Genomic DNA, 72,089 nt, shown 5'->3' with positions numbered 1-72,089 from the left:
AAACAAATGATACAGCATAGAAAGAGACCATTTAAAATAAAATTCAATAACAGGATTGGTCAGAGTATTGAGTACAGGAGTTGGGAGGTCATGTTGCGGCTGCACAGGACATTGGTTAGGCCACTGTTTGAATATTGCATGCAATTCTGGTCTCCTTCCTATCGGAAAGATGTTGTGAAACTTGAAAGGGTTCAGAAAAGATTTACAAGGATGTTGCAAGGGTTGGAGGATTTGAGCTATAGGGAGAGGCTGAACAGGCTGGGGCTGTTTTCCCTGGAGCGTCAGAGGCTGAGGGGTGACCTTATAGAGGTTTACAAAATTATGAGGGGCATGAATAGGGTAAATAGGCAAAGTCTTTTCCCAGGAGTCAGTGAGTCCAGAACTAGAGGGTTTAGGGTGAGAGGGTAAAGATATAAAAGAGACTTACGGGCCAACTTTTTCACACAGAGGGTGGTACATGTATGGAATGAGCTGCCAGAGGAAGTGGTGGAGACTGGTACAATTGCAACATTTAAGAGGCATTTGGAAGGGTATATGAATAGGAAGGGTTTGGAAGAATATGGGCCAGGTGCTGGCAGGTGGGACTAGATCGGGTTGTGATATCTGGTCGGCATGGTCGGGTTGGACCGAAGGCTCTGTTTCCATGCTGTACATCTCTATGACTCTATGACTATATGAGGATGAAGGTGTTACTAGTTAGGTCAGCATTTATTGCCCATCCCTAATTGTCCATAGAATTGAATTGGATCATTTATTGTCACATGTGTTCAATATGAAATATAGTGAAAAGTTGTATTGTCGCCATTCATAGGTACCATTCTTGTAATCTTGAAATAAAATTGAACATAAAGCAAGATAACTTAAAGACAGTCCAACTTTTCCTTCTCCACTGCTACAGACCTGCTCCAGGCTACACCAGCCCATGCCATGCCTCTGCCATAGGGCCTATCCACTTGGAAACAAATGTCTTGTTCCAGCTTCACAGGCCGATCTACTCTGTAGCCACTCTGCCTTTGAGACACTACTCTGCTCTGGAGCCGTTTGAAGCTGCCTTCCTACCTAAGAGCTCTCCTTATCAGGTAGGTTCGAATGAAAAATAAATAAAACGAGGAAAGAAGAAGAAAATGAAAAAGGAAAAGAAAAAAATGTGGACCAAGAGGACAAGCCCAGAGGTTGCTTACTCCAATGCCACCATCTTGGATTAGTTAAGAGTCAACCAAATTGTTGTGGGTCTGGAGTCACATGTAGGCCAGACCAGGTAAGGATGGCAGTTTCCCTTCCCTAAAGGACATTCGAGATCCAGAAGGGGTTTTCCAACAATTGGCAAAGGATTCATGGTCATCATTAGACTCCTAATTCGAGATATTTATTGAATTCAAATTCCACCATCTGCCATAGCAGGATTCAAACTCTGATTCCTAGAACATTATCTGGGTCTTTGCGTTAACAGTCCAGCCATTGCCTCCCAACAATGTGGAGAGAAAGCAGAATTAATATTTTGCGTCTTTGCCTCCACTATTAACTTGAGCAGAATTTCAGAACTCACCACTTCTGCATAAAAAAAGGCTTTCCTCACATTCTCTCTAATCCGTCTGCTACTTATTTTGAATCTATGACCCCTGGCTTTTGAACTCTCTGCCAAGGGAAACAGGTTACTCCTGTCTCTTCTATTTCCTCCTGTATACTCTATTGTCTCTTGGCGGAAATAGTCATTGCGTGGTTAATACTATATTTACAACATATTGTTTACCTTAAGTGCATAACTATCTCAAATCATGTGGCTTGCACTTCTTCCTTTACCACTACAATAGAAAATTGAAGGAAGGAGATTTCCTTTATGCACTGGCTAATACAGTACATTCAGGGCTCTCTTGCCATGGTAAAGTGACAGGTAAATTAAGTGTTCCTAGTAATCTGACCCTGGGTGTGCCAGCAACTGGTCCTGCCATAGATCTCACTGATATTGTAGTGATGTTAAGCCCTGCCACTTCTAAACAATTCAAATATTTATGACAGTGTTGTGAGTCTTTAAGTCGGTATATGTTATTGCACAAAAATAGTATTAATTGTGGAAAAACTATTGCTCTGATTATTGTTTACAACTAAATTGTGACTAGGAGAAAGTGAGGACTGCAGATGCTGGAGATCTGAGTCGAGAAGTGTGTTTCTGGAAAAGCACAGCAGGTCAGGCAGTATCCGTGGAGAAGGAGAGTTGATGTTTCAGGCATAAGCCCCACATCAGCAATGTGTGCGTGAGGTGGGGTTGTGGAGGTGCTGAGAGATAAATAGGAGAGTTATGAGTGTGTGTGAGATAGCTGGGAAGGCGTTAAGTAGATGCAGGGTGGGGGGTGATGGTGAGAGGTCGGGAGGAGGGTGGACTGGATAGGTGGGAAGGGAGATGGACAGGTAGGACAGTTCAAGAGGGCGGTGGCGAGTTGGAGGGTTGGATCTGGGAAGAGGTGGTGGGAAGGGAGATAAGGAAACTGGTGAAGTTGACATTGATGCTGTATGATTGAAGGGTCCCAAGGTGGAAGATGAGACGCTCTTCCTCCGGGTGTCGGGTGGCTTGTGAACCCATGATAAAGAACTTGAAAATTATAAACCATTAAAAAGTGCATTTGTACAATTTTGTGACTAACAGTAGAGATGGGACAAGTTGGGCTAAATTAATCTCTTTATCAAATGTTTAGTCAACCCCCTTAATTCTCCAACTGAAGCTGAAAATCCATTCATTTTTCATGATCATCTGCAGAAAGTGCCTAAGGAATTTTTTTCAACATTAAAGGCAGTCTTTAAACTCAAGATGTTGAATATTTATCCAGTTGGCACCTTTTCTTGTATTCTGAGAGCAGAAGAGGTGCATAAAATGGTGATGAATTCAGGACAGCAAGCATCTTCAGGTAACTGAACAGCTAGAGCCTCGTGCCACCAGCAAAGTATATGCACTTCAGGATCCAAGTTTTCTTTGTCTGAAGATTTTTTTGGCCAGGATGATGCAATCTTCCTTTCCTTGGGATGGAATTGATGTACAACAGTTGTTGGAAGCATGCGCCATAGTGAATCAGAGTCTGTGCATGATTGATGCGATGGTGTTTCATTCACAGGAGGTGGACCTTGCTGGCTAAACTAGCATTTCTTGCCCATCTGTAATTGCTCATGAGATCATGAACCACTGTAGTCCATGGGTGGAGGGAGGGGGAGGTGGATACAATGCTGTTATGAGAAGAGTTCCAGGAATTTAACCCAGCAACACTGAAGAAATGGTGACATAATCCCAAATCAGGATTACATGTGGTTTGGTGGAGAATTTGCAGGTGGTGGTCTCCCGCTACATCTGCTATCCTTATCCTTCTAGGTGGTGGAGGTCACAAGTTTGGAAGGTGCTATCAAAGGAACCTGCCATTGTGCATTGGTGGTAGAAGAAGTGAATATTCAATGTGTTAGATGGGGTGCCCATCAAACAGGTTGCTTTGTCCTGGAGAGCGTTGTGTTTCTTGTCTATTATTGGAGCATCCAGGCTGGTGGAGAATATTCTAACACACTCTGAGTTGAGCCTTGTAGGTAGTGGATGAACTTTGAGGATTGAGGAGTTAAGATGTGTACTACAGAATTCCCTGCTTCTGACCTGTTCCTGTAGTCAAGTTATTTATTTAGGTGGTATAAAATTAACAGTCCATTTCCTATGAGTATTTCATGGACTTTTGGCACAGATCATTTCTACTAGCATGGCGATGATGAGGTTTTGCCACATAGTGAACTATATTTCTCTCATGTCTGGGACTGGTTGTGCAAGAGGGAAGCAAGTGTAATCACAAAGCATAAAGTCATTTTCAGCATCGGTGGAAAGAGAGGATAATGAAAATTGACAGATAAAGACCCTTCATTTGTGTCAGGATCACACAAGAAATGCAAACTTGTCTGCTCCCTCAGTGGTGTTCCCTAAACTGATGGTATATGTTGTGTTTTTGATTTGAATCTCCAGCTGCAGCAATATTTTGCTGCTTGTTCATAGACCATCATCATGGGCTGTTTTACAATAGTTTATGGAACTGGTAACTCCAGAGATTACTTTTCTTGTAATTTATGTCATTGTCATTGTTGAACAATGCAGAGGTGTGGCAAACTTTTCCCTTTGCAGCCAAACACCCGGGGTGGATGTCCTTGGCGTCTCCTCCTTAACCACAATTTTGTGATCTGTGAAAATGTGCCCAAGATAGAACAAAGGAGAGAAGGCTTGAGGGGTGTGATTACTTTTCTTAATCTCTGAATCACTGACACTGCCTTTGGTCATATGAAAATGGCAGACAGAAAGAGCAAATACTTCTTTTATTGAGCACAGAGACATAATTGTTTGAAATGAAAAATACAAGAAAAAAAAGTGGGTTCAAATTCCACCTCTAGAAAGAAACAAGTTGCTGACGCACTGAGTTCTGCATGTAGTAAGGAATCTTTCAACGTTATCAGCTGGATTGGAAAGCACAGCCCCTGAAGTTATGAATGATCTACAAATCTGAGCCAGCCTTGAAGCAGAAGGATTTACTGGTGCCCTCTCTGTTTCACCTCAACAAAATGTGACCAAAGCACCAATAAACTAAGTAAGGAGTTACTTGACCTGTGGTCCAAAATAGCTGCCAAAAGTCAGTAATAGTGTCTCTGAGGTGTGTGCAACAATCTTCCACCAGAAATGCCGAGTGAATTATAACTCTCAGCCTCTTCCAAAGATTCTCAGCTTCACAGGTGTCAGTCTTCAGTCAATATGGAATGAGCTGCGAGAGGATGTGGTGGAGGCTGGTACAATTGCAACATTTAAGAGGCATTTGGATGGATATATGAATCGGAAGGGTTTGGAGGGATATGGGCCGGGTGCTGGCAGGTGAGACTAGATTGGGTTGGGATATCTGGTCAGCATGGACAAGTTGGACCGAAGGGTCTGTTTCCATGCTGTACATCTCTATGACTCTAATTCAATCAATCCTTGTGATGTCAAGAAACACCTGGAAGTTGGATGCTGCAAATGCTATAGGTCCTGCCAAAAAACCATCAACAGTACTGAGCACATGTTCCAGAACTTGGTGGGCCCCTTGTCACATATTGCATATGACTGAAACGCTGGTATTTACCCAACAATGTGGAAAATTACCCAGGGTAAAAAGCAGGCAAAGTCAATTCTGGCCACTTACTGCCCCACCAGTCTGCTCTTGATCATCAGTAAAGTGGAGGGTGTCATCAATAGTGCTATCAAACAGCACCTGCTCAGCAATAACCTGCTCAGTGACGCCCAGTTTGGGTTCTGCCAGGGCCACTCAGGTCCTGATGTTATTAGAACTGAATTCCAGCAATAAGGTGCGAGTGGTAGCCCTTGACATCAAGGCTGCACTTGCTCGAGTGTGGCATTAAGGAGGCAAAGCAAAGCTGGAATCAATGGGAATCAGGAGAAAGACACTTTGCTGTTTGGATTCGTACCGAGCATAAACGAAGATGGTGTGGTTATTGGAAGACAGCCATCTTAGTTCAGCATTTCTCAACAGGAGTTCCTCAAGGTAGTGTCCGAGGCCCAAATATATTCATCTGCTTCATCAATTACTTTCACTCCATTAAGATCAGAAGTGTTGATATTTACTGATGATTACTTACACAATGTACTGTACCATGTGAGAGTCCTCAGATACTGAAGCAGCCCATGTTCAAATGCAGCTCGACCTGGAGAATATTCAGTTTATCTCGGTTATTGCAAAGTACTGTTGTGACATGAATGTTATTGACCAGTTTTCAGCCAAGAACTGAGGAATATCTACTTCTGTGCTGAAAACTGGCAAATAACAGTCATGCCACACAAGTCTGAGGCAATAACCATTTCCAACAGGAGACAATATAACCATTACCCCTTGAGATTCAATGGCATTTTCATTGATGAATCCCCTACTATTAACACCCTGGGGTTAATATTAGCAAACACTGAATTGGACTCACCATAAAAATACTAAGGATACAACAACAGCTCAGTGGATAACTTACCGCCTCCACTCTCCAAGTCAGGAGAATGATGGAATACTCCCAAATAGACCAAATAAGTGCAATTCAAAAAACGCTCAAGATGTTTGATACCATCAGGACAAAGCAATTTGCTTGATTGGCACCGAATACATTCATTTCCTCAACCACGGATACTCATTAGTAGCAGCAGTGTGTACCATCTACAAGATGCATTGCAGAATTTCACTTAGGGTCCTTAACCAAAACCTTCCAAACCCATAATGAGTACACTCTATTAAGTCAAGGCAGCAGATACATGGGAAGATCACCACTTGCACATTCCCCTTCCGGCCATTTATTATCCCAACTCGGACATATATCACTGTTCCTTCAGTGTCACTGGATCAAGAACATGGACCACCTTCTTTAACAGCATTGCGGGTATACTTTCAGCAAATAGATGGCAAACATTTAAGGAGGCAACTCACCACCACTTTCTCAAGGACAACTAGGGATGAGAAATGAATGCTGGGTGAGCCAGCAACACCCATATCCTATAAATAAATTAAAAACAAAGTATCCTAATGCAGTGAAAACTCATGTGGTGCTTCACAGTAGTATTATCAGGTAAAATATGCAACTGAAACACACGAAGGCAATATTCCAAATAGGAAATGTTGATAATAGTCCAGGCAGTAATTGGAGAAACAGAAGCAAATTTTACATCGCAATTTGACAATTGAAATGGAACATGTTAGAGATTTGAAGCATATATAGAGGCAGGGACAGAAAGAACGAAAGAGAAGCTTTTGGGTGGTAAGATGAAAATTAGGATTAAATAACAAAAAGGATGTGGTGGAGAAAGCTTCCATTACTGATGGAAGTAACAAAATATTTTCACTCACAGACAATATTGAAAGATGAAGAGAAGTGTAAATTTCCTTTCTGAGATAAATAGGAAAAGGAAGCGTTTAGAGGGAGAGGGGCTAAATGCTGCCAAATGGGACTCGGTCAGATGGGGACGTCTGGTCAGAGTGGATGAGTTGGTTCTGTTTCCATGCTGTATGAATAATTGTTTATGCTGTAATTCAAGCAGTTTGTTGTAAGGTGAGGTACACATTTGTTTGAGTGAATATCAACAGGCTTTTAAAAATATAGGTATACACAATGAATGGGAAGAGAAAACATCTTCTGGAGTCAAAGACTCAGCTTCCAGCTCCCTGTGACCTCAGTATGACATAGCCCCTAATCTACACATTCAATAATTATTCTCAGTGTAATTGTATCGTTAACCCTTTACCCTATATCTCTGCATTAGTTGTTTTATGGTACCCCTCTCAACCATTAACATTTAACTGTGAAAATTTAGCTCTTCACTTCTGCTGCCCCTAATTCCCCCGCAAGACTCTATTGCTTGAGGCATGAGTGTCTCCAACAGCATACTCAGTTCCCATGGGGCATGTCTAGGATGTACATGCTTTCTTACCGTTGTCTCGAAAGATAAGTAGAATAGAATGGCAGCCTATCTATAGATAAGCCAATTCTGGAATGTTCTCTCCAAATCGTCAGAAAGTAGGAGTGCATCATTTTTGATAATTCAATATACCTCTGGACCATGCTCTATAAGGTATTTTTACATAACACTGAGATCTACATGCTGAATAGTAATTAAGTTTAATTCCCCATGTATTTCTAAACCCTTTCAAGAAATCTTCCTCATTCCAGCAATGATCTCCATTATTAACAGGAACTTGCTTCTCTATCATAGACGTTTGTAAATGTAAAGATTTTTGTTCTCTCTCTCTCTCAATAGTTTATTTTTCAGGCATAAGATTATTACTCATTAATTGTGGCAGAAGGTTGTCCTCAGCTAATTGTTCACAATAATTTTGGAGCTCTAAATAATTCAATGCAAAAAAGACGTTTTCCTTCTTCAGTATACATCCTTTTGTTGTATGAATTTCACAAAAACGTTAGCTGTAATTGCACAGAATATTTGGAAATTTTGTGTAACCTTTTCAATTTCATTTGCTGAGGCTTGGTGTTGGGTGACTATGACTAGCTGAGCTTATAGGTTAATATCTCTTTAAGGTAGTTAGACTGTTCAATTCTTGTTCAACTTGAATCTGTTCAAGTTGATTTTGTTGCTTGATTTTAAACACTGCAAAGGTAATCTGTATCTTTAGGAACCCTATGATTTGGCCCTCTGGTTATTGACTGAATGAACTCCACTCGTTCCTCTAGCTTGATGATGAGACTCCATTGCAATGTCTAGCTGCTATTTATACAGCTCAGCCATTTCTGAGTTTGAATATCAGCATGATCTAATTTGGAGCTACGGATTTCTTCTTCAGATAATGTTTTATTTGCTGCTTCCAGTTGTTGAACAGTCATGATGGACTGTTTCTGAGGTATGAAACTTTTTTCCAAATGTGTTCAGTGAATATTGATGTTCCTAATGCATGATTGTCAAGATGTGTTACATAAAGTTGGCTTCTGCCAATGCAGGTGGGACATCATTCACCCTTTTTGAATCTTCAACGCCAGTAGCTCTGTGATGGAGCCTTGAGCCCAGATGATTTGAGGACTCCCTTCTCATTCCATAATTCAAGAAATCTGAGATTGTATTGTGTTGACTTTGTTGACTAAGAAATCATCTGAGCTTCACTTGTGTTAATTTATGCTCAAACTAGTGTCAGGTCTTTTTCTTGCTTCTCTGTAATGCCCTGATGTTTGTCACTGGGAGGAATTTGTTCATTTAACTGTGGTTGTAGTTGATGTAAGTCTATAGTGAGTTCTGTGAAATAAATAAACAACTTTAACTCTTTGTTACGTTCTTCAACAGAGGGATGACTTACCTCAAAAGAGGCATTCACTGACTTCACTAACAACGCTACTGAATCCAAGAGTACTGGAAGATCTAAGGCCTCTCTCTACTAAATGCAAAACATGAGTAGTGGGTTCCTTCTCTATGTCTATGGTTGTAAAGTGCAACCTAGGATCTAGAATTCCATTTTGTGACTGGTCACCTTGCCATTGATGCCTTTTTATCTGACCATTTGTAGTCTTGCTAAAAAGAGAAATAAAGGGTCTGCATTAGATGTTTACTTCCTTGGGCTGCAATGTTTGCAATGGAGAGTGAGTCTTGCTCTACTGAATCAACTCAAACAGTCCCCAAACAGTAGTACAACAGTGGAGCACTGTATAAACCAGCAAATATTAGAGACTTGCAAGAAAGGTATGGCAATAATCATGGGTGATTATTTTAACATGCACATAAATTGGAAGAATCAAATTGGCAAGGGTAGCCTGGTGGCAGAGTTCATTGAATGTATTAGAGATTTGTTTCTTGGCGCAGTGTGTTGTGGAACCAACCAGGGAGCAGGCTACTCTGCATTTGGTGTTGTGTAATGAGGAGAGATTAATTGATGACATGATAGGAAAGGATCCTCTAAGGAGTAGTGACCACAGTATGATGGAATTCAATATTCAGTTTTGGGTTGAGAAAGTGGAGTCCTATACGTGGGTTCTGGAATTAAACAATGGAAATTACAAAGGCATAGGGACAGATTTGACCGAATAGATTGGGCAGGAAGGCTAAAAGGTAAGACAGCAGATGAGCAGTGGCAGTTGTTTAAGGAGCCGCTCGAGTCCTCAACTAAAATACATCCCAGTGATGAAGAAAGATAGTGGGGGGGGGGGGGGGGGGGGAGGTGCTACAAAACATTGTGGGTAAACAAGGAGGTCAAGGACAATATAAAGTCAAAAACTCAGGTATATATACTGCAAAGACTAGTGGTAGGTTGGAGAATTGGGAAACTTTCAAACCTAAACAAAGGGATATTAAAAAATTAATAAAAAGTGCTAAGGTAAATTATGAAAGAAACTAGCGTAAAAGATGAATAAAAAGCATATCAAAAGGTTCTATAGGTATATAAAAGGGAAGAAAGCTGCAAAGGGTGAATGTTGGTCCCTTGGAAGATGAAACCAGAGAGTTAATAATGGGAGACACTGAAATGGCAAAGATGCTAAATGAATACTTTGCCTGAGTTTTCACCGTGGAAGGCAATCGTACCATTCCTATTGGAATGGACAAATCAAAGGCAATAGAAGGGGTAGGAGTTAGAACAATCAACATCGATAGGGAAAGGGTACTCAGAAAACTATTAGGGTTGAGGGCAGATAAGTCTCCTGGGCTTGATGGCCTACATCCAAGGGAAGTGGCAATGAAGATATTGGATCCATTAGTTACAATATTCCAAAATTCCCTAGATATGGCAAAGGTTCCAGTGAATTGGAAAAATGCTAATGTAACACCCATATTCAAAAAGGGAGGGTGTCAATGTGTAGGAAATTACAGGGTAAAAACAAGGACTGCAGATGCTGGAAACCAGATTCTAGATTAGAGTGGTGCTGGAAAAGCACAGCAGTTCAGGGTAGCATCTGAGGAGCAGGAAAATTGATATTTCGGGCAAAAGCTCTTCATCAGGAATAGAGGAAATTACAGATCAATTAGTTAAACATTTGTTTTTGGGGAAGTGTTTCTGGATGCCAAGAAGTAACTGTGGGGTGCCCCATGGGTTATTCCTTGGGCCTCAGTTATTTACAATCTACGTTAACGACTTGGATACAGGGATAGAAGGCTCCATAGTCAAATTTTGGAGGACACAAATATTGGTGGGACAGTAAATTGCAATGAGGAAATAAGAACCTTACAAATGGTTATAGGTAGGTAAGGAGAGTGGGCCAAATGTGGCAGATGGAGTTTACTGTGGATAAGTGTGAGGTCATGCATTTTGTTTCGAAAAATGGGAAGGTGACCTATTATCCAAATAAGAAGAGACTTTGAATTGCTCCGGTGCAGAGGGATTAGGGTGTCCTTGTTCATAGAAAACAGTATGTAAGTAGAGCAGATAATAAAGAAAGTGAATGGAATGTTGGCTTTTCTAGCTAAAGGAATAGAATATTAAGATAGGGAAGTATTGTTGCAACTATACAAGACGTTGGCAAGACCACACCTGGAATATTGTGCACAGTTTTCTTCCCCTTATTTGAGGAAAGATGTAGTGGCATTGAAGTGGTTCACTTGATTGATCCCAGAGATGAGGTGTTTCTAATATGAAGAAGGATTGAACAGTTTAAGCTTGTACTGTCTGGAATTTAGAAGAATGAGGGGAGATCATATTGAGGTACTCAAGATGTGGATAAAAGGTGTGGATAAAATAGATGTGGAGCGGAAGCTTCTTCTTGTGGGACATCCTAGGATGAGAGGTCATAGTCTTAGGATAAAGGGTAGTAAACATAAAACAGAGTTGAGGAGGATCTACTTCTCCAAAAGGGCTGTGAATCTGTGAAATTCGCTACCCCAAAGTGTGATGGCTGCTGGAACAGTGAGTAAATTTAAGGAGGAGTTAGATAGATATTTAATTGATAATGGGTTGAAGGGATATGGGGAGAAGCCACTCTCTGAGTAAACAACCTGCCTCTGACATCTGCTTAAATCTATCACACCTCAATTTGTAGTAATGCCCCCTCGTACAAGCTGATGTCATCATTCTAGGACAGGAAAAAGACTTTCACTGTCTACCCTATCTAATCCTCTGATCATCTTGTATGTCTCTGTCAAATCCCCTCTTAGCCTTCTTCTTTCCAATGAGAACAGACCCAAGTCTCTCAGCCTTTCCTCATAAGACCTTCCCTCCAGACCAGGCCTCCAGACCTTCCCTGGTAAACCACCTCTGCACCTTTTCCAATGCTTCCATATCCTTCCCAAAATATGGCGACCAGAACTGTACACCATATTCCAAGTGTGGCCACACTAGAGTTTTGTATAGTTGCCGCATGAAATTGCGGCTCCAGAACTGAATCCCTCTACTAATGAAACCTAACACACTGTATGCCTTCTTAAAAACACTATCAGGGATCTATGTACATGGACTCCAAGATCCCTCTGCACATCCACACTACCATGAATCTTCCATTGACCCAGTACTCTGCCTTTCTGTTATTCTTCCCAAAGTGCAACACCTCACATTTAGCTGCATTGAACTCCATTTGCCACCTCTCAGCCAAATTCTGCAGTTTATCCAAGTCCCCCTGCACCCTGTAACATTCTTCCACGCTGTCCACTACTCCACCGACTTTAGGGTCTTCTGCAAACTTACTAATCCATGCACCTATGCATGCATCTAAGTCATTTATTAAAATGACAAACAGCAGTGGTCCCAAAATAGATCCTTGTGGAACACCACTAGTAACCAGACTCCAGGCTGAATATTTTCCATCAACCACCACTCGCTACCTTCTTTCAGAAAACCAGTTGCTAATCCAAACTGCTAAATCACCCTCAATTCCATGCCTCTGCATTTTCTCCAACAGCCTATCATGTGGAACCTTATCAAAGGCTTTACTGAAATCCATGTATACCACGTCAACTGCCCTATCCTCATCTACATGCTTGGTCACCTTCTCAAAAAACTCAATGAGGTTTGTGAAACATGACCTGCCCTTGACGAAACTATGTTGACTATCTGAAATCAAATTGTTGCTTGCTAGATGATTATAAATCTTATCTCTTATAATCCTTTCCAAAGCCTTTCCTACAACAATTTCATGTGGCAACTATACAAAACTCTAGTGTGGCCACACTTGGAATATGGTGTACAGTTCTGGTCGCCATATTTTGGGAAGGATATGGAAGCATTGGAAAAGGTGCAGAGGTGGTTTACCAGGGAAGGTCTGGAGGCCTGGTCTGGAGGGAAGGTCTTATGAGGAAAGGCTGAGAGACTTGGGTCTGTTCTCATTGGAAAGAAGAAGGCTAAGAGGGGATTTGACTGAGACATACAAGATGATCAGAGGATTAGAAGGCTCACTGGTCTATAATTACCTGGGCCATCTCTATTGCCCTTCTTGAACAAGAACACAACATTTACAATCCTCCAGTCCTCTGGTACTAAAACTGTAGACAATGACAACTCAAATATCAAAGCCAAAGGCTCTGCTATCTCCTCCCTAGCTTCCTAGTGAATCCTTGGATAAATCCCATTTGGCCCAGGGGACTTGTCTACTTTTACTCCTTCTAGAATTAATAACACCTGTTCGTAGCTAACTTCAATCCTTTCTGGTCTAATATCTTGTACCTCATTCTTCTCCTCTACAATATTCCCCTTTTCCTGAGTGAAAACCAATGAGAAATGTTCGTTTAGCACCTCTCTGATTTAAACAGAGTCCACACTCAAATTCCCACTTCTGTCTTTGACTGGCCCTATTTCTACCCTAGTCATCCTTTTATTCCTCACATACCTATAGAAATCTTTAGGGTTCTCCTTTATTCTACTTGCTAAAAAAGACTGCTCGTGTCCTCTCTTTGCTCTTCTTAACTCTCTTTAAATCCTTCCTAGCTGATCTGTAACTCTCCATTGCTTCATCTGAACCATTTTGCCTCATCAACACATAAGCCTCCTTCTTCTGCTTAACAAGAGATGCAATTTCTGTAGTAAACCATGGTTCTCTTACCTTATCACTTCTTCCCTGCCTGACAGGGACATATTTATCAAGGACACGCAATATCTGTTCCTTAAACCAGCTCCACATTTCCATTGGCTGCATCCCCTGCATTTTGCTACCCCAGTCTATGCATCCTGATTCTTGCCTAATCACGCTACAATTGCCCTTGCCCCATTGGTAACTCTTCACCTTTCCATCGCTAAACTGAGTTATGGTCGCTCTCTCCAAAGTGCCCACCTACAACTAAATCAAACACCTGGCCTGTTTCTTTACCAAGCACCAGATCCAATGTGGCCTCCCCTTTTGTCGGCCCTTCGACATACTGTGTCAGGAAACCCTCCTGTAAACATTGGACAAAAATTGTACTAGAGGTATGGCATTTCCAGTCAATGTTGGGAAAGTTAAAGCCCCCATAATGACCACCTTTCCCTCCTACCCAGAATAATTTTGCCAATCCTCTCTTCCACCTCCCTGAAACTCTGTGGAGGCCTAAAGAAAGCTCCAACCAGTGTGACCTCTTCTCTCCTGTTTCTAACCTCAGCCCACACTACCTCAGTAGATGAGTTCTCGTCAAAAATTCTTTCAGCCACTGTTATACTATCCTTGACTAACAAGGCCACACCTCCCCCTCTTTTACCGTCTTGCCTGTTCTTAATGAAAGATCTAAACCCTGGAATCTACAACATCCATTCCTCACCTTGCACTATCCATGTCTCTGAAATGGCCACAACATCGAAGTCCCACATACCTATCCATGCTGCAAGCTCACTTACCTTATTTTGGATACTTCTGGCGTTGAAGTAGATAGACTTGAAACCAGTTTGCTGTCTGCCAGCACATTCCTGTGACCCTGAAATCCTGTCCCTGTCCTCCCTACTCTCATCCTCTTGTGCACTGCAACTACATCTCAGGTTTCCATCCCCCTGCTGAGCTAGTTTAAACCCACCCAAATAGCACCAGCAAATTTCCCAACCAGGATATTAGTACCCCTCTGGTTCAAGTGAAGACCGTCCTGTTTGTACAGGTCCCACCTTCCCCAGAATTATCCAAGTACCTAAAACCCTCCCTCCTGCACCATCCTTGCAGCCACGTATCCAGCTGATATCTCTCCCTACTCCTTGTTTCGCTATCATGTGGCATTGGTAACAAACCAGAGATAAAAACTCTGTTTGTTCTAGCTCTCAGCTTCCACCCTAGCTCCCTGAAATACTACCTTACATCCCTATCCCTCTTTCTACCTATGTCGTTGGACCGCGACTTAGGGCTGGTCACCCTCTCCCTCCAGGATCCCAAAGATACGATCCGAGACATCACGGACCCTAGCACCTGGGAGGCAGCACACCAACCGTGAGTCTCGTTCGTTCCCAACAAACCTTCTATCTGAGCCTCTATTGAATCTCCAATGACTAACACTGTCCTCCTTTCCCTCCTTCCCTTCTGCAACAGGGACAGGCTCTATGCCACCGACCTGGGCCCCACTGCATACCCCTGATAAGTCGTCCCCCTCAACAGTATCCAAAACGGTATACATGTTTTTTAGGGGAACGACCACAGGGGATCCCTCCACTGGCTGTTTTTTTCCCCTTCGAACAGTCACCCAGCTATCTTTGTGCCTTAGAGTAACTACTTCTCTGTAACTCTTATCTATCACAACCTCTGCCTCCCGAATGATCCGAAGTTCATCCAGCTCCCGCTCCAGTTCCCTAACACGGTGTTGGAGGTTGGGTGCACTTCCTGTAGATGTACTTGGATGGGACACTAATGGTTCCCTCACCTCAAACATCATGCAGGAGGAACATTGCTCTCCCTGCACTGCCATCTCTGTTAGTCCCCTTATTACAAAGTAAAAAGGAAGAGACCCTTACCTGATGTGTCCGTCTTGAAGGTTAGAGTAGGTGGTTGGGTGGGAGGGCCTACAAAGGTAAGGTCTTGGGTTGAGAAAACACTGACTTATATAGCTGGACGGAAATAAAAAGAAGTCCCTCCTTTCCCAGAAACCTCTGCTCTCTGATTTCAAATATAAAAGCTCAAATCAGTGACTCAGAGTTCCCATCAGGCCTCTGGCCCAAGCTCCTGCCCTTTGAAATCCAGCACTACTGTAATGATGGGCTGAATGGCCTAATTCTGCTTCTATGTCTTTTGAACTCATGAACTTCTAACTGAAAAATATTCACAGCTACACGTGCAACTCCAATGAATACAGTCGTATATGAGTATGAATGATATAGAAGATTTTTATGATATGTCTTCCATTGGAATAAAATATATCATACAGTTGCTCTCTCACTTTACTTTTTAATACCTCCAGTGGCCCAAAGTTAAATGGAGGCGAAAAATCTGAGAAATTTGTTCTTAACTATGGCATAACATCCGAATGAGTATATATATTTGCCCTGTATCTAATTCAAATGAGTTTTCTTGCAATTAATCATAATATCCGCATACAGAATTTCTCTTGTGGGTTTGCAAGATCAGGGGAGATGAATATCTCCTGTGACCTACTATATCCCCTTAGAACTTACCTTGTTCCTCAGTCTCAGCACTTGCAGACCGTTACAGTCTAGTTTCCCTTCACTGTGGTGGCAATGCAGTTCCATACTGGTCTCTGTCAGCAGTTATGGCCTGCTATGATATTACCTGGGAGAAAGTGAGGACTGCAGAGGACTGCTATGATATTACGTGGACCTAACTCCAGTCATCAGTGTCCCTTAATGCCATTTACCACACCGTGTTTCTTCATTCATGTTCTGCTGGCAAACTTTCTGAGAGCTCTTCCCTTCCCTTTCCCTGTAAAGACTTCGATTCACTGTATTGTTTTATTCACTGTTGCTGATTTATTTCATATTGTTGGCTGTGTTTTCTGCTGTGGGTTTTCTTCTGATTTCTTTAAACTTTAGTATAGGCTTTCTGCATTCACAGTTCATTGCCGCGGTGGGCCTTGAAGTTGAACACCTGCAGCTCTCTGTCTCCACTGAGTTTCCCTTCATGTTTTGTCCCTATCTCCAGGTCAGACTGTTGGGTTGACATCATCCTTTTCCTGCTGCATTGTAATGTCACTGAGCTTCACTTCAGGCGCTCCTTGCCTCTGGTTATCACCCATAGAGTAAGATCAGTCCACACTCTTGCAAGTGAGCATTAAGTTAACAGTCTTTGTTAAACATTACTTTAGACAAAGGATATTAAGAGTAGATATCTTTTGAGACTCAACAGAGTCTGTGATCTGGTGTCACTATATCAGAACCCTTTACACACACAATCAGCAGCTGTTCTGAGAGCAAAGATATGATTAACTCTTTACACCGCAATGATTAGTTGTCATTTATTGGCATGGAGGATACACATTTCTAAACAGGTAATGAATGAATGCTTACTTATTAAGTTATCACTTAGTCATAGAGTCAGACATGACAGAAATGGACCCTTTGGTCCACCTCGTTGATGCTGAACAAGTTTCTCAAATTAAACTAGTCCCACTTGCATGTTATTAGCACAGAACCCTGGAATAAAATATCTTTGGGATTTCTATACACCTATATATTTAGGAATCACTTCTGTAATGCTGTCTGGATGCAAGGAATATATGTGATCATAAAGCATCTCGTAAAACTACAAATTTGATGATAGGTGTGCTTAGAAAGCATAGAAACATTACAGTAACAATTGATGCAAACCAACCATAAGGAGTACAGCCTTGAATAACATAACACCACCCCACTCTTTTCCCCACCGCCGAGTATATTTTGTTTGGTGAAGTTGTATGTAATATAGGTTTGGTGCCTTGCGTATCACCTTCACACCCACATGCAAGCTCACCTCCAGAATACAGAGGATTGGAGGATGTTGAAATCAGCAGACCATGTATCATGTGTAAATAACTTGTTCAAGGTCAATTGGACTTTTTAAAAGCCCATTCCTGATGAAGGACTTATGCCCAAAACATTGACCCCCTTGCTCCTCTGATGCTGCCTGACCTGCTAAACTTTTCCAGCGCCACACTTTTAGACTCTTGTTAAAAACTCATCTGACTCCAATATTACATTACCTTTTCACAAAAAAGGCTGTCGTGGGCAGGAGCGCTGGAATGGGCATTCTACAGTTTAAAAAGAAAATTGTAGAAAACATGGTGGAGGAGGGAGCACTATCTTTTTGGAGGGTGGGTATATTCTTTGCCTATTAAGGGTGCCTATTGAGAAGGCAGTAACCCCCTTCCTTCTGCCTGTCTCTCCTACAAAACCTACCACCTCAGATACCTTCAGGGACTGATAATTGGCCAATGGGTTTTTGTCTGTGGAGTCATGCTGTCCACAACAGCCACCCCTTGTAATTGAATACCCAGATTCAAGAAAACCCTAGCTGCATTTGGATCCAGTCTTGCCTCATGGGACGGTCAACCGCAGGATTGATAATCACTCTCAATACTCCTGTCATTGCCATTTTGTTATATGCTTTATATGAGTAAGTTTAGTCCAGGTTTATATGAGTAATTTAGTCCAGGTCCAACTCCTGCCTTATCCAATCAGGTTGATTACAAAATATCCATATAAACAACTTAACTCATGCATTGATATGTGGGGTGCTGGAAAAGCACAGCAGGTCAGGCGGCATCCGAGGAACAGGAGAATTGACGATTCAGGCAAGAGCCCTTCATCACATTCCTGAACCTTGATTCTCCTGCTCCTTGGATGTTGCCTGACCTGCTGTGCTTTTCCAGCATCCCACTCCCAACTCTGATTTCCAGCATCTACGGTCCTCACTTTCCCTTCTTGCATTGTTATGTCAGATCAGCCTTTGCTGTTGAGATTTGCTCTCAGTTTTCTGGGGAGCAGCAGTATTCTGGGAATTTTTCCAATGCACCCTGTGCAATAAACATGCTGTTGGATAGCAATGGAAGACCTCCAGAGGCAAAATGCTATGTCAAAGGAACATAGAAACAGGGGCAGGTCATTCAGGTCCTTGAGCCCATTCTGCTATTCAGTGAGATCATGGCTGATCTTTGGCCATCTACCTGGCTTTGGCTGCTATCTCTGAATGGCACGGTGGCTCAGTGGTTAGCACTACTGCCTCACAGCACCAGGGTCCCAGGTTCAATTCCAGCCTCGGGTGACTGTCTGTGTGGAGTTTGCACATTCCCCCTGTGTCTGTGTGGGCTTCCTCTCGTTTCCTCCCACAGTCACAAAGATGTGCTGGTCAGGTGAATTGTCCATAGTGTTAGGCACATTAGCCAGAGGGAAATGGGTCTTAGGTGGGTTGCTCTTCAGAGAATTGGTGTGGGCTTTTTGGGCCGAAGAGCCTGTTTCCACACTGTAGGGAATCTCATCTAATCTAAACGCCTTCGCTTCCAAAAATAAACAACTGATCTTGCGCTTACTGCCATTTGTGGAAGAGTTCCAAACATCTATCATCCTTTATGTGTAGAAATGCTTCTAATGTCCCTCCTGAATGGTCTGGCCCTAGTGTTTTGACTCTGCCCTCTAGTTCTACAATTCCCAACCATCGGGAATAGTTTATCTTTATCTACCCTGTATTATCCTGCTAATGTCTTGAAGACTGTGATCATATGACCCCTAAATTTTAGAGAAAACTGGTCTGGTTTGTATAATCTCTCCTCATAACTTAAGCCCTGAAGTCCCTATGTTGTACTCCGTCCTAGGCCAATATGTCCTTCCAAAGGGACCCAGATCTGCTCATAGTACTCCACATGGGGTCTAATCATGGTTATATGTAACTACCACATAACCTCTGCATCCTTGTACTCCAGTCCTCTACATATAAAGGCCAGTATTCCATTAACTTCCTTGATTACCTTTTGAACCAGGTCATGGCATTTTAAAGATCTATGCACCTGGATCCCTAAGTCCCTTTGGACACTCACTGCTTTTAACTTCATAGTAAGTGCCCTGATCTATCCTTGCGTTGATCCAAAATGGATAACCTCACACTTGCTAATGTTGAACTTCGTCTGTCACAATTTAGCCCATTTACCAAGTCTATCTATGTCAATTCAATATATTTGTTATTATTCAGGAAAATGATTAATTTGTCTTTTGGTGATCATAATGTGGAGGTACCAGTATTGGACTGGGGTGGACAAGATCAGAAGTCATACAACACCAGATTATAGTCCAACAGGTTTATTTTTGATGATGATCAGGACCAGCACAGTGCAGGTTTAGTTGCAAGCAAATACAACATAATTTGAACATACAATGAAAAGTTGATGAAAATGATGATAATTTATTCTGATTTTATGTTGTGAGGAGGTTGGTTGGTTCAGGTGGCTGATAGCTGGTTTGTAATGTACAGTGATGCTAAAAGGTTGAGGTTACCAGGAAGGATTATTCTTCTCAATGTTTACCTTCATCTGAATTGTGGTGTCCCTCAGGTTAAACCACCACCAGTCATCTGTCTCTAATGAGAGAGTAACCCTGTGTTCCGCTGGGATAATGGCGACTTTACCTTTATATTAATGCTGTACTCAGTGACCTCTGGACATTCAAGCTTTGACATTTAGCTGCTGACATAAGAGACGGAGATGTCTTTCTGGCCCCCAAACTGGCCATTACTTGCAGGGTTATTTCAGCCAGAATTTTTTCTTTCACCATTACTTAGATCAAAACCGGTCATTTATTTCATTGCTTTTTGTGGGAACCTTGCTTTGTGCAAATTGTCCATTGAGTCCCTGACATTCCAACAGTGAATACCCTTGTAGCTAGTGATATAGTGCTCTGGAATCTCCTGAGATTATGAATTTATAATGAGGAACACAGAAATAGCTGATGAACTAAATTAATACTTCACTTTTGGCTTCACAAAGGAGAACTCAAAATTTAGTGAGAGACAATCTGAAGCAATTCTGTAATCGTACATAAATAATAGAAAATTAATAGGAGAAATTGTTGGGATTGAAGGTTGATAAATCCCCAGAGCCTAATGATCTACATCCCAGAGTACTTAAGGTAGTAGTCCTTGAAATAATGGATAAATTGGTGATCATCTTCCAAGCTGCTTTAGATTCTGGAACTGTTCCTTCAGATTGGAGGGTAGCTAATTTAACATCACTATTTCAAGGGGAAGGTAGAGAGAAAAAAGGGAATTATAGTCCACAAACTCTATTTTGGTAATGAAGAAGATGCTAGAGTCCATTATCAAAGATTTTGTAACAGAGCACTGAGAAAAGCGTGGTGGAATCAGACACATTCAGCATGGTTTTACAAAAAAGAAATCATGTTTGACAAATCTATTGGAATTCTTTGAGGATGTAACAATTAAAGAGTTGATTGAGGGGAGCTAGTGGATGTGGTTTATTTGGACTTTTAAGCTACTGACAAACTCCCACAATAGAGATTAATGTGTAAATGAAACTGCATGGGATTGGAGTAATGTATTGAGATGGATATAAAATTTATTAACAGACAGGAGCCAAAGAGTCTGAATTGATAAGATTGTTTTCTCAGTGGCAGGCATTAACTAGTGGAGCACCACAAGAATCAGTACTGGGACTTCAGCTCATGGCAGGCTGATAAAGAAGGTGAAGTCACATTGGATTCGCAATGAGCTGATGAGATGGATACAGAACGGGGTTAGACATAAAAGACAGAAGGCAGCAGTGCAAAGGTGTTTTTCAGATTGGAGATTTGAGAGCAATTGTGTACCATAGGGCTCAGTGTTGGGATCCCTGTTGTTTGTAATATTTATAAATGAAGAAGAATATAGGTGGTCTGGTTAATAAGTTTGCAGATGACACAAATATTGGGGGAGCTGTGGATAATGAAGAGAATTGCCAGAGGACACAGCAGAATATAGATAGGCTGGAGACTTAGGCAGAGAAACGGCAGATGGAATTTAATCTGGACAAATATGAGGTGATGCATTTTGGAAGGGTTAATGCAGAAGGAAAATGCAAAGTAAATGGCAGAACCCTGAGAAGCGTTAACATGATCTAGGCATCCAGGTTCACAGTTCCCTGCTAGTGGCAACACAAATGGATAAGTTGGTCAAGAAGGTGTCTGGCATGTTTGCCTTCTCAGTTGATGATAGAGTATAACAATTAGGAAGTCATGATCTAGCTACATAGAACTTTAGTCTAACTACATTTGGAATATTGTGTACAGTTCTGGTCACCACACTATAAGAAGGATGTGGAAGCTTTGGAAAGGATACAGAAACAATTGACCGGGATGTTGCCTGGTTTGGAAGGTATTAGCTATGAGGAAAGATTGGACAGACTTGCTTTGTTTACACTTGATGTCGGAGGCTGAGGAATGAACTTATAGAAGTTTGTAAAATTATGAGAGGCAAAGCTGGAATGGATTGTTGGAGATTTTTTTTCAAGGGTAGAAATGAGAATTACTAGAGGACATATGTAAAAGGAGGAAAATTTAGAAATGATGGAAGAGGCAAATTTGTTTTCAAAGAGGTAAGTAATTGAAATGCGCTGCCAGAGGAAGTGATGAAGATGGACTACAATAGCAACATGTCAGAAGCAACTTGATAGTTATATGAATAGGTAGTGAAGAGAAGGATATGGAGAGGGTAAAGACAAAAGACTTTTAGTTCCGAACAATGACGTGTCAGCGCAGTCTTGGTGGGCCGAAGGGCCTCTACCGTTCTTTGTTTAAATTCAATAAATATTTTTCTTTTAAAGCATGAGCCACAAAATTTTGCATTTCATACTTTTCTCTTGGGATGGAACCTAAGCCTGACCCTGGAAAATTGTTCCTTGGGCCTTTATTTCCATTTGTTCATGCTTCTGCTGTGTAGTTCACTCCATGCAGACCTTCCATAACTAATTATCTGGAGCTCTTAGTGTGGCAATTTGAGCTGGTATTTGAAGAATAAAAACAAGCATTAGTGCATCTTTGGGAGGCCTGTGTCCTTGCTTATGCTCAGGGCTTGAGTTGTCAGAAGGACCGAGGAGAAGGGCAATAAAACAAAGCTTAGAATGCATTGGCAGGGTTATATCGTAGCAGATGAGCATCACTGCAATATAGCCTCAGGTTGTCATGCTGTGAATGTGTGAACTTGAGAGCTAAGTGGAAATAGAAAAAGCAGGGAAAGGATCCAAATACCCTGCTGCACATGGCCTCTGGCCTTGTTAACTCCAGCCATCATGTCCCTTTGCCAATGACATTGAGAACGGCATTTTACAATGGAGTCAGATTGTGCAATATGGCAGGGCCTCCTTCTGCTCTTGTGTTAATCCCCTGATTGTGTGCCAGCTCCGCCGGCTAGCAGAGTGGGGATGAGTTGCTCTGTGTCTTGCTGAATGGGTTTGAAGATTTACAACGTAACAGGGCATAGAGAGGAAGGAGCAGTGAATATTTGAGAGAAGGAAACATCATTATGAGGGCAGAAGAAAGTGTTAAATGTGAAAGTACAAACAGTGAAGATGCAGTGGTATCGCATTGTGATTGACGAAAATGGCAGAGGCTGGGGCTAGGGACTGGTCTTGCCGTAATGTGTGGAGGTCAAGAGAGACATAGCAATGGGTGATTTGGCAATTCCGGCAAAGTCATTCAATTTCATCCTCTGTTACAGGCACAACATACAAACTATATTGGTGACCATTCCAGATAGATGTATGCACTGATGGTGGAAAGTTTGCTGGCAATCTCAGATGACAGCCTTCTCACAGACCAGTTTTACACAAGGACATCTGAGGCAACACCTAAAATTTTGGAGTTGGCCTTAGCCCTCACCATTCTGCCTGCTGCCTCAGCCACTTGCTGTTTACCTCAACATAACTGCAAACTCCATCTGCCCTTTAGGAGCGGCAGGTCAGCATTAAGAAATGACAGGTCCTGCTGAGTTTCGTGCCTTCCCACACAATGTCCTGCCTATAATGCAGCATGATTGGCGCTGGCAGATCACTTCCTGTATTGAAATGAGGCTCAACAATGATCAGAATGGGGTGTCCTGCTGCCATCATTGAGCAGGCGGGGCTAATACTCCACCCACCGCCCACTGACCTGTGCCACAAATGACAATGGGCACCATATACTTTATATGTTAAAAATCTGTTATACCTTCCTAATATGTTTACCACGCTCTCCCATGCTTCATGGGTACTTGACATTTCTAAATCATTTTCTCAATTTTACTGAGTCATTTTATTTTAGAGAATTCTTCGTCTTCTGCAGCATAGTTAACATAACATCAAATGTCTTATTAACAAATAAATTAGAGTAACATTTATTTACCAAAAACCTAAAGGGGTCATTAATTATTTGTTATATTTTCGCAACTAGCTCTGTTCTTAATTTGTACCAAATGGACATGTATAACTTGTTAATCCTAAATAAGGCCTTTTTTTTAACAAACAATATTTTAGGTAAACCTTCTGGGTTGCTAGTTGTTAGTGAGTAAATTACCATGAGAAATGCAGCATAAAGGAAGCTATTTCTGTTCAATTGTTTCAGTTAAGCAGCTGTCATTTGCCTTACATTATGCATTCTTCGTGGAGCTATGCTAATTTTAGAGAGACAATTTTTCTACAATAAGCACTCCAACCACTAACAGAAAACTCTTTATGGTACTGGCCCCGGGGAGCTATAAGCTCAGCCAAATCAAACAAAGGCTTATTACTCCAACTGGGCTTGTCTGTGCCAATAATGCACCATGAAGTTCACAGCACATTGCCTCCAATCTGTGTGCAGTTAACACCTGGTCCAAGGCTTTATGGCAATTAATCAAGATATCAATCAATTGTGACAAACAAATAATGACTTATGTGACATAGTGCAGATATAGATGTAAGAAATATACTTCACAATTCAAGAAATTGATGCTTTTTTTCTTTTCTGTTCATTATTGCTTAGCTGAAATTCTAGTATTTTATCCATGTCCATAAATAGAAACAAGTTTCTTTTTGCATTAAGGACAGAGTTAGAATGTTGCAATATCATATCACCCTCCCCAATTCATGAGGCATATCTGGATCATGCTCCTTCCCATTATTTTGAATACAGATAGAGAAGTGGTGCACCTTCTGCCTCAGCTGGCATGATACAACACAACAAAGACCAAGAGACACAGTCACCCATTGCACTGGGTGAGTGGGCACTGCACTCCATCATTAATGGGCACAAGTGCCCTCATTAATTATAACTGCAGCAGCTTAATGCTTTAACCCTCCGGGGTCGGCAGTTGCATTACGCAGCCTATTGGCATGCTCTGTCAAGAGTTAGAATTTTCAGTGTTTTGGCAAATTGTGAGCTTGTTATTCTGAACATTCAGTAAACTGACCGAAAGAACATCAGGCTGCAGGTGAAAATTGGTTATGTGTTAACGTAGATCAATACTTGCAATTAATTCAATGTTTTTTTAATATGCAGATTTTATTGATTTATTGAAACTGAGAATTCATTACTATCAGATTGAAGCACCATGCTGTGTAAAAACGCACATAATTTTGCCAAAGAAGGATACAGCACAACTTATCTGAGTAAGTTATTGCCTTTTCCAAGGTCATAGTAGTTGCTGGAAGATCAGAAAACAATTTTATTTAATGTGGCCTTCAATTAATCTGCAGCAATTATTTGTCTATTTATACTCTCCTCTAAAGTCCCCTTTGCTCTTTAGGTTTCTTGACTATGCTTTATGTGCATGCAAACACTGTGTGCATCCATAGCATGGTATTCAAACCTAAATTTGCATCTTTTAGCATTGACAAAGTCTGTGACCAAGTGGCAGTAATTAATCTGGAAATATGTGTAAATGGAATGCTCTATAAGGGCGATTCACTGATTCCACTTCACTACCAGGAAACAAGGCATGAAGAATTGAAGCTGCAGTGTAGTTGCCCTATTGCTGATTAGTACTTTATTTAAGCTTAGCTTCTCCATCGGAAATTCATTAAGTTGAAATTAATGGTTTTGGGTGTGCAGCTAATGAATGACTGTAGACTGGGATGTGCAATATGGCTTTGGACTTCCATTCCTGTGGAATTTTAGCCTAATTTATAACTTGAATAATGAAGCTAAAATATCTTTTTGTATCATCTGTAATGAGTTTATGCAAGATCAATATGCCTCACAGTCGACAGCATTAATTGCTATGATTTGGTGGGCAGGGAGCATCAAATGACACCTTTCACAAGTTATAATGATGGTTGGTGAAAGAACAAAGAAATTCAAATTGGTGCTGATGTTGGGAGGTGTTCAGTGTTGGGCACTGGGAGTACATTGTTGGGGAAGATGAAAAGGTCAATTTGGAATCAAATGTCCATTGTATTTAAGGATAGTTCATTCTGACACCTGCACGGAAAGTAGATATTCACTTAGATTGGCACTGAAAATGGATCAAAGAACAAAGAAAAATGCAGCATAGGAACAGGCCCTTCGGCACTCCAAATTTGCCCCACTCCATTTTGCATTTTACCCTTCCTTACCAAAACAGTCTTCGCTTACAGGATCCATATCCCTTTGTTCCCTTCCTATTCATGTATTCGTCCACATGCTTTTTGAATGTTGCTATTGTGACTGCTTCCACCACCTCTTCTGGCAACATGTTTCAGGCACACACCACCCTTATTCTGAAATACTTTCCTCGCATATCTCTTTTAAACATCCCCCCTCACACCTTGTACCTTGTGTCCCCTAGTAATTGACCTCTCCACCCTGGGAAAAAGCCTCATACCTTCCACTCTATCCAAGCCATTCACAATCTTATACACTTCTATCAGGGTGTCCCTCAACCTGCTGCATTCCAATGAAACCAAATCCAGTCTATCCAAATCCAGTCTATTTGAGCTATCTTCATAGCTCAAATCCTCCATTCTGGCAATAGCCTAGTAAACCTTTTTGTATCCTCTCCAAAGCATCCACATCCTTCTGGTAGTGTGGTGACCAGAACATATGCAATATTTCAAGTCTGGCCCAACTAAAGTTCCATAAAGCGGCAACATAATTTGTCTATCTTTGTTCTCAGTGCCCCTTCCAATGAAGGCAAGCTTTTTTACTACCTTATCTACCTGCGCTGCCATCTTCACTGATCTGTGGAGTTTCACACCCAGATGTCTCTGCATATCAACACTCCAAAGGGTTCTGCCATTCCTTGTATAATTTCCACCTGTACTTCACCTTCCAAAATGCATCACATCTCATTCATCCAGATTAAACTCCACCAGTCATTTTTCTGCCTATGTTTCCAACTGATCCTGTTGTACCCTCTGACAATCATAGAACATAGAACATAGAAGAATACAGCGCAGTACAGGCCCTTGGGCCCTCGATGTTGCGCCGATCCAAGCCCACCTAAACTACACTAACCCACTATCCTCCATATACCTATCCAATGCCCTCTTAAATGCCCATAAAGAGGGAGAGTCCACCACTGTTACTGGCAGGGCATTCCATGAACTAACGACTCACTGAGTGAAGAACCTACCCCTAACATCAGTCCTATATCTACCCCCCCTTAATTTAAAGCTATGCCCCCTTGTAATACCCGACTCAATACGCGGGAAAAGGTTCATACTGTCGACCCTATCTAACCCCCTAATCATCTTGTACACCTCAATCAAGTCACCCCTAAACCTTCTTTTCTCTAGTGAAAACAGCCCCAAGTGCCTCAGTCTTTCCTCATACGATTTTCCTTCCATACCAGGCAACATCCTGGTAAACCTCCTCTGCACCCGTTCCAATGCCTCCACATCCTTCCTATAGTATGGCGACCAAAACTGCACACAATATTCCAGATGCGGCCGTACCAGAGTCTTATACAACTGCATCATGACCTCAGGACTCCGGAACTCAATTCCTCTACCAATAAAAGCCAGTACGCCATATGCCTTCCTCACCGCACTATTTACCTGGGTGGCAACTTTCAGAGATCTGTGTACATGGACACCAAGATCCCTCTGCTCATCCACACTACCAAGTATCCGACCATTAGCCCAGTACCCCATCTTTTTGTTATTCTTCCCAAAGTGAATCACCTCGCACTTAGCTACATTGAATTCCATCTGCCACCTTTCTGCCCAGCTCTGCAGCTTCTCTATATCCTGCTGTAACCTGCCACATGCTTCCTCACTGTCAACAACTCCTCCGACTTTCATATCATCCGCAAACTTGCTCACCCAACCTTCTAACCCCTCTTCCAGGTCATTTATAAAAATGACAAACAGCAATGGTCCCAAAACAGATCCTTGCGGAACACCGCTAGTGACGGCACTCCATGAAGAAACTTTGCCATCAACTACTACCCTCTGTCTTCTTCCATCCAGCCAATTCCTAATCCAAACCTCCAACTCACCCTCAATGCCATATCTCCGTATTTTCTGCAGTAGCCTACCATGGGGAACCTTATCAAACGCCTTACTAAAATCCATATATACCACATCTACCGCTTTCCCCTCATCAACCTCCTTCGTCACCTTTTCAAAGAATTCAATAAGGTTTGTGAGGCACGACTTGCCCTTCACAAAACCATGCTGACTATCCTTGATCACATTATTCCTATCTAGATGTGCATAAATCCTATCCCTTACAATTCTCTCTAAGACTTTGCCCACAACAGAAGTGAGACTCACCGGCCTATAGTTACTAGGGCTATCCCTACTCCCCTTTTTGAACAAGGGAACCACATTTGCTATCCTCCAGTCTTCTGGGACTACTCCTGTAGACAAAGAGGACATAAAAATCAAGGCCAATGGCTCTGCAATCTCCTCCCTTGCTTCCCAGAGAATCCTAGGATAAATGCCATCAGGCCCAGGGGACTTATCTATTTTCACCTTTTCCAGGATTTCCAACACCTCTTCTCTACATACCTCAAAGCCATCCATTCTACTTATTTGTGCCTCAGTATTCTCATCGACAACAATGCCCTGTTCCTGAGTGAATACTGAAGAAAAGTATTCATTCAGTGTCTCCCCAATCTCTTCCGCCTCCACACGCAACTTCCCCCTACTATCCTTGACTGGACCTATTCCTACCCTAGTCATTCTTTTATTCCTAACATACCTATAGAAAGCCTTAGGGTTTTCCCTAATCCTATCTACTAAGGACCTTTCATGTCCCCTCCTTGCTGCTTTTAGCTCTCTCTTCAGGTCCTTCCTGGCTACCCTATAACTCTCAATCGCCCCAATTGAACCTTCACGTCTCATCTTGAGATAGGCTGCCCTCTTCCATTTAACAAGGGATTCCAATTCCTTATTAAACCACGGCTCCCTCGCACGACCCTTTCCTTCCTGCCTGACAGGTACATAATTATCAAGGACACTCAATAGTTGCCCCTTGAACAAGTTCCACATATCATTTACACTCTTGCCTTGGAGTCTACTTTTCCAAGCCACACATCCTAAGTCATGCCTCACCGCATCATAATTTCCCTTACCCCAGCTATAATTCTTGCCCTGTAGTACACACTTATCCCTCTCCATCACGAGTGTAAAAATCACCGAATTATGGTCACTATCCCCAAAGTGCTCACCTACCTCTAATTCTAACACCTGGCCTGGTTCGTTACCCAGAACCAAATCCAGTATGGCCTCACCTCTTGTTGGCCTGTCTACATATTGTGTCAGGAAACTCTCCTGCACACATTGAACAAACACTGACCCATCTAACGAACTTGAGCTATAGCTTTCCCAATCAATATCAGGAAAGTTAAAGTCCCCCATAACAACCACCCTATTACTGTCACTCATCTCCTGAATCACCTTCCCAATCCTTTCTTCAATGATTCTAGGACTATTAGGAGGCCTGTAAAAGACTCCTAACAGGGTGACCTCACCTTTCCTATTCCTAACCTCAGCCCAAACTACCTCAGATGGCAAGTCCTCATCCATCGTCCTTTCCACCGCTGTAATACTATCTTTGACAAGCAATGCCACACCTCCCCCTCTTTTACCCCCACCTCTGACCCTACTAAAACATTTAAATCCCGGAACCTGCAACAGCCAATCCTGTCCCTGTTCTAGCCATGTCTCCGTAATAGCCACAACATCGAAGTCCCAGGTACCAACCAACGCTGCAAGTTCACCTACCTTATTTCGTATACTTCTTGCATTGAAGTATACACACTTCAAGCCACTTCCCTGTTTACAGGCACCCTCCTTGGAAATTGATGCCATGTTCCTCACCTCCCTACACTCCAGGCCCTGCACCCTGAAGCTACAATCTGGGTTCCCATGCCCCTGCCGAGTTAGTTTAAACCGCCCCCAAGAGCACTAGCAAACCTCCCCCCAAGGATACTGGTTCCCCTCAGGTTCAGGTGTAGACCATCCTGTTTATAGAGGTCCCACCGTCCCCAGAAAGAACCCCAGTTATCCAAAAACTGGAACCCCTCCCTCCTGCACCATCCCTGAAGCCACGCATTTAATTGTTCTCTCTCCCTATTCCTCGAATCTCTATCACGTGGCACGGGTAACAAACCAGAGACAACAACTCTGTTTGTTCTAACTCCAAGCTTCCAACCTAGCTCCCTGAAAGCCTGTCTAACATCCTCAGCACTCCTCCTACCTATGTCGTTGGTGCCAATGTGGACCACGACTTCGGGTTGCTCCCCCTCCCCCTCCAGGACCCGGAAAACACGATCAGAGACATCACTCTATCCGTAACTCCACCAATCTTTGGAGTAAACAGTGTGATTTTGTTACTTGACACCACAGAATTACATAGAATACATGGCACAGAAACATCCCAATTAGTTGGTGCCAGTGTGTGTGTTTCATATAGGCCTTTTCCCACCTTACTTCATTGAATCCAATCTGATTATTATTATATTCCTTTTCTCTTTTTGTAATTGTTCATCTATTGCAGTAGTGTGTTCCACATTCTAACTATAAGTCTATAAGACATAGGAGCAGAAATTAGGCCATTCAGCCCATCGAGTCCTCTTAGGGTCAAGTAAATTCTCCTAAACATTTTAAAGTAGGTTTACCAGTTATTAGTTTCCACAAGTGGAAAGACTGCACTACATTAACCCTACAGAAACCTGCATAATCTTTCAGTTAAATGCCGAACTTTTGTTGTGCTTCTGAAGTTTTCAGGTCTGGTATTGTTCTTGTAAACTTGGTTTGCACCTTCTTTCCTTTATTCCTTCATGGGATTTGTGCATTCAATTTGAGTTTTATTTCACAATGCTGCTAACTGTACAGTTGTATATTTAGAGACACACGTAGGCCAGACCGGGCAAGAATGGCAGATTTCCTTCCCTAAATTGAACCAGATTGGTTTTTACAATGATTGATGAGAGTTGTCATGGCCATTATCATGAAGAAGAATTTGCAATTCCAGATTTAGTAATTGAATTTAAATTCCATCAGCTGCTATGCTGGTATTTACGGTCATAGAGGTGTACAATACAGAAATAGTCCCTTCAGTCCCACTCATCCACGCTAACCAGATATCCTAAATTATTCCCATTTGCCAACATTTGGTCTATATCTCTCTAAGCCCTTCCTATTCATGTACCCATCTAGATGCCTTTTAAATGTTGCAATTGTAACAGCCTGCACTACTTCCTCTGGCAGCTCATTTCATATATGCATCACCCTCTGCATGGAAAAGTTGCAGCTTAGCTCCCTTTTAAATCTTTCCCCTCTCACTTTAAACCTATGCCCTCTTGTTTTGAACTTCACTGTCCATGCTGTTCATGATTTTGTGAACTTTTATATGGTCATCCCTCAGCCTCTGATGCTTCAGGGAAAACAACCCTAGCCTATTCAGCCTCTACTTATAGCTGAAACCCTCCAACCATGGCAACATGCTTGCAAATTTTTTCTGAGCCCTTTCAACTTTCCCAGCATCCTTCCTGTAGGAGGGAGACCAGAACTGAATGCAGTATTCCAAAAGTGTCTGAATCAATGTCCTGTACAGCTGCAACATGACCTCCCAGTTCTTATACTGAATGCACTGACCAATAAAGGCAAGCATACAAATTACCTTCTTCATTACCTGCCTACCTGCGACTCCAGTTTCAAGGACCTATGAACCTGCAATCTAAGATCTCTTTGCTCGGCAACACTCCCCAGAACCTTACCATTAACTAAATATTTGAAACGATGTGCCCAGAATTCATGCATGGAGGCAGAGAAAGTTGGTGAGCTCCTTAATGAGTACTTCACATATTCACCAAGGAGAAGGCCATGGAAGATGGTAAGCTTAGGGAGGGGTATGTTGATATTTTAGGGCATGTCAATATTAAGAAGGAGCAAGTGTCGGGTGCCTTGAAAAACATTAAGTTGGGCTAATGCCCGAAACGTCGATTCTCCTGTTCCCTAGATGCTGCCTGACCTGCTGCGCTTTTCCAGCAACACATTTCCATCTAAGTTTCCAGGGCCCAATGTGATCTATCCCAGATTACTGAAGGAGGCAAGGCAGGAGATTGCTCAGCCTTGACAGAGACCTTTGTATCCTCTTTATCTAATGGCGACGTCCCAGAAGACTGGAGAATAATCAACGTTGTTCCTTTGTTTAACAAGGGCAAAAAGGATAATCAAAGAAATTATAGGCTGGTTGAGCTTTTCATCAGTGGTATGGAAATTATTGGAGAAAGTTCTTAGGGGCAAGAATAATTGACGTTTGGAAAGGAATAGACTTATGAAGGATAGACAATATGGCTTTTTGCGGGTGATGTCTGAACTCACAAATTGGAGACGCAATGGCCTAGTGGTTTTATCGATAGATTATTAATCCAGAAACTCAGCTAATATTCTGGGGACCCAGGTTCAAATCCCACCAAAGCAAATTGTGGAATTTGAATTCAATAAAGAATTTGAAGTTAAGGTTTTAATGATGACCATGAAGCTATTGGCAATTGTCAGAAAAAAGCCATCTGGTTCACTAATTTCCTTCAGAGAAGGAAATCTGTCATTTTACCTGGTCTGGCTTACTTGTGACTCCAGATCCACAGCAATCTAGTTGATGCTTAATTGCCCTCTGGGCAATAACTGCTGCCCTAGCCAGCAACATCCTCATCCTGTGTGTGAATTAAGAAAAAAGTTGGATTGAGTCTTTTGAGGAAGTGGCAAAGATGATTGATGAGGGAAGGGCAGTGGATGTTGTCTACATGGACTTTACCAAAGCATTTGGCAAGGTCCCTCATGGTAGGCTGGTCCAGAAGATCAAGCCACTGAGGTCCATGATGAGTTGATAAGTTGGATACAAAATTAGCTTGGTCAAAGCATAGTTGTGGAGGTGCTTTTTTGACTGGAATCCTGTGACCAGTGGTGTTCTGCAAGGATCAGTGGTTGGATCTCTGTTGTCTGTAATATATATGAATGATTTGGATGAAAATATAGGCCTGATTAGTAAGATTGCAGAGATACAAAATTTGGCGGAGCTGTGCACCATGAGGAAGGTTGTCAAAGGATACAACAGGATAGTCGGAAAGTTGGAGTGTGAAATGACAGATGGAGTTTAATCCAGCCAGGTGTGAGGTGGTACATTTGGAAGGTCAAATACAAGAGTATACAGTAAATGGCAGGACCCTTCGGAGAATTGGGATCAACAGCTCATAGTTCCCTGAAAGTGGCAATATAAGTGAATAAGGTGGTAAAGAAAGTGAAGGGCATACTTGCCTTCATTGGTCAGGGCATTGAGAATAAAAGTTGATAAATTGTGTTGCAGCTGGGTAAGATTTTAATGTGGAGGCACTGGTGTTGGACTGGGGTGGATAAAGTCAGAAAACACATCACACCAGGTTATAGTCCAACAGGCAAAAGTGAGGACTGAAGATGCTGCAGATTAGAGACAAGAGTGTGGTGCTGAAAAAGCACAGCAGGTCAGGCAGCATCCGAGGAGAAGGCAAGTTTTAGGCAAAAGCCCTTCATCAAGAATCCTGATCGTTGATTATAGTCCAACAGTTTTATTTGAAATCACATGCTTTAACAGTGCTGCTCCTTCGTCAGATGGAGTTCTTCACCTGATGAAGGGGCAGCACTGCAAAAGCTTGTAACTTCAAATAAACCTGTTGGACTATAACCTGGTACACGACTTTAGTTAGGCTTCATTTGGAGATTGCGTGCAGTTCTGGTCTCCACACTCCAGGAAGGATGTGGAGGACATGGTGAGGGTGCAAAAGTGGTTTACCAGGATGATGCGTAGAGTTTAGTGTAGAGGTGATTGTAGAGGTTGGACAAACTTAGGCTGTTTTCACTAGAGCATCAGAGGCTTAGCGGTGACCTGATAGAAGTATGTGAAATTATGAGAGGCATGGATAGGGTGGATAGATGGAGTGTTTTTCCCAGGGTGTAAATGTTAAATATCAAGGAACATAGTGAAGTGAAAGGGAGAAGGTTAAAGGAGATATGTGAGGAAAGTATTTTGCACAGAAGATGTTAGGTGTCTGGAACACTCTGCCAGTGGAGGTGGTAGAAGGAGATCTAATAGCAATGTTTAAGAGCCATGAGACAGACACATGAACAGGCAGAGATTTAGAGGAATATGAACCATGTGCAGGCAGATGGGTTTAGTTTAGAATGGCATCATGGTTGGCACAGATATGGTGGGTCAAAGGAACTGTTCCTTTGCTGTACTGTTGTCTGCTCTGTGTTCTAATATTAGCCTGGCCTTTGGATTACTTCAGTGATATTATGAATATGTCACAATCTCCCCTATTCAATGTCTATTTGTTTTTGTTATAAGGAGGTCAGAAGTGTACGCAGTAGTTCAAGCATGATTCAAACAAAGTACAATACAGGTTTGCTACCTTTTCATCTTTTCAATTCTATTCCCCTAGAAATAGATGGCAGCGCTTTGTTTACATTTTTCTTTATATCCCCGTTAACTTCTGTTTCTGCTTTTAATGATTTACAAATGTACATCCGTGGATCTCTTTGTTCCTTTAACCAGTTTAGACTCTTAGATCAGGACTTTACTGACATCCATGTGACTGGTGAGGGATGGGAGTGGGGAGGGGTGGTGATCTGTTATCCCATGCAATTTCTTTAGGTCAACATTGGGAATGTAAACAGAAGGGCTGCCCACTCCAAGGAGCCAATTGCCATAATCAAGGCCCAGTTATGGATCATTTTAAAGTGCCATTCACACTTTACCAAAGTGACCAGTTAAACGGGGACAGCAACTCAGGACGGCAGGTTTGATGACACAAAGAGCAGAATTATGGGCCGGAAAATCAGTCCTGGGAACTCCAACACTCCTCCAGAGGCACTCTCCCTCCCACACCCTGATCTGTGATTTCCCTTTCTTTGCCTGGCCCCACTCACTCAGTTTCCTGTCTACCTCTACAGAGCTCAGCTCTCCATCTGTTGGGGTGTCAGTATCTTCGGGTTGGAGCAGAATCAAGAGCCTGCCTGCTACCCTTAATTGGCAGTAAAGACCAGAGGTGGCCAAATAAGACCCTGACCCCAATTGTGGTAAACTTGATGCCTCTGGGACCCCTTTTCTGACAAGACATCAAGATACTGACACCCATGATAGAATTCAAATACTAGAATGAGCTTTTAACTCATTCAAAAGCCATCCATTTGTACAGAGTTGCACAGTGGCCTTGAATTCTGATCTTGCAGCCAAAGCGGGACCAAAAACCAAAGAAACTGAAATGAGTGGTGTCACTGAATTGAAAAGGACCTGCATTTCATCACACTCAGCATCTGTGAAAGGAAGGACTGAAATTGAAAAGCCCAGAAACGCGTCTGAACCAAAGAGGTACGATCTCCCCAAGTGGGGATGTGAGTAGAATTTTTGCTGTTGCAAGTCTGAGCCAGAAATAGCAGCTGTGGCCCTCTGACCGCTGTAGAGCTATCCTCCCAACCCTGGAATGGGGTCACAAAGGGAAAAGGATTGGGAAGTATTAACTGGGTCAGTCAATCAATTTGAAATTTTAGTCTGAAAAGATCTCAGCCCTGTGCAAAAAGGAACTAAATTAAAAAGATCACCATACATAATAATTAACGTTTACAACATGTGGTTAGAAACAGTTGCACTCCATGGATTTATCATAGGTGTAGTTTACAGTATGGATCTGAAGAACTGTGGCAGTACATGCTCTAATGACAGCTGATTACTGAAACAGATCTCAACTAGAAGGTTGCATTAACGAAACATATGGTCACTCTCACAGTCTGTCCAGACTATGCTGAACAAGAGAGCATCTGACAACAACAGCATGCTTCATAGTTGAAAAGGAATCAGAATTGGAGGTGTAACAATCCTTGGCCTGACACTGGGCAGATGCTTCTGGTTTTCTTGGCTGAAGATAGATACGCAGCTCTGTAAATGGGACAGCAGGACAACTTAAAGAGTGAGAAGCAGGAATTGTGGAAATTGGTAAAGTGTCAGACACATCCCAGAAACAAGTGAAATCATGTTGTGAATGGAGCAGGAAAACACATCATAGCATGCTCAGCCGGGACAGGAGTGAATCAAGCAAACTGGTCATTTACAACTGGAGATTCAGCAGGTTAGTTTATCATCCGATTACCTGTTTCCTATTCATCAGAACAGACCCAAAGATAATGAGCATATAAATATTAAGAAATATAACAAGCCATTTAAGCAGATTTATGTCCTTTAACTGCCAGATTAGGGCAAATATTGTCGTGCAATAGGATGATTCAAAGAATAATTGTATCTCTTGTTCCTCCAAAGGAGAGGGCTCTGTTACATTTAGTACCTCATTTGAAAGAGCCTTGATAAATACTCTTGTCCAAGTTGTCATCGAGCATTAACAACTTGTACCTAAGGCCTGCAAACAGATCATGAAGTTTCACAGCTGGTAAGACTGACCTTTGTGGGAATGGTCAAAGGAAGGCAGCTAGCAGAAACAATGTGGAAAAATTGATGTCATTTTCACAGGTGATCGAATTCATTCCCTTACCAAAAGCTCAGATGTCCTCCATGGTAAAGTATGCTGTGCTTTGTTGGACAAATAGATCTTTTCTCTGCAACTTATATTTTTGTTTGTTTGTGTCACTTCTGCTTGTAGACTGATTAAAAAAAAAGGTAAACTGGGCACTGAGTAAGATCTTAAATGTTAACTGTTGCAAATATTGATGAACTTTACCTACTAACATTATAACTTAGGTCTATTAATTCTACTTTCCAAGTCTTACTATATCCTAAGCAGATAGGATTGGGCAGGAGATTAGACTGGGAATGTATGCTATATCTAGATGTATCAAGCACTTGAATTACGCTGTGAGAACAAACTTCACCACAATTGAGCTTTTCTTGGATATGATTGCCCAAAAGTAAACTATAAAAGTTACAACATGCAATGATGTATCCATCTACACAACACTATAAATAGACAGAAGGGCTCACTTCTCAATTTTGTGACAAGATGACACCAAACAAGCATGTTCATGAAATTTGAGTTATAATTCAAAGACTATTCCAATGCACATTGTTTCATTTCACTGTATCCTCATCCTACACATTTTTGATTTAGTTACATTTCACAAAGAGCAGAGAGGTAAAGTTTTGCATCTGTTCACTGTCACTTTTATTTTTAGTTAAACAATATCATTCTGGTTGCTTTTAGCATCATTCATGTTTCACATAATTCAATTTACCTACATTATTGCTCCCAAGAATTCTATCTCTTTCATTTAGATTGCATTGTCCGTTTTCTTAATGCTCCAACACAGATACAAGATTTGATTTCTTCTGTTGCATAACATCAAAACTTGAGATTTTTGAAATTCTTCTCACTCAATTGAATGGGTAAGAAAATGCTTTCTCTCTCTTACCATCTTAAAAGCGATTCATGTTACACATGCTTTTTCAATAAACTTTGCTTGTAGCTTCCCTTGTAAAAAATCAAACCAAATCTGTTCCCTTGGCAACATCCAAATCCTCTGCTTTGGACAGAAACTTTAATTGTTCTGCTTTTATCTTAACCTTTGATACTGCTTTTGTTTCTTTCTCTTTTGAAAAAGAACCTCCGCATCGTTTAAATGCTCCCAGAATTTTTCATAAGTCCTGTACACAGTTTCCTTACCTTGAATAAAAGATCATTTGACTGCGCCACCTCTCTTCCTCCCCTCACTGCCCACAAATAAAATTTGGTAATGAACTGGAAGAAAGTTGACAGAATACCAAGGTTTTGACTTGAGGAGCAAAACAAAACCTATTATGTGGGTATCTGAACTGAGAAAGATTAATGCAGAGTTTTGCTCATTAATGATGTGAAAAGGTCAACATAAGGTTCAACGTGCATGCAATATAGTGGACTTCCCTTGATAGGAAATCAGGTGTGGCTCCAGAATGTTAAGCAAAACTTCCCAAGTGAGGATCAGGGTCCAAGTGGGCTTGTGAGCTAAAATGCTAGGGTCTTGTGCTCTGAGACAGCAAGAGCAACTGCAAAAGCTTTGACCAAGTTATAACAGTTGCACAAGTGCACTCCCAATTCTCCCAGCTCTCAGGCATCATGTCCTCGAAATGGGGTCACACAAAGAATGAGCTTGGGCAGCACTGCAGAACAGTTTTTCTCTGACAGCGTGACATAACAATGCTATCACAAGGATTAAATAAATGCTTTCTCTATTCCAGCAGCAGAAGTCAGACAATACAAATAAGGTAATCTGAAAACTGTAAGAAAAAACAGTAGAAAGATAAAAGTTTGGCTTCAACGATCATCAATAACACGATGCATTTATGTAGTGCCTTGAATGCCATACGATATCTCAGTGATATAAACATGACCACATTGAAAGAAGTGACTGTTTCAATTTCTCAGCCACCCTCACTATGGAACTGTTGTCTCTGAACCTCAAACATCAGCTGAAAAGTGTCAGTTTTCCCTCCAATCATTTTCCTTTTTGCATCTAAATTCTGTGTCATTCCCTGTTTAATGCTCAAATGTTAAATCAGGCACTGCCTGCCCCTCAGTTCCTTTTTGTTTTCACTTTATTCTTGGACACCCTGGAATAAATGGTCGTAAAGATTAAATTTTAAGCTGGTCCATGTATCAACAGGAGGTTGAGACTAATAGTCATACTCTCCAGTAAACCAGAAATTACACTGTAGTTACATTGTGAAAATCACAAGGGGATATGCTATCATCCTCTCTAGAATCAGTGCCGGAGTCAGTGCTTAAATAGCACACAAGGCAAAGCAGCAGCTGCATACTGATGATAAAAGGAGCGTGAAATAAACCAAAAGATTTTGTTATATGAGCCCTGGTTTCTTGTCTCCTCTGTTCTATCTCTCTTTGCCAATACTCCTCCTCTCTTCTTTGTCTATGTTCCTCTGTTATATTTCTCTTTCATCCATTTCAACTGCAGAGAACTGTCTCTGTTACTCACAGTTTCACTCTCTGCTTCTTTTGCATGCCTCCTTTTTTGCCTCTTCCCTTGAGTACCATCTGCCATGGTTTCTTCTGTTCAGCTCTCACAGCTCTGAACAGCAATCCACAATGAATTATCACAATTCTGCTCACACAGGCCCGAACAGCGCGTTCCATCCATTGTTTTAACAATCTTCCATAAAAAGATCTGACTTCACTTCAGAATTCCAAATGTTTGGCTTCAACTCCCCAACGTGTTAATCCTCGATGACTGTTATCCCACTTCTGACACCGTATGCGACAAAGCATGTCTGTGGAGTGTTGAATAAAGTGACGGTGCTCAGGAACCAGCAATTAATAAAAAAAAGGAACACTTTGCTGGAGGAAAACTGAGGGCTTTTTAAAAGAAAAACTAGATGCGCAGCATTCATCCGTTCAGTAAAGAGCCAGCTGGCTGGCCTTTCCCTGACAAAAGTTTCTTTTTTGTAAACTTTCAGAACCGCAGACTTCAGTCTAAACTTTTCAGCTTCTGTCTTTAGACTGAACTAATACACAAATATCTTAAGCCTCAAAATGCAAATACTGTCAATAAATTTTACATTGATATGACTGCCAATCAATAAAATTTGCTTGGATAACCAAGATGACCACCCCCTCCACTCCACAACCCCGGCTATGACATTTTTGATTGTTAACTAAGATATTGTGAGAAAGAGAGAACTAACATCGGGAAGATGGTCCAAAGGTCATAAAACTAATCTACAATGCTCCAAAATGCACTGTACTTATCATCCTTGTCATTATGAGTTCCTCAAAACGTGGCTCATGCCTGCCAGCCTTCATGGTTTGTATATCCTCCATGACTCAGCTGCCAATCCAGGAACTGCAGATCTTTGCAACAGAAAGTACAAGAGCTGCCCTGAGGAACATGGGGTTGTTGCTCTTAACTATCATTCCACTCATCTTTGGATTTTGTGTTTCCCCACAGCAGAGTTTATGCTGTCATTTTCTGATTTCTTAGGAGGGCTCAAGGCTGTTGCCTTTCCATTGTTTTGCATCCCGGGGGTGGGGTTGGGGGAGGAGGAAGGGAGAGGGGTGGCTGGGGATCTCTTCTCTGCTTGTCAATCCACCAAGATCCTTCAACTTAAAAGCTGCAGGAGGTGAGGTTGCTGATCAAGGTGGATTGAGAGGGATGAATGTCTGTTAAAACACATCCTTCAAGTTGTTAATCATAGTACAGGAGGATGAATGAGGAACATACGAACATCAACATTGCACTGTGTGTCGTGTATCCATGCTGAGACCTAACTTGGGCTTTTGACTTCAGCAGAGTGTTATATCTCTTAGGACAATGCCTATGTACATGAAAATTAACATGATACTTGGAAGATTCAATAGAGATTTATTACAGCTCCTGATATAAACATTCGAATCATAGAAGAATCATAGAAAGCCTACAGATTGAAAGCAGGCCATTTGGCCCATCAAGTCCCCCCACCGTTTCCCAGTAACCCAGCATTCCCCATGGTTAACCCACCTAGCCTGCACATCTCTGGACACTATGAGCAATTTAGCATGGCCAATCCATCTAACCTGCACATCTTTGGATCATGGGAGGAAATTGAAGCATCTAGAAGAAACCCACACAGACACAGGGAGAATGTGAAAATTCTACACAGACATTACATTTCCGGTCTCTTCAGTGTCTGAACTAAAACTAAGGGTGACATGGTGTCTCAGTGGTTAGCACTGCTGCCTCACAGTGCCAAGGACCCAGGTTCAATTCCAGCCTCGGGCGACTGTCTGTGTGGAGTTTGCACGTTCTCCCCCTGTCTGCGTGGATACCCTCTAGGTGCTCCAGTTTCCTCCCACAGTCCAACGATGTGCAGGTTAGGTGAATTGGTGTGCTAAATTGCCCATAGTGTTCAGGGATGTATAGGTTAGGTGTGTTAGTTAGGGTATTGGGAATGGGTCTGGGTGGGTTACTCTTCGAAGGGTTGGTGTGGACTTGTTGAGTCAAAGGACCTGTTTCCAAGCTGTAGGGATTCTATAAAAACTAAGATACTTGGTTATAAACAGTAGCTGCAATCAGCATTTTATGCTGCAAGTGAAATGGTAATGATATCATGATTATGTCTGTTAGAGGAATATTCCATACAGGCTGAGAGACAATGCATCCCACTCCAGATATATATAAATGACTTTGACACGCAGTCTAATTGCAAGGTAGTTTAATTTTGCAAGTGACCACATGTGAAGGAATATATTGGATTCAGAGTCAAGATCTAACAAAGAGAGTTTGACAGGATTTGAACCTCGGCTGACCACTGGCAAATTGACTTTAATGTTATAGAATGCAGTGTATGCATATTGGGCACTCAATGTAAAAGGCTATGGGGGAGATTTCACCCCAGCAATGAGAGATTTGCCTGCTGGCTGAAGGCCAGAGTTGCATCTATTTAGGAAGGTCCTCTACCTTGAGTGCCAAAACAAACACTTTTCTGGCCAGGGTTAGAGTCAGGGTCAGGATCAGGGTCAGGCCCTCCCCAGGATCGAGGAGTCCGGGGAGCATATTCCAACCCTATTTTCTCCGCTATTCCATGAGTTGCTGATTACAGACTGATGGCTCCATAGGACTAGCAATTTGCCGACCAGGATTACAGGATCAGTGAGGGACCCAGGCCACATGAGGTAAGGGAGCAGTGGAAAGTCAGAGGGAAGGGGTCACTGGCTGGTGGGGACCAAGGGTTCAAAAGAAAAGGAGCTGACTCTCAGTGGGACAACGAGGAACACCCTTGTAAGATGGTGGATTTGCTTTTCCCAGTTAACAATCACTCTGCCCACTATTGGTTGAATAGTTAAATACCAGTAGCAGTGAGATATGAACATCACAGAGTCATGGAGTCATAAAGATGTACAGCATGGAAACAGACCCTTTGTTCCAAATTGTCGGTGCAGGCCAGGTATCCTAAATTAATCGAGTCCCATTTGCCAGCACTTAGCCCATATCCCTCCAAACCCTTCCTATTCATAAGCCCATCCAGATGCCTCTTAAATATTGTAATTATATCAGCCTCCATCATTTTCTCTGGCAGCTCATTTCATACATGCACCACCCTCTGTGTGAAAACGTTGCCCCTAAGGTCTCTTTTATATCTTTCCCCTCTCACCCTAAACCTATGCCCTCGAGTTCTGGACTCCCCACCTTAGGGAAAATACTTTGTCTATTTATCATATCCATGCCCCTTATGATTTTATAAACCTCTATAAGGTCACCCCTCATCCTCTGACGCTCCAGGGAAAACAGCCCCAGCCTATTTAGCGTCTTGCCATAGCTCAAACCCTCCAACCCTAGCAACATCCTTGTAAATCTTCCCTGAACCCTTTCAAATTTCACAACATCCTTTCTCTAGGAGAAAGACCAGAGCAGTCTATTGAAGGACCTTAAAGGATGTTAATGATGATGAAGTCTGTCCACACGCCTCCCTTCCTTCACCACCATCCCCTCTAAAATCTCCCTTGGGAAGGGGTATCAAATGCTGCTCAATGAATGGGATAGCATTTACAAGGATAACAAGACCTATTAGTGGGAAGATTATGGAGGAGGGAAGAATAAAATAAATACATTAGAAGAAGTGGACAGGTGTCAATTAATACTATGTAATTGTATCAATTATAATTGATTCCAAAACACCTTATCTTTGTGGCTATGTTGGATTCTCAAGTCTGTGGATGCTATTATCCCGGCAGTGATAACCACAACATTCCAGACTCTTCCTGTCATGTTTGGAATAAAGCTTCTTTCATCTAGACTTAATTCAGGTCATATCCTGTGTGTAGTCCTTGATTTCCTCTTCATGTGCTATTACTTGGAATGGCTCCTTCCAGCCATCTTGAATCACTTAGCCATGTTACAATCTACAAAACAATGGAGCTTGGTTATGATCACCACAGGATCTGATGACGTTTAAACCGCCTACGCAACTAGGTTTCTGCTCAAAAAACAGCTTTGTTGTAATCGAGGTTTGTGTGTGGTTTCCATTAATGATTTCATCTGGAGATAACTTCTCCTTTTGCACATCGTCGATGTGTAATTATCAATTGCTTTGGATTAGTGCTCAAGCTCATCACCTCCTGTAATATTAAACTCTGCAAAGGAGGCAGATCTGAATTTAATCACTTGTGTTTGCTGCTTTATGCCAATGAGAAGTGACATGATACCAGGTTATAATCCAACAGGTTTATTTGAAATCATGAGTTTTCGGAGTGCTGTTCCTTCATCAGGTGTGACTTCTGACTTTGTCCACCCCAGTACAACAGCAGCATGCCCACATCATTACCTCAGTGAGGCGACAGTAATACAAAGTCAGACAATAAAGAACCTGGGATTAAAAGGTAAGGAACTATGGTTGCTGGAGAAACTCAGCAGGTCTGGCAGCATTGTGAAGAGAAAGCAAAGTTAACATTCTGAAGAAGGGTCACTGGACCTGAAACATTTTTCCCGTTTTCTCTCCACAGATGCTGCCAGATCTGCTGAGAACCTGGGAATGATCTCTTTAGAATGGAGAGTGTTAAGGCGACATTCTATAGAGGTATTCAATTTATGAAGGGTTAAACTGTATAGAGAAAGTAGAAAGTAACCTGCACGACGGACAATGAAGGAAGAAGAAAGGAAAATTCATACTTTTTTCGTACTTTTCAAATTTCAATATGTTTTACAACCAATTGTAACTTTGCAGAGTAGTTACTGCTGTAATGTAAGGTTGCAACAAAATGTATAAGTCAACAAAGGGGAGAGATTTAGCATAATCATTTGAAGGAAGATAGGGAGGTTGTTTTTAAGTAGTGAGTTTTTAGGATTTGGTAAACACTGGAATCCAAAGGCCAATGGAAGCAGATTTACTGGCAACTTTCAAACAGAAGTCATGGCAGATGGAGTTTAATTCAGATTAATGCGAGGTGCTGCATTTTGGGAAAGCAAATCTTAGCAGGACTTATACACTTAATGGTAAGGTCCTAGGGAGTGTTGCTGAACAAAGAGACCTTGGAGTGCAGGTTCATAGCTCCTTGAAAGTGGAGTCGCAGGTAGATAGGATAGTGAAGACGGCGTTTGGTATGCTTTCCTTTATTGGTCAGAGTATTGAGTATAGGAGTTGGGAGGTCATGTTGCGGCTGTACAGGACATTGGTTAGGCCACTGTTGGAATATTGCGTGCAATTCTGGTCTCCTTCCTATCGGAAAGATGTTGTGAAACCTGAGAGGGTTCAGAAAAGATTTACAAGGATGTTGCCAGGGTTGGAGGATCTGAGCTACAGAGAGAGGCTGAACAGGCTGGGGCTGTTTTCCCTGGAGCGTCAGAGGCTGAGGGGTGATCTTATAGAGGTTTACAAAATTATGAGGGGCATGGTTACGATAGATAGGCAAAGTCTTTTCCCTGGGATCGGGAAGTCCAGAACTAGAGGGCATAGGTTTAGGGAGAGAGGGGAAAGATATAAAAGAGACCTAAGGGGCAACCTTTTCACGCAGAGGGTGGTACGTGTATGGAATGAGCTACCAGAGGATGTGGTGGAGGCTGGTACAATTGCAACATTTAAGAGGCATTTGGATGGGTATATGAATAGGAAGGGTTTAGAGGGATATGGGCCGCGTGCTGGCAGGTGGGACAAGATTGGGTTGGGATATCTGGTCGGCATGGACGGATTGAACCGAAGGCTCTGTTTCCATGCTGTACATCTCTATGACTCTATGACTCTATTCTTAGACAATACCTTCTAAACCAATGACCATTTCCATCTAGAAGGGCAAGGGCAACATCACCTGCAAGTTCCACTTCAAGCTATTCACCATCCTGACTTGGAAATAAAATGTCATTCCTTCTCTGTCACTGGGTCAAAATCGTGGAATTCTCTCCCTATCAGTGATGTGGGTCAGCATCAAGCGTTCAAGAAGGTAGCTTAACATCACCTTCTCAAGGACAAGTAGGAATGGGCAATGAACACTGACCAGCCAGCAATGTCCCTGTCCCACAAATAATTGAAGAAAAAAGCTCAGGGAAGGATACAGGCCACAGGTCGGTACGGATGGATATAGAGTTGTGGGGAGCTGGTGTCTGGCTGGCACAGAGTGTCAGAAGCAGAGGCAAGACCTGATTATCAGTGAGCATATTCTCACTGCTTTTTCATACTGAGTCTAAGTTCCCCCACTGCACACACTTCCAGCAAGATCTCTGGCTTACCACTGTCACTATTCCATACAGCACCTTCCCTCAGTGCCTCGCACGTACCCCAGCCCTTGAAACTATGAAGCCTTCCTGCCTTCTGCACTTATATAGAATGTAGAACATAGAACATGGAACATTTCAGTGCCCGTCAGCCCTCAATATTGTGCTAACCTGTAAAAATCTGAAGCTCTTCCATTTTCGTCCATATGTCTATCCAATGACCATTTAAATGCCCTTAAAATTGGCAAGTCCACTACTGTTGTAGGCAGTGTGTTCCATGCCCCTACTACTTTCTGAGTAAAGAAATTACCTCTGGCATCTGTCTTATATCTATCGCCCCTCAATTTAAAGCTATGCCCCCATGTGCTAGCTATCACAATCCGAGGAAAAAGAATCTCACTGTACACCCTATCTAACCCTCTGATTATCTTATAGGTCTCAATTAAGTCACCTCTCAACCTTCTTCTCTCTAACGAAAACAACCTCAAGTCCCTCAGCCTTTTCTCATAAGACCTTCCCTCCTTATCAGGCAACATTCTAGTAAACCTCCTATGCATCCTTTCCAAAGCTTCCACATCCTCCCTATAATGCAGTGACCAAAACTGTATGCAATGTTCAAAGTGCAGCTGCTCCAGAGTTTTGTACAGCTGCAGCAAGATCTCTACCAATAAAAGCTAACACACCATATGCCTTCTTAACAACTCTATCAACCTGGATTGCAACTTTCAGGGATCTATGTTCATGGACACCGAGATCTCTCTGCTCATCTACACTACTAAGAACCTTACCATTAGTCCAGTACTCTGCATTTCTGTTACTCTTCCAAAGTAAATCACCTCACACCTTTCCACATTAATCTCCATTTGCCACCTCTCTGCCCAGCTCTACAGCTTATCTTTGTCCCTCTGTAACCTACAACATCTTCGGCACTATCCACAATTCCACTGATCTTAGTGTCATCTGCAAATTTACTAATCCATCCTTCTACGTCCTCAGCTAGGTCATTTATAAAAAAGACAAACAGCAATGGACCCGAAACAGATCCTTGTGGTACAGCATTCCCTACTCACTCCTACTCACTCTCTCAGGCCACCTTACCATCTTTCCTGTACCTGCACCAACACCAACTGTTGGGTCAGCCACTTTCATCTCACTCAATCAAGCCCTTTTCCATTGCAGGAGGAAAGGCCCACATTAGGACTGAGAGTGCCAAGACGAGTGGGGTTGGCCAACTATGAGGAGAGAATCCGTGAGCTTGCGGAAGAGGACTGTGAATGTTGGTGCAGAGATCCCAAGATTGCCATGCCCTGGAACCAACTAATATTCAATGTACAATGCAGTGTTGCTAGCCCATTGCCCCCATAGTGGACCTGTTCTTAAGATACTCAAACTTCCACCCTTATTGCACAACTGACTCCCTCTTTCCGCTTCTGCAGGCACCAATGACTGCCACAAAGCCTCTGCCATCATCATTATCATCTCCTCATCCAGCTTTAGAATTAAGCTACAGATCCCTCAGTAGCAAGATTGTCTGGTTCACCTTCCACCACTCAGACACTGACAACACAGTGTGTCCTTTATCTACATTCTCCTTGGTTGCACAATCTGGTGAGCACATCACTGCAGCTGGTTGAAGGAGAAATGCCCCACGGTCACTGACACCAGAATCCAGGCACCTATTCAGTCCCAGGTAGAAGTGGACCCAATGGTGTAGGCCATAAATAACTCAACACCAATGCTCAAATGGATTTGAGAGCAGTTGGCAGGTTGTGGTGAGATAGATGGTGAACTGGATCAAAGGTAGGACAGTGACACTGAAAGTCACCAGAATTGTCCTGTCTCCAGTGAATGTGTGTCTGGCTGTCTCCATGGGCAGGTGTCCACTGCATTAGAAGTCAAGATCTACTCAATCATTTAGTAGCAGCTAGAGATGCTTGCAGACCTGCACTCCATCAGTTTATCCATTGTTCCTCAGCATCTGCAGCAAGGTGAGAGTGGGACCAGGGACTCCAATCTCTCACTAGGTGCTTCTTCCTCTCAAGCTCTAAATGCAGACAATTTTTACTATCTTGTGTGGATTACTGCTCCCTTCGTGGATAGCCTAGCTTTAATTTTAAGATGATGGCTCTTAATTCTACATTTGCACACCAGAGGAAATAGTTTATTTTAATAATCCTCTCAAATCTTTTAATTATCTTAATATACTTGAAAATTATCTTCAATTATTTCACTTGTTAGTCATCTATGCTTAAAGGAATACAAATCCTAGACAAGCCCTTCATAAGTTAATCCTTTTATGGGTTAAGTGCAGCCCAGAAAGCCTCGGAAGGTAAAACAGGTGAAGGGGGAATGTGTGTCTAACCAGCTTTGAACGCAGAAGAAGTCCATAGTGTAAAAGGGATCCCAGTTTTTGTAGTTTGACATATCACTGAAATCTGATCATCAACCCTCAGGTTTATGTGAACAAAGATGGTGCCCCAAGGTCGTCACATTAACCGAAGTTATTAACAGGCTTCTAACAGGGCTCATTTGCAAAGAGCGGTGATGGTGGAGAATTGGCTACAAGGACAGGTATGTAAACCTTGGAATCCACGTTCAAGAATCTGCACATCGGAGACAGAGGCACTGTATTGGGACATCTATGGGAAGCAGCAACTGTGAAGAGAAATCATCTTCAGGATTCTGTCTGCTCTCTTTAAATGGAAAGGGGCCTGGAAAAGCCTCTCAAAAAAAAGGACTGTTCCACTTTTGCCTGGATGGGAAATATACTCTGCAAGATAACCAGTTGGTGATCAAAGAAAGATAACTTTCAATTTTACAACTTTAAATATTAATATCAAAAGTGACAATTCTGAAGTTCTGAAATCATATCATGAGCTATCAGCACTCCAAATTGATTGCCTCAAGAGCATGAACATTCAGTGTGGATTCATAGTTGGGCAGAGTTGAGAGTGTGGTGCTGGAAAAGCACAGCAGGTCAGGCAGCATCTGAGGAGCAGGAGAATCCATGTTTCAGGCAAAAGTCCTTCATCAGGATAAAAGGCTTATGCCCGAAACATCAATTCTCCTGTTCCTTGGATGCTACCTGACCTGCTGTGCTTTTCCAGCATTTGATGAAGGGCTCTTGTCCGAAACATCAATTCTCCTGCTCTTCAGATGCTGCCTGACCTGCTGTGCTTTTCCAGTACTGCACTCTCGACTCTGATCTCCAGTATCTGCAGTCCTCACTTTCTTCTTTTTCATAGTTGGGCAGTTGCTCAAAATGCTCTTTCTAGTTTTGTCACATGTTATTGTCATCCCTATGTCTGCAGTCTGTGAGTGAGGAGCATTTTGTCCATTTGATCTTCATCTAATAGTGAAAAAGCTTAGCATATGGTGGCATCTTTTTGAATTTTTCCTCTCACTAAATGTCTTTATCTTCCAGTAAGTGCCTTTGAGTATTAGCCTGTGAACTATTAGGATGCTTCCTTGTTGAGTCTGTGATTTTGGGTTGTTCTGCTAGACAATAAAAGCTGCCTTTTATTGCCAGGAGATTGCATATTCCTACAACGTTCTAGCACTAATCGTGCAGCAAATCCAACCAATCCCAGAAATGACATTGCTTAAACCTGTTGGCTGGATGCAGAAGTATAGTACTGTTGATGTTATTATATTTTTCTTTATTGAAATTGAGTTGGGCTGTGAAGTTCTTTCAGATTGGTCATGAGCTTTTCTTGGAATTTCAGTCTTTCATAGACCTACCATAGGGCCAAGGCATTAATTTTCTTCCTGTTGAGTGTTTGTACCTTATTATGTCTTGTTGAATGGTCAGTGTTCATCATCGATTGAACAACTTGATGATCTATCCAGCAGGTATCAGTCCCCCACAAGAGTTGAGGGGTACAGACTTAGACCTTTGATAAAAGCAATGCTGTGATTCAGAAGTATTGATGCTATAATCTAAGAAACCTCCATTATGGCTTTGGCAAGAGGAGGCCATTTATTATAAGGAGGCCATGCTGAGCACACTTTGTCGACTGGAAGACAGTATTGACATTGACTTTTCCAACCCAGATTTTCCAAATATTTCCACTTCAGACATCACAGTCATGGCAAGCTTGGTTTTGAAGTCCCCTTGAAGAATAATCACATCTTGTGATGAGATGCAGTGAGAACTTTATCATGGCCGGATTAGAACATAGCCTAATGACTTAATCAGGGTTAAGGATCAAGGCATAAGCACTAATTAGGATGGTATTGTATAAAGATTATTCATGGGATGGGCTTTGCTGGCGGATCCAACGTTTATTGTCCACCCTTAGTTGGCATTCAGTAGGTGGTGGTTAGCTACCTTCTTGTATTGCTGCAGTCCATTTGGTGATAATGATTATGTCAGAGCTATAGGTAAAATATCATTGGGCTTTCGTTTATGTAACTGGAGAGCTCTGGCAGTGCATTCAAGATTATATTCTGATGGTAAATCAAATGCCACGGATAAGAGTTGCAGTCAGCTTTTCCCTTTCCAGGAAAAAGTGTACCTTCTTGCTTAATCCATTAACTATCTCTCCCCAGGAAGCCAGGTCTCACTGAGAGTGAATGTTAATATCCTATGATAGAATCCATGGCTGAAAGATCACTACTGGGAGAGCTACAATAAGCATTGTAATGAAAAGTAACAAAGCCCATGGCCTCAAAGGTATTCAAGCTGTTAGTTCCAGAGAAGACAGACTTCTGCTCAAATTAACAGTCCATGGACTCATGATATGGATTGGGAAGGAGAAAGTGTCTCTGCCTGTTCCTGATTTCAGAACTGTGACCATTGTAACTCTCTTCAAGAAAAGAGATAAATCAGCCTGTGAAAACTATCAGGGTACAATGTTAGAACAGTAATATAACCCACAATACATGTATAATTTATACTCTGTCATCCAGGTAAATATGGAGTGTAGACTATGATTGAACACTCCATGGCACTAATCACGCAGCAAATGGAATCAAAAAGGATCCCATGGATCTCTCAGCACTTCCCTTCACACTTCACAAAGGCTTGCAATTCTCCACTTTTCCTGATCTGACCTAAAAACTTTCAGGAGCTGTTGTGTCATGGGTCTGTCTCAATAACTCTCCCTGGTCTTGCTGACCCTTCCCTGGGAAGCTGCACTCCAGTGCTTACCTTCAGGCCAAACTCCAGCTTTTATTTTTACAAATAACTAGATTCACCAAATCATACTACCCTTGGGTTTTCTTCTGAGCTCTAATCTTGTTCAGTTCTGTTAAGCAAATATAGCTGGTCAGCTTTTTAACCCCAACTCTCAGTTTAACTAAACTATTAATGGCATATATTTTCTTCTGAGATCCAACAAATCCCAGGACATTTCCAGAGAATGACTCCAAAACTGAGAGATCAAATAAACCTTAGAGATTATGCCTGAATTCTAACAGCACAAAGATATTCTCCTGATCTTGAGGCAACTTCATGAGCCCCTCTCATGTAGTTCAGTTGCCTTTCCAACATCCAAAAGTAGCATTGCCTCACATGGAGTACGTATTTCTCTTTCTCTCTCCTTCACTGTCTCTCTCTCTCTCTCTCTCTCTGTCTCTCACACACAGTTTCGGTTTCACTGTCTGTCCCCTTCAGTGACCTTTGAACTGTTCTGAATGAAAGCAAAACATTGCACTGGCCTCACCTTATTTCGAGGCAAAATTGCATGTAACGTATACTTTAGAACAACCAAACGTAACATTCCCTTGGAACTAAGTGTACCCTAAACATTACATGTGATATACCCCTTACTATTTACAATCTATCTGAAAGGGGTTATTTATCTTATCTAAAATCAACTGCCCCTGTTATCAGTAATTACCATCTAGATGTAAAATGTTTTACATCATCACCTATGTAAAATTAACCTACTCATAGTAATACAGTATGGAAACAAACCCTTTGGTCCAATTAATCCACGCTAATCATGTTCCCAAACTAGTCCCACTTGCCTGCATTTGGTCCATCTCCTTCAAAGCTTCTCTATTCATGCACTTATCCAAATGTATTTTAAATGTTGTAACTGTACTTGCATCTACCACTTCCTCTGGCAGCTCATTCCATCCACAAAACAATCCCTGTATAAAAGGTTGCCCTCATGTTCTTTTTAAAACTTTCTCCTCTCACCTTAAAAATATACCCCCTAGTTTTGAATTCCCTCACTTCTTCACCTTACCTATGTACCTCACGATTTTATAACTTCTATAAGGCCACCCCTCAACCTCCTATGATCTCGTGAAAAATAGTCCCAGCCTATTTTTATAACTCAAGCCCTCCATTCCTGGCAACATCCCAGTAAATCTTTTCTGAACCCTCTCAAATTTAATAATACCTATACAGGTTCCATAGTTTGTGGATGACTGCAGGATTGTTGACCCCTCTGCATCAAACGTTCAAGCTATTCTCAATCTCTTCAATTCTGCATACAAGGAACATGACCGATTCCTGAAAATTGCCAAAACCTGACCAGTCAAATCTTTCACGTCCCATGTTATTTTTGATTCATTCCCACGATCTGAGCTTTTCTGGTTAGGTCAACACTTAATACCCTTGCAATGGTCATAGCCGCCACCTTCTTGAATTGCTGCAGTGCATGGGGTTTTGGTTTATCTACAGTGTCATTAGAAAAAGATTTCCAGTATTTTGATTCAGCAACCCTAACCTGATATACTATTTTCTTCTTCAACATTCCACCATTATTTTTTGAATTGTTATGGTAAGAAGAAATTAGTTGTAAAACTCACCACAATCTGGCTCTTGGCCATGGGAGAAGTTGATTTTAAGTAAATGAATAAACCCTTTGATAAAATGGAAGAAAGTGAGGACTGCAGATGCTGGAGATCAGAATGTGGTGCTGGAAAAGCAGAGCTGGTTAGGCAGCATCCGAGGAGCAGGAGAGTCGTGTTTTGAGGGTAAGCCCTTCATCAGGAATGAAGAACCTATATTCGAAACCGCGACTCTGTCAGTTGTGCTTTTCCAGCACCATATGTTTTGATTCTGGGCCCTTTGATAAAATGATGAAAATACTTTGAAGATTGTTCAGTTGAAGTTAGCTTGACTGAGGCATAATAAATGCATCTCAATCATTTGATGTGTAATGGAAATGTGATTTTATATATCTTCCTTAATGCCTATCTGATTAAGAGCACTGCGTGCTGGTTATAAAACAACGTTTTACATGCCATGTGCAAAAATACAGTAAAGTTTATTTCAAGATAATGACTTTTAAATTCCAAAAGCCAAGAGCAATAAAACATCTAATTGCTGAATCTTGTTAGGATAACTGTGTATTTATGGCATAACTAACCAGATTTTGGCAACAATATTAAATCATAACAGATGCTTAATTTTCAATGCTAATTAAAGCAGCTTCATGTTTGTCTTTGATGTATTATCATTTTTTTGTGGAAAACACCAGTGTGTGTGATAGATGGGTAACCATATGTCAATCATTAATTTCTTAAATAGGTTATATGTTGGAATCTAATTTATTAATGACAGCACACATATGAAATATATTAAAATAGAAACTAGAATTCTGAATGCATTAAGGGCTCTTGTGGCACAGTGATAGCATCTCCTAGCACCTTTGGGCTAGGAGGCCTGTGCTCCAGACACGTTTGATAACATCTCTAACAGATTGATTAGAAACTAAAAGCAATTCTAAATTTAGATTTAAATGCCATATTTACCTAGCATGCCCTCCTATTAAAAAGGCTCTTGTGGAACATTGGAAATTGTGGAGCAGGAATGTTTTGAATGCCAAAGGTTCACATCCTGCCACCAAAGTTGGCCGGGAATGTAACATCATGGAATATTAATTGGCTAGGGAAAAGGCAAGAATGTGCAGTCAATGATTATTAGATCTCACAAAATGGCAGAGCAAACTCAATGGGCTGAATGATTTACTATAGCTCCTATGTTTATCGTCTAAATTCTTATAAATGATAAGAATGCAATGGAGATCAAAATTGCTGTGACCACATTTGGGTTATGTATTACTTTCTGCGGGAAAGGGGGTTTCAATTGTGAGTGATGTGAGGCCATTCAAAAGCCACCACTATCACACAGATATTCATCCACTAAAACTGAAACAGCACTAGCAGCCAGCAGTCAAAAACACTCCTGACCTTATCATATAAGATAACAAAGGAATCCCACTCATGCCTGGAAAGATGGAGTCTAGTTGATAAAGTTGCAATCACTTGCCAGTGGCCTATAGTCTGCACATGGTGCCCACTTCACACCTCAGTCCACGGCCTTTCAGGTAGTGCCAAGGATGGGTGAGCTCTGTATGTTCAATGCTGGAGCTGCAGAAAGGCAGAGACTTTCACACACAGCTGATAGTAAAAAGTGAGTTTGTTTTTATTCATTCATGGGATGTGGACATCACTGGCCAGGCCAACATTTATTGCCCATCCCTAATTGCCAGAGGGCAGTTAAGAGTCAACCACATTCCTGTGGGTCTGGAGTCACATGTAGGCCAGACCAGGTGAGGATGGCAGTTTTCCTACCAAAAGGAGATTAGTGAACCAGATGGGTTTTTAGATTAGATTCCATACAGTATGGAAACAGTCCATACCGACCCTCTGAAGAGTAACCCACCCAGACCCATTCCCCATATTCACCCCTGACTATGGGCAATTTAGCATGACCAATTCACTTAACCTACACATCTTTGGACTGTGGGAGTAAACCAGAGCACCCGGAGGAAACCCACGCAAACACAGGGAGAATGTACAAATTCCAAACAGTCAGCCACCCAAGGCAGGAAACGAACCTGGGTCCCTGATACTGTGAGGCAGCAGTGTTAACCACTGAGCCACCATGGCCACCTATCAACAATGGGCCAATAATCATCAATGGATTCATAGTCATCATTAGACCCTTCATTCCAGATTTTTGTTGAATTCAAATTTCACTATCTACAGTGTCAGGATTCAAACCCACATCCCCAGCATGTGACCTGGGTCTCTGGATTAACAATCCAGGGATAATAACACTAGGTCATTGCCTCCCTGATAAAATTTAGAAATGGAATAACATATTTAGAGTCATTTGTCACTGTTCCGCCTATTCTCCCTCAGAAAGTCTTTGTTTCCCTTTCTCTCGCTTTACATCTTAGTGCTGTTCTGGGCTGCCCTACAGTAGATTCCCCCTGTGTCAGTTTAAACCTGCCCTCATTAACCTGCCTGCTCCTCCTTCATTGCTTGTGCATTTGTGTAAGGTCCCTAATCGCTCATTCCTAAAGATTCTCTCTCCTGCATGGGGCAGAGTAGGTACCTGGTCTCCGACAGTCCACTGAGTGTCCCTGGCCTGGGACATTTCTCTTGACTGTTTCTCTCGTGACAGTAGAGTGCCCGCCAGCAGGTGCCCCAACTCTAATCTAGATAAAATACCCACCGAGGTGCTAGTATTGAGCTGCTGGACAGTACAGGAGGCAGCCTTATTTGTTCATCTTCTGAGAGGTTTGTGTTGTCTTCCTCAGAAATGGGGGAGGGAATGTTTTATGGGCTGTCCTTTGCCCACGGAGACTGTGAACTTCGCACTCGTACCTGCAGGAGGTGAAAGAGAGAAAGTAGTAGAAAGAGAGAAAGGGTAGAAATTGTGATAATGCTACCTTCACAGTGGGAGTAATGGGAAAGCAGTACAACAACAAACAGTGCTTCTCACACGGTTGCCAGGACATGGTGGTTTCGGGATTTCCACAGGAGTAGTCCAGGTCTTCGCCAGCAAAGGCGAAAAACCTCTCCTCATACTGGGATGACATGAATATCTGAGTAGATAGAGTATGGTGCTGGAAAAAGCACAGCAGATCAGGCAGCATCTGAGGAGCAGGAAAGTCAACATTACATCAGGGTCCTGCCTGAAATGTCAATTCTCCTGCTCCTCAGATGCTGCCTGACCTGCTGTGCTTTTTCCAGCACCGCACTCTATCTACTCTGACTCTCCAGCATCTGCAGTCCTCACTATCTCTTGAGATAAATATCTTGGTAAAAGTGAAGACTGCAAATGCTGGAAATTAGAGTTGAGAGTGTGGTGCTGGAAAAGCATGGCAAGTCAGGCAGCATCCGAGGAGCAGGAGAGTCGACGGTTTGGGCAAAAGCCCTTCATCAGGAATGAGGCTGTGAACCAAGGGGGTGCTGAGATAAATGGTGGGGGAGGGGGGGGGGGGGAGGTGGTGGAGCTAGGGGGAAGGTAGATGAGAGTTCAATAGGCAGATGGAGCTGGGGGTAATGGGAATAGGTTGGAGAGGAGGATGAGGTGGATATGTAGGAAGGAAGATGGACAAGTAGGACAGGTCATGAGGGCGGTGCCAAGATGGAAGTTTAGAATTGGAATAAGGTGGGGGGAGGGGAAATGATGAAACTGGTGAAATCCACATTGATGCCGTGGGGTTGGAGGGATCCGAGGCGGAAGATGAGGCGAACATCCTCCAGGCATTGAGTGGTTAGGGTTTGGCGATAGAGGAGGCCCAGAACGTGCATGTCCTTGGCGGAGTGGGAGGGGGAGTTGAAATGTTCTACCATGGGGCAATGGGGTTTGTTGGTGCGGGTGTCCTGGAGGTGTTCTCTGAAGGGCTCTGCAAGTAGGAGACCGCAATGGATACAGTAAATGACATGCGTGGAACTGCAGGTAAAAGTGCACCTACAAACAGACCCCACCACCAGAGATATATTTCCCTCCCCATCTATATCCGCTTTTCATAAAGACCATTCCATCCGCGACTCCCTTGCCAAGTCCATGCCGCCCACCAACCCACCCTCCTCTCCCGCCACTGCAGGAATTGCAAACCCAGCGCACACACCTCTCCCCCTTGTCTCCGTCCAAGGCCACAAAGGGGTCTTCCGCATCCATCAGAGTTGTACCTGCACTTCTACACATCTCATTTACGATGTGGTCTTCTCTACAGTGGGGAGACAGGATGCCTATTTGCAGAATGCTTTAGAGAACATCTCCATTCACCTGCACCAACCAATCCCAACACCCTGTGGCTGAACACTTCAACTCCCCCTCCTACTTGGCCAAGGACATGCAGGTCCTGGGCCTCCTCCGTCGCCACACCCTAATCACTTGATGCCTGGAGGAAAAGCGCCTCATCTTCTGCCTTGGGACCCTCCAACCCCACAGTATTAATGTGGATTTCATCAGTTTCCTCATTTCCCCTCCCCCCACCTTATCCCAGTTCCAACTTTCCATCTTGGCACTGCCCTCAAGACCTGTCCTACATGTCCATCTCCCTTCCCACCTATCCGCTCCACTCTCCTCTCTGACCTATCACCATTACTCCCACCTCCATCTACCTATCGCTCTCTCAACTACCTTCCCCCTAGCCCCATCCCCCTCTGCCATTTATCTCGCCACTCCCTTGGCTCACAGCCTCATTCCTGATGAAAGGCTTTTGCCCGAAACGTCGATTTTCCTGCTCCTCGGATGCTACCTGATTTGCTGAGGTGAATATCTGGCAGCCATCACCTGCCTTGGCTTGTTCAGCCTTTTTGGGCTGCTTTCTCTTGTAATGAGAGAAAGAGAAGTGAATGAGGTAAAATGAGGATGAGTTAGGGTGTGGAGGGTTTGAGGTTAATTAGTGAGGGGGAGTTTGGGGTAGAGGGACTGGTGAAAATGAATGAGGAAAGATCTTACATGCAACAGTGAGAGTTGTAGTGCATGAGTCTTTGTGGGAGGTGGGTTTATTAGCAGAGGTAGTATGAGGTAGGAGAGAGAAAATGATGGCACTTACCCTGGCAGAGTGGAGATGGTTATTGGCAACCGGACAACGTGCGGATCTGGGTGCATTTTGCGCGAGGCTGGTAGAGTCCACTATCTTGGTCTCCATTGGCAGTCCTGAAGCAAGAGGACATCTGTCCTCTGCATCATCAGTTTATATTTGATTTATCTTTGAAAGTTACAGTTTTACTTGCTTTCACTTATCTTTAATATACTATAACCTGGATCATAACAACAGAAATTATCTCAATCAGAATCTCAGGCCATACCAGTACCCACATCCACATTGAGAAACTGCTATTCTCTGTTTCCTCCCTTAGTTCAATTGCCTTTAATCTTTTCCAACACACTTTTGTATGGTATTTTGTGAGGAGGTTTCTGAAAGATCATAGACATCACGGCTATCTCATGTCCATAAATGTTGCTCTTCGAGTTGGATCAATGAATTCCCATTGGTGACAGTAATGACGAACAAAAGCAGCAGACGTATAGGAAAACCATCACTTGCAAGTTCCCCCTCCAACCCACACACACCCCTAGCTTTGAACAATATCTCTGCTCTTTCACTATCTCTGGGTCAAAATCCTGGAATAGCCCTTCCTAACAGGATTGAGGGTGTACCCATTATTGGATTGTTGGAATTTTCAAGAAGCTGCTCAAGGGTAATTAGGATAACAAGTACTTGTTTCACATCCCAAGAATGAGTAATAAATATCAATTACTTGGGACTGCTGCTTCTGGAGCAACATGGAATGGGGACTTGGTATAAAGTGTCGAGAAGCCATCTTGTTAAGCTTTGGCGATGAATGCATCTTGCAGTTTGAAACAATGTTTGTGTTTCTGTCATGATGCAATTTCTCGGCTATGTGGCCGACTCAGAACTGAAGGTCTAAGCCTGAGATATGTCTAGTGTTGACAGTTGTGGCTAAAGTAATGCTGTCACACAATGGTTGACTATTATTCAGATAAGCATAGATAAAATTTGAAGGTCATTACTCTGCAAGTTTGAAAATGAAAGGAATCCTTCATGACACTGTGTGTCATGGGGGATTTCCTTATTTGTTATTTTTTGTACCTTGTATTTGCTCATCTGGCGTAACACAATAAAGGGAACCTCTCACTGCCCATAAATAAGGGACGATCAAATGTTTTCTTTAATGTCATATAGACTTTCACTTGTGCAAGGCTTATTTTGATAGCAGCTGCTTCTGCATGTCAAAAGTGTTTTTCATCACAGTTATTGATAACTTTGATACAAACTCTTTCAACTTGAGATGAAAGGGAAACCTCTGTCCCTCTAATGCAGCGATTTTTCTCAGCAATAGGATTTCAGTAAAAGGCAAGTAAAGAACTTTTAAAGCAAGATTGTGCTGTACTGTGGACAGAGCTACATTTGATCTTTGACATTCAGTTAAACTGGAGTGATTTATGCTGAAAACTGTAAGATATCTACTTGATCCATAGAAAAATGATATTTGACTCTAATAGAGTCATGTGCTCAATCAAAAGCATCCAATCTCAAGAATACTTGATGTCAATGTTAACCATGATATTTTACTCCAAGATTTACTGTCATACCTACCGGTTTAGCAATATGTAAGTGCTTTAGTGCTTTTCGAAAAGACCCATGAAAAGGTGTTTGGGTTAAAACTGGTCTATAACCGATCGTATGAAATGAACTCATGGTGAATTGCAATTAAGTATTTGCCACGCCTTTCTTTCAACTGATGTTTCTGGAACAATAATCCAAAATCTATTTGGAGACTAGCCTCACTGTCAATTTTGCTGGGTTCAAATAAAATAACTTGATCAAGTCAATGGAAGATAAAAACTGGTGCAGTGAAACTTTGGTGGCCAATTTGCTATGAGCTCATTCACAGTGCTGATGGATCAATGTAAAGCGATGCTATTCACAAACTTAAGACATCACAGACCACTCTAAGGTCAATGAATTATTATCCCAAATGTAGTTACTGTTGTAGTATAAGAATAACAGCAGTGAAAACTTTCATAGCAAGGACCCATGAACAACAATGTGATAATGACCAGATAGTTTGAGTCTTTTGTTTTGTTTTTGGTTGAGAGATAAATATTGGAGAAGTCAATGAAGATAGATGCTTCTATTCTTCAAAATAATGCCATAGGATCCTTTATGGTTGTGGTGGAAGAAGGCTATATCGTGAATGGCAGAGGATTAAATCTAGTTTCTTGACATTATAGGTTGCATTATGTGAATAAATGTAGAAACTTTGAGATTCTTCAATCATAAATACAAGGACATTTCAGAAGAATTATTAGTGAAGAAATATATAAAGAAAACCTGGGAGAATAGCATCTGATGTCCAGAACAATAAGTCCAAGGAAGTATTTATTTTAATAAAGATTGGTAGCCATCTGGGATGGATTGTCAGGAAGAAGCATTGAAGTTAGAAAACTGGACCCATTTCAAAAACCTCAGCTGGATTCTATAGTGGGAAGATGATAGGTTGGTGTTCTGACAGGAGGAGATCAAATAGTAGAGGGCATGTTCTCCGTTGAGTTTCCTGTACGGAAGTCCTGAATGTTACTAACCTGAAATGTGAAACATAAAAAGCTATTTATGATTTGTATTGACAATTTTGGAAATAGAGTTAGGGTTCGGCAGCATTTGAAATATAAAATGTAGAATTTTGATTTAAACCCTTTAGGTAAAATTAAAATGTTCCTTTCTCACTCTTACTTCCTAGATAGTTCTTAGAATAATATAGCACGGAAGGAAGCCAACCAGCCCAGTGTGCCATGTCAGTTCTTTCCAAGAGCTGCCTGATTAGTTCACTGCCTTGCTCAATCTCTGTAGTTCTGCTAATTTTGTCTTTTCAAATATTCATCCATGGCCCTATGAAAATGACTGTTTCCAAGACCCAAGGGCTTATGCCCAAAACGTCAATTCTCCTGCTCCACTAATGCTGCTTGACCTGCTGTGCTTTTCCAGCACCACACTCTCGACTCTGATCTCCAGTGCTCACTTTCAACTCGCTATGTGAATGTTACCAGCATATTGTGACATGAGCACCACAATGAAATCCCCATTAGTCAAATAATACATTTCACAGAAATCATAGAATCCCTACAGTGTGCAAGCAGGCCATTCAGCCCACGTCAACTCTACAAAGAGCATCCTACCTAGACCCACATCCTCTACCTTATCCCTGCATTTCTCATGGTTAATCCACCTAACCTACACATCCCTGGAGACTGTGGGCAATTTAGCACGGCCAATCCAACTAACCCATATATCTTTGGATTGTGGGAGGAAATTGGAACATGCAGATAATGTGCAAACCCCACACAGGCAGTCGCTCAAGGCTGGAATTGGTCCATGGTGTTATGAGGCAGCAGTACTAACCACTGAGCCACTGTATCACCATATTTGTAAAATCACCAGAAATGGCTACTTACAACTTTTCTTTACTCGCATTGAGATTATTTTTCTCAGATCATTTTTGAATTATCAGGCTTCACTTTAAAACTTATCATTTGTTTGTAGCTATATGATGCCAAAACACACTTCAGTTCACTTTTAATATTAATGAGACTCGTAAATTGAAGAATTCTAAAAGGTGGAGAGGAATGTTTTAGATTAACTGATGCAAGGAGTTTATCCCTTATGGAATATTACAAAAATGTTACATCGTGGTGAAGTTGTTAAAAATTGGGCACTTGCCAAGTCACATGAACATCGTGGTTTGATTTCCTGTGCTATTTTAGTACACTGCTTTTAATTTAATTGTAGTAAATGTCTGTCAAACGTTATTGTCCGATCACACCTGGAATAGTATGTACAGTTTTGATCCTCATGTAAAGAAAGATAAACTGGCATTGGAGGCAGTTCAGAGAAATTTCACCAGGGTGATTTCAGTATCAAGGGATGTTTTTGTCAGCCTTGGCTGAATGGGTTGTACTCATTGGAGTTTAAAAGAATGAGAGTCAACCTTATTGAAACATACAAAATCCTTCGGGGGTTTGACAAGGTAGATGCAGGGAAGTTGTTTCCCTTTGTTGGAAAGTTTAGGATGAAGGGACATAGTCTCAGAATAAGCTGTTGTCCACTTAAGACAGAGAATGTTTTCACTCAGAGAGTAGTAAATGTATGGAATGCGTTACTGAGGAGGTGATTTGGAGGTTATACACCACAACCACCTGATGAAGGAGCAGTGCTCTGAAAGCTAGTGCTTCCTAATAAACCTATTGAACTATAACCTGGTGTTGTGTGATTTTAACTTACTGCAAAGTGTTATCGAGACTGTATCATTAAGAATATTCAAGGGTGAGCGAGACTGATTTTTCAATTAGAAAAGAGCATTAAATGCAATGCTGATATGATAGGAAATAAGAGTTGAGGATTCTGAGATCAGCCATGACCACTTTGAAAGGTAGAGCAGGCTTGATGGACTGAATGGCCTATTGCTGTTCCTATGTTGTATGGTCTAATTCTGTTATTGTTAAGCCAATTCAAAAAGGTATAGCTATCTTTTAGGCTAGCATCTTTCATGACCTTAGAGTCACCCGCCATACTTTACAACCAATGAAGTTCTGCTGAAGAATGGTCACTGTCATAATGTAAAAAGATTAATTCCTCTATCGCAGAAAGACGAATGGGAGCGGATCACATAAAGCTATCATATCTGATTAGCCCACTGTATATTTTTAAGGTCTTAATTTTCCAATCCATTGTTTGAATTGATATCTTAAGATGTATAAATATGTTAATATTATATATTATTATAAGCCTTAAACATTGATGCTCAGACAATGCAGCTGCTGAACATAATTTTATTTTGTTACAGTCAAATTACAGACATAATTCTGTATGTCTAATCTCCTGCATCAGTTATCACTCCAGTTTAATATTGCCACTACATCAACTTCAGATGTTCTATTAAACCTTATTTAAGTGAACATCCATTTGATATTTTTGCATGAGACCACAACATAACAAAGTTTGAAGTTTCAGTTTTGTGTGCCAAAAATCTTGCTTTTACTTGTTATTTTAAGATATAGAGCAAGTTTAAATCTTTTGTTGAAAACCAACAATTTTTTTTACTGAAAGACATTACCTATTGACTTGGAAGTACACAGAGGGAACACTGTTGAGACAAGACTTCTAACCAATAGTCAGCTGTACATTTCCAGTTGTTTCTGCATGGGATCATCATGTAGGTTAATGGTTAAACTCCCATGTAACGCACATTAGTGAATTAGTGATTGTGGTTTGGAGAGGAAACTTGCTATTGCAGTATCGAAAAGGCTGTAGCAGTTTAAGGTTACAGCAGGACCCAGGAGGCATGGCAAGCAATTTTCCATAGCTTACTGGTGAATCATGAGGAAAGTTATCAAATAATTGGATTTCTGCATCCTCCTGGATGAGGTCAAAGGTTAAAACGGGGTAAAAACAATGACTGCAGAAGCTGGAAACCAGAGTCTAGATTAGAGTGGTGCTGGAAAAGCACAGCAGGTCTGGCAGTATGCTGCCTGAACTGCTGTGCTTTTCCAGCACCACTCTAATCTAGATTGAGGTCAAAGGTTACCTACTGGACATTTTGTGACAAAGACCAAGTGAAAGCAATCACCAGAACCAGATGGATTGAGATAGCAGTGGCATTGACTGATTGTACCTCTCTTCCCAGGGCAGTAGTAGAGAACAGCTGGAACAAATGTAATAGCCTGATAAGGTAAGAGAAAAGTGACCTTCAACTTCTCGCTTTACTATGGAGTCCTCTCCCCGAATATCCTCTCTCCCTTTTTTTTTCTAATTCTTGCATGTAATGTTAGTGTTGCTGGTAAGGTCAGCATTTGTTGCCCATCCCTAAATTGTTTTTGAACTGTGTGGCCACTTCAAAGAGTAATTAATGGTCAAACACATATCTGTGCATCCATAGTCACAGGTAGGAAAGCACACCAATGCTTCTCCTTCCTGAGAAGGCTAAGGAAATTTGGCACATCCACAATGACTCTTACCAATTTTTATAGATGTGCTGTAGAAAACATCCGATCCATAAGCATCACAGCTCCGTATGCTAACTCCTCTGTCCAAGACCACAAAAAAACTGCAGTGAGCTGTGGAGACAGCCCAGCCCAACATGCAAACCAGCCTTCTTTCCATCGACTCCATCTGTACTTCTCACTACCTTGGGTAGGCAGCCAACATTATCAAAGACCCCTCCCACCAAAATTCTTCCATTGGGTAGAAGATAAAGAAGTTTGAAAACATGTACCAACTGATTTAACAACAGCTTCCTCTGCACTGTTATCTCTCAGATATAAGAGTTGACATCTTTCTGCACTTTCTCTGTAGCTGTAACACTATATTCTGCATCCTGTTCTGTTACCCTGATGCACTTATGTAAGGTATGATTTGCCTGGATAGCACACAAAACAATACTTTTCGCCATAATTCGGTACTTTTTGCCACAATAATAAATGATCAGATCAGGTAAGGATGGCAGATTTCCTTCTCTAATAGACATTAGTGAATCAGGTACAACAGGAGAAAATGAGGACTGCAGATGCCAGAGGTCAGACTCGAAGAGTGTGGTGCTGGAAAAGCACCTAGGCGGAAGTGGGTACTGCAGATGCCGGAGATCAGTGTCAAGATGGTGCTGGAAAAGCACAACAGGTCAGGCAGCATCCAAGAAGCAGGAGAATTGACGTTTCAAGCATAAGCCCTTCATCAGGAATGGTGAACTAGGGACAACAGTTGATAATGATTACATGGTCAGCATATGACTAATATTTTTTATTCTAGATTTTTATCAAGCTCAGATTTTGCCATCTGGGATTTAAACACATGGACCAGAACATTAGCCTGGGACCACCTTCATTATTAGTTCAGTGATATTACCACCATAGCACCACCTTCATTCTCAGTACATGATATGATAGTTAAGTATTGCTTTGTATTACTTGGCACAGTGTGAATACATTACGTCAAATTAATAAGGATGGAGTCATTCAAATTGTGCTTACATCATTGAGGCACTTATTAAATTAATTCTGCCTTTTCCGAACAAAACCACAAACCTGTTTTGAAATAAATGCATGACTCCCTTGCTAACCTTTTCCAACAATTCAATATTAGCTAAAAAATTAAAGGTGATTATTTTTCTAACCAGTAAGAATGGGATGATATACCAGGCCTCAGATGTAGGTATCTGCTGCAAGTGTAGAATATTGCATCATCACAAAAAGGGAATACTTTGAAGGTCTGAAAAAGCAGGGGGATAAACTGTAAATGTTGAAAACTGGAATTGAAAGAAGATAAGAGTATTAACAATTACTTCAACGTTTGAAAAGAAAACAGTTGAAAATTTTGGAGAGTGACAATTCTTTCATCAAGTCTGATCTGGGGCACTTACATAGAGGTAACTTATCTTTTCTCATCTTGGATGCTGATGGATATGCTACATATTTCTTTTATTTTGACCTCTTATTTCAGAGACAATTAAATAAGGGCTCGTCAAAGTGAAGTTGGTTTCCAAACTCATGTTAAGTGATGTTTGTAAGTAATAGAGAAGAGATGAAGTATTCCTGAACTGACAGTGGCTGTCACTGAGCTCTGAGCTCCATTCAGAATCCTTTTGACATGTCACAACCTGCAAAAACATCAATGAATATGTACATTAAGGGATAATTAGGCAAAATCAAATTTTCTTTCTCATATGTAGTAACATAGCAACACATTTCATTCCACTGAAATAACTGATGACACATATGTTAATTATCCACATTGACACATTAATGGCAGGCCATTTTAAATAACTCCCACATTTTATGTGAAGGAGAGAACTTGAGGTCACTCAAACTCTGTTGTCCAAGTCCTGTTACCCACCAAGTCCTACTCATCTATCCTGCTCATAGACCTACATCAGCTCCCAGCAAAGCAGCAAGCTAACTTTAAAATTCTCATCCTCAAATTTAAATCCCTACATGACATCATTCACATCCCTCATGCCCTATAAACTTTTTACAGCAGGGTACAAAACCCTTTGGTCTTCTGTGTCTGTGTTGCTCACCAAGCAACTAAATACTTTGATCCCATTTTTCAGTACTCGCCCTTATATGCTGTGGCATTTCAAGTGCTCACCTAAATATATCTTAAATGTTTGTGTCTTTGCAAATTCCTCCAACCCTAAACTCCTCTGATATGTCACCTGCACATAATCATAGAATCCCTACAGTGTGGAAGTAGGCCATTCTGAAGAACATCCCATCCACTCACCCCATCATTCTAACCTTGTGTTTACACATGGCTAACCTACCTAGCTAGCACATTCTTGGACACTAAGGGACAATTTAGCATGGCCAGTCCATCTAACCTGCGCATCTTTGGACTGTGGGAGGTAACATATATATATATTTTATATATATATATATATATATATATATATATATACACACAATTATGCAAACTGATTATCCACACAGATATTCACCCAAGGATGGACTTTGACCCAGGTCCTTGGTGCTGTGAGGTAGCCATGCTAACTGCTGAGCCACTAAGGATGGAGAATGAGCAACTCACAAGAAAAGCATTCAAAAGTCCCACTCACACTGAAAGCCCCTTTTCCAACATTTATCTTATGTAGATTATATCAATGCCTTGACAGAGAAGCATGCTAGCATAGAACAATTATGTAGTATATTGTTGGCTGAACACTAGAGGGCAAAGTGAGGACTGCAGATGCTGGAGATCAGAGCTGAAAATGTGTTGCTGGAAAAGCGCAGCAGGTCAGGCAGCATCCAAGGAGCAGGATGCCTTTCTTCATTCCTTTCTTCATTCCTGAAGAAGGGCTCATGCCCGAAATGTCGATTCTCCTACTCCTTGAATGCTGCCTGACCTGCTGCGCTTTTCTAGCAACACATTTTCAGCTCTGAACACTAGAGGGCTCCTGACAAGATTGATTGTATTCCAGGGTCACCTCTTGTACCATTTCTCTTATCAAAAATGTGTGTTCCAGGGAATGTGAAATAAAAATAACTATTAAATTGACTCAGCAACTTCAGCATTTATCAGATTGGACAGTTAAAAGTAGTTCTTCAACCAGGACTCCCGCCCACCCTCTGACGACCCCTTCTCCTGCCTCCAACACACCCCATCCACCTAGACACCCCGTGCTGGCCTCTTACCCACCCTCGATCTCTTCATAGACAACTGCCGCCGCGACAATGACCGCCTCAACCTGTCCACCCCTCTCACCCACTCCAAACTCTCACCCTCGCAACGTGCAGCCCTGCACTCCCTCCGTTCCAACCCCAACCTCACAATCAAACCGGCAGACAAGGGAGGCACGGTGGTGGTTTGGCGCACCGATCTTTATATTGCTGAGGCTAAATGCCAGCTCACGGACACCTCCTCCTACTGCCCCCTTGACCATGACCACACCTCCCACCACCAAACCATCATCTCCCAGACCATCCATAACCTCATCACCTCAGGGGATCTCCCATCCACCGCCTCCAACCTGATAGTCCCACAACCCCGCATCGCCTGTTTCTACCTCCTGCCCAAAATCCACAAACCTGACTGCCCAGGCTGACCCATTGTCTCAGCCTGCTCCTGCCCCACTGAACTCATTTCTGCATACCTTGACATGGTCCTGTCCCCCTTAGTCCAAGAATTGGGCGGCACGGTGGCACAGTGGTTAGCACTGCTGCCTCACAGCGCCAGAGACCCGGGTTCAACTCCCGCCTCAGGCGACTCTCTGTGTGGAGTTTGCACATTCTCCCTGTGTCTGCGTGGGTTTCCTCCGGGTGCTCTGGTTTCCTCCCACAATCCAAAAATGTGCAGGTTAGGTGAATTGGCCATGCTAAATTGCCCGTAGTGTAAGCTGAAGGGGTAAATGTTGGAGTATGGATCTGGGTGGTATACGCTTCGGCGGGTCGTTGTGGACTTGTTGGGCCGAAGGGCCTGTTTCCACACTGTAAGTTATCTAATCTAATCTAACTCCCCACCTACGTTCGGGACACCAACCACGCCCTCCACCTCCTCCATGATTTTCGCTTCCCCGGCCCCCAATGCCTTATCTTCACCATGGATATCCAGTCCCTATACACCTCCAACCCCCATCACAAAGGCCTCAAAGCTCTCCGCTTCTTCCTTTCCCACCGATCCAACCAGTACCCTTCCATTGACACCCTCCTTTGACTGACTGAACTGGTCCTCACTCTAAACAACTTCTCTTTCCATCCTCCCACTTTTTCCAAACCAAAGGAGTAGCCATGGGCACCCGCATGGGCCCCAGCTATGCCTGCCTCTTCATGAGATATGTGGAACAGTCCATCTTCCGCAGCTACACTGGCACCACCCCCCACCTTTTCCTCCGCTACATCGATGACTGTATTGGCGCTACCTTGTGCTCCCACGAGGAAGTTGAATAGTTCATCCACTTTACTAACATCTTCCACCCAACCTCAAATTTACCTGAACCGTCTCAGACTCCTCCCTCCCCTTCCTAGACCTCTCCATTTCTATCTCGGACGACCGACTCAACACGGACGTTTACTATAAACCAACTGACTCCCACAGCTACCTAGATTACACCTCCTCCCACCCTGCCCCCTGTAAAAACGCCATCCCATTTTCCCAATTCTTTCGCCTTCGCCGCATCTGCTCCCAGGAGGACAATTTCCAACACCGAACAACCCAGATGGCCTCCTTCTTCAAAGACTGCAATTTCCCCCCAGACGTGGTTGACGATGCTCTCCACTGCTTCGCCTCCACTTGCTGCTCCTCCGCCCTTGAGCCCCGCCCCTCCAATCGCCACCAGGACAGAACCCCACTAGTCCTCACCTACCACCCCACCAACCTCCACATACATCGTATCATCCTTCGTCATTTCCGCCACCTCCAAACAGACCCCACCAGCAAGGATATATTTCCCTCCCCACCCCTATCAGCGCCCACACCTCCCCCCTCACTTCCCTCCAAGGCCCCAAGGGATCCTTCCAAATCCGTCAGAAATTCACCTGCACCTCCACACACATCATTTACTGCATCCGCTGCACCCAATGTGGCCTCCTATACATTGGGGAGACAGGCCGCCTACTTGCCGAACATTTCAGAGAACACCTCTGGGACACCCGGACCAACCAACCCAACCACCCCGTGGCTGAACACTTTAACTCCCCCTCCCACTCTGCCAAGGACATGCAGGTCCTTGGCCTCCTCCATCGCCAGACCATGGCAACACGACGCTTAGAGGAAGAGCACCTCATCTTCCGCCTAGGAACCCTCCAACCACAGGGATGAATGCAGATTTCTCCAGCTTTCTCATTTTCCCTCCCCCCACCTTTTCTCAGTCCCAACCTTCAGACTCAGCACCGCCTTTAAAACCTGTAATCTTCTTCCTGACCTCTCCGTCCCCACCACCTCTCCGGCCTATCAGCCTCACCTTAACCTCCTTCCACCTATCGTATTCCCAACGCCCCTCCCCCAAGTCCCTTCTCCCTACCTTTTATCTTAGCCTGCTTGGCACACCCTCCTCATTCCTGAAGAAGGGCTTATGCCTGAAACGTCGATTCTCCTGTTCCTTTGATGCTGCCTGACCTACTGTGCTTTTCCAGCAACACATTTTTAAGCAGTTAAATGTAGTTGTCAGCAATGTAAGTCAATGTTTGAAGCATCAATCTACCCTCCTAAAAGGCTATGGCAACGGATGAATGGGCACCACACAACAATCAACAGACAGGACGATTCCCTCCCAGTTGGGGAACACTTCAGCGATCTGGGACATTCAGCTTTGGACCTTCAGGTGACCATCCTCCAAGGCGGACTTCAGGACAGGCAGCAGCGAAAAGTGGCCAAGCAGAGGCTGATAGCTAAGTTCGGTACTCAGAGGGAGGGCCTCAACCGGGTCCTTGGGTTCATGTCACATTACAGGTGACCACCATAGCACTATACACACACACAGACACTCCTACACACACGCACACACATACACACATATACACAGACACACACACAGACACCCTTACAGACACACACACACTCCCACACTCACACATGCATCCTCTCACAGACTTAGACCACCCTATGGTCACGCACACACATATACACTCTCTCTCACACACACACACCCTCCTACAGACACACACACTCCCACACTGACACATGCATCCCCTCACAGATGTAAGACACTCTACACTCACATACACACACATATACACTCTCTCTCACACTCACAACCCCCCACCCCAGACAGACAGACAGACAGACAGACACACACCCACACACACGCACACACACACACACACAAAGACCCACGTGCACACACATACAGATACGTTTGTGGGGTGAATTTGTACTTGCAGAGTTACATTGTACTTTGCTCAAAAACTGCATGAATTCATGTAAGACTCTGTTATCTCACTTTTTAGATTAGAATCTGTCTAAACATTATGGCACAGACAGAGAACACAGGGGGCTAACACCTTCAACATATTATCTGGCTAGCACTAATTGTTACAGTTAACCTGAGAATGTAACTTATAAAAAAGTTTTGTGATTTACATGTGAAAGAAGTGAAACTATCATGGTATCCGAACAGATGAAAGACTCAACAAACAATCAAGGTATTTTTAATGTATAATTTCAGTTACATCACACTGTAAACTTTTGCGATAAATTCTGTGTCTTACAATTGTGTCCTCCACAACCACCTGATGAAGGAGCGGCACTCTGAAAGCTAATGCTTCCAATTTAACCTGTTGGACTATAACCTGGTGTTGTGTGATTTTTAACTCCAAAAAATGAGGTTGACTTAAATGCTGAGTACACAAGTGAACATCCAGCATGTATGTGATGTTTACCATCTTTGCCATTGGCCGTGGAGGGAATTGAACTCCTGCACATTTTTCCAAGACAGTCTGCTTCATCCCTGGTAATAAGGTATTGGTAAATAAAGTATTTATTTGTGGTGTGAAAATTTAAAGCTGATTACTGATTCAAGTGCAGCATTTCTTGGCTGCAAGGCATGTTCCTCAAATGTTGAATATATGAGACAGCATGAATTTTGATGCCAAAGGAAAAGGTTCACTGATGTCCTGGTCCAGTTATACATCTTTGCTATTTAATTATTTGTTCCTACACCAAAAATAAATTCTTGGGGCAGCATAGTCAGATAAATTGAAGAACGCCATAGAATTTCTAACTGTAGTGAATATGCCGAAGAACTTAAGTTTGGGCCAAATTATTTATAACAGAGGCCAAAAAGCTAGCAGTTTTTCTTACTCAGGTCACCTTCTCACCTGAGTCTGAGGGTTCACATCCGTCTCTGGTATTTGATCACAGACATTAAGGATAACATTCTAATGCAATAATGAGGATGTGCTCTTCTGTGGGAGTGTGAACTTTTAAATGATATGTTAAGTTAAGGCCCCGTGTACCCTCACAGATAGATGTACAAAAATACTGAGGTAATTTCTATGAAGAATAGGGGGATAATCCCAATGTCCTGGATAATATTTACCCATCAATTAACATCACAGGAACAGATTGTCTCGTCATTATCATGTTGCTGTTTGTCGGATCTTGCTGTGTACAAATTGACTGCTGCATTTCTATTAATGTCACACCTCCAGCATGTGCCTACAACCTTTCAATGAGCTTCATATAGTGTTTGTAAGAGACAAGCAAAGATTGGATACCAGAATTTTGGATTTACGTAAGGTAGAACTTAATGTGATGAGGTAGACACTGTCCACAGTAAACTGGGAAGTTCTGGATAAAACTATCGATGAACAGTGGAGGGTGTTCAAAGAAACATTTAATGTCATTCTGAAACAATTTGCACCCAGGAGAAGGAAAAGGTCCACTTCACAAAAAAAAAGAACATCTTCCTTAAGGAGGTAAGGACAGCATAAAATGAAAAGAAAGGGCTTATAAAAAATGCAAAGAACCGTACAGATCGTACACAATGGGACAAATACAAAGACAAGGAAGGCCCGCAAGCAGTTTATAGGAGCAGCTAAAAAGATATGAAAGGAAATTTCCAAAGGACATAAAAGACAAAAAGAAGAGATTTTATTGTTATATAAAGGGCAAGGGGCTGGTGAAGAGTACTGAAGACAATGCACAGCCGGTCAGATAGCATCCATTGAGAGAAAGCAGGCTAATTTTTTGACTCTAGGTGACTCTTCTTCAGTTCTGATGAAGAGTCATCTAGCCTTGAAATGTTAGCTTGCTCTCTCCCCATGGATGCTGTCTGACCCGCTGTGATCTCCAGCATTTGTTGTCGTCAGTACAGATTTCAGCATCTGCAGTAATTTGTTCCTATTGCTTAAGAATATTCTTACCTCACTGAAGTCTGAGAGTGTGGATATTGTCAATGATTGTTTTGCTTCCATATTTACTGCAGAAAAGGAAGATAGCTTACTCAAAGTCCCAAAGAAATTAACAGAGGACTCAGGACGGGGTCTGAATAAAATTAGCTTATGTAAATCGTCAATAATGGGGATATTAACGGGACTGAAGAGTGACAAATCCCCAGGTGCTGATGGTTTCTCTCCACTGCTGTTAAAGGAGGTAGGAGAGCACTTTGCTGATGCCCTGACCATAATCTTTTAGAGTTCCTTGGATTCAGGAGCTGTACTTCTGGACTTGAAATTAGTTCATGTCACTTCATGCTTTAAGAAGGGAGACAGAGGGAAACCAAAGGGTTACAGACCAGTTAGCCTGACATCTATGGTAGGGAAATTGTTTGATCATAATGAAAATTTCTGTTAATCAGGGGGAGTCAGCATGCATTCATGAAGGATAGCTCGTGTCTGACAAATGTCACGGTTTTTTGAAGAGATGACAAAGGTGGTGAATAGAGGTAAGTCAATGAATTTATATGGACTTCCAGATGGCTTTTGATGAAGTCCACACAAGTGACTGTTAGCTGAGCTGAAACCCCACAGAATTGAGTGCAAATGACTCTAATCGGTTGAGTGGCAGGAAACAGAGAGCTCAATAACTGGTAAGTACTGAAATTGGCAGGATGTGACTAGTGGTGTCCCACAGGGATCAGTTTTAGGGTCTCAATTTTTTACAGTATTCATTAAAAACTTGGATAATGACATAAAAATCCAAATATCCAAATGTGCTGACAACACAAAATTGGACAGAATTGTAGACAGTGTCGACAACAGCATAAAATTACAACATGATATTGATAGATTAGGTGATTAGGTAAATGATCAAAGTTGTGGCAGATGGATCTTAAAATAAGTAAATGTGATGTTATCCATTTTGGATCAAAAAATAAAGAGCAGGAGGGGGGAGAATAGAAAAGCGCTCGTGGTAGGAGATTCACTAGTTAGAGGAACGAACATGAGATTTGGTGGTTGCGAATGGGACTCGCGGAAGGTATGTTGCCTCCCAGGTGCCAGGGTCCAGGCTGTCTCTGATCAAGTCTACATAAGTCTGAA

General features: G+C 42.2%; 2 long non-coding RNA genes across 2 annotated transcripts; both read left to right on the top strand.

The window, feature by feature from the left end:
* The first annotated feature begins 24,871 nt into the window (after nucleotides 1-24,871).
* LOC148149670 (uncharacterized) lies at nucleotides 24,872-68,888 on the top strand. The gene is made up of 3 exons (XR_015757553.1): nucleotides 24,872-24,922; nucleotides 62,309-62,353; nucleotides 68,323-68,888. It is a non-coding gene; the product is annotated as an uncharacterized LOC148149670 (long non-coding RNA).
* LOC148149671 (uncharacterized) lies at nucleotides 42,928-46,227 on the top strand. Its single transcript, XR_015757552.1, has 3 exons — nucleotides 42,928-43,068; nucleotides 43,192-43,265; nucleotides 46,073-46,227. It is a non-coding gene; the product is annotated as an uncharacterized LOC148149671 (long non-coding RNA).
* Nucleotides 68,889-72,089: the final 3,201 nt, after the last annotated feature.

Source organism: Chiloscyllium plagiosum, unplaced genomic scaffold (genome assembly GCF_037043375.1).
Source record: "Chiloscyllium plagiosum isolate Xiang-an unplaced genomic scaffold, Cpla_swu_hap1 HiC_scaffold_7, whole genome shotgun sequence".
NCBI classification, from domain to species: domain Eukaryota; kingdom Metazoa; phylum Chordata; class Chondrichthyes; order Orectolobiformes; family Hemiscylliidae; genus Chiloscyllium; species Chiloscyllium plagiosum.
This window is presented reverse-complemented; position numbering and strand designations above follow the sequence as displayed.